At 38.7% G+C, this 60,948-nt stretch overlaps 1 protein-coding gene across 1 annotated transcript; it reads left to right on the top strand.

Moving 5' to 3' along the window:
* Window positions 1–17,344: 17,344 nt before the first annotated feature.
* Window positions 17,345–54,002, top strand: LOC115209682 (exosome complex component MTR3). Its single transcript, XM_029778158.2, has 9 exons — window positions 17,345–17,504; window positions 19,921–19,978; window positions 21,240–21,318; window positions 25,206–25,380; window positions 31,183–31,243; window positions 43,081–43,166; window positions 46,085–46,144; window positions 52,613–52,723; window positions 53,896–54,002. Exons 1-9 carry the CDS (start codon window positions 17,418–17,420, stop codon window positions 53,980–53,982), a joined length of 804 nt encoding a protein of 267 aa, XP_029634018.1. The 5' UTR covers window positions 17,345–17,417; the 3' UTR covers window positions 53,983–54,002.
* Window positions 54,003–60,948: the final 6,946 nt, after the last annotated feature.

Genomic DNA, 60,948 nt, shown 5'->3' on the forward strand with positions numbered 1-60,948 from the left:
TAAGTAAAAAATTTCAAATATAATATGCAATTAAATCAAAACTGACAGCTGTTTCGGCAGTGAGGGCAGTCATACCTCATTTAACCTCTAAGCCATAAAGGCAGGTATAAATGAGGCATTAACAAGGATGCCCCACGGCCTCTTCAGAGAATTAAATTAAATTTGTTATAATTGTGAAAAATATTATATAACCATATACATATAAATATTTACGGTAATATTATTACCTTATATATATATATATATATATATAGAGGGAGAGAGAGAGAGAGAGAGATATTGATAGATAGATAGAGAGATAGATCGATAGATAGATAAATAAAACTTACTTGGAAGAGTATGTGTGGTATTCAATCATATAATAAAATAAATAAAATATATATATTATATATATATATATATATATATATATATATATATATATATAATATATATATATATATATGTGCATATATACATATGTATATGAACATACTTACATCTATACATATATACATATGCATATGGGGGCACTGGACATCACAAAACATGTACAACAAAAAAGTATGAAGCAGAGTACATGAAACATGAACTATTCTTTCAAACAACAAAAGGCACAAATGGAAAACAAAGCAAACAACATAAAGAACGACCCTTCATCAGTTGTTGGCAGTTTTTCTAGTTTCGTATTTCGAGCATTTAACAACAATATACACTTTCGATAAAACAGTTGTGGGAGCAACTGTTTTATTGAACCACATGAGCAAGGGAAGAGGAGCGAGGGAGACAGAGTGACAGAGAAATAAGATAGAATAGTAGGAGAACATTCCTCTTGTGGAGGCACATGGCCTAGTGGTTAGAGCAGCAGACTCATGGTCGAGGGATCGCGGGTTCGAATCTCAGACCGGGCAATGTGTGTGTTTATGAGTGAAACACATAAGCTCTATGCGGCTCCAGCAGAAGGTAATGGTAAACTTCTGCTGACTCTTTCGCCACAACTTTCTCTCCCTCTTTCCTCCGGCATCTTGCAGCTCACCTGTGATGGACTGGCGTCTCGTCCAGGTGGGGAACCTCTACGCCAAGAAACCGGGAAACCAGCCCTTATGAGCCAGACATGGCTCGAAAAGGAACAAATAAACAAAGAACATTCCTCTTGAAGTGTCACTCAAAACATTGCATAAAACCCATTGCCTCGTTGCTGTAATTTTGCTAAAGTATCCGCAATGTCTCTGTAGCAGACTTCCCAAGCTAAATAGAAAAAGTTGTTCCAACTTCCTGTCCATGACAAAAATCACAGACTACAGCATACACGTGATCACAAAAACACAAATTTCACAACTTGCAAAGTAAACACAGAGATGCCACTTGACACACTGCCTCATGAAGGGCACTGCTAGCTCTCACTGCACACGCAACTGTGTGCTGCCATCTGTTGGCATGCTACAGAACTAATCTGGGAACTTCTTGCATGCATATGTAAGTGTGTGTGTGTAAGTATGTATGTATGTGTATGCAGACATGTATGTGTCTATGCATGTACACACACACACACACACACACATATACATGTGTATTTAAATTTGTTTGTGATTATGAGTATTCAGCCAAGAAAGGCTCTGAAACAGTGCTTCATCAAGAAAAACAAATTTGATTTTCAAAATCTGCATCCCAAACAGTAGGTTGTCCATAAATAGTGTTATAAAAATTATAATTTTTAAGAGACATAACTTAACTTTTAGATCGACAACTCCCTCACTCTATCTTTCACCACCAATGTATCCCTTTATATATAGTGTGGGTGAAAAGTAAGTAAGCATTAAGAATTGGTAATAAAATCCATATTCCTTTTACAAATTCATTGAAACAAATGACACATGTTCTTTATTACATGGGAAAATGGAAGTAAATATTTATATTTCAATGTAAGCACCAGTGGCATCAATCAGTTTCCTCCAACGGCCAGGGATGGAATGAACAACCTTCTGAAGGATGTTGTCTGGGATATCATTGCAAATCTCCTAAATCTGTATCTCCAAGTCCTCCAGTGTGTGAGGTTTTGTCTTGTACACCTGCTCTTTTGTGTAACCCCACAGGCCAATTTTTATGTCAACCTAACATTAACTCTCTATATTCCATTCTGCAGTCACAATCTTCAGGTTTTAGTGCCTGCATGTAATGGGATTTCCATGGACGAAAATTCAGTTCTTTATGCAACACTATACATATAGGCGTAGGAGTGGCTGTGTGGTAAGTAGCTTGCTTACAAACCACATGGTTCTGGGTTCAGTCCCACTGCATGGCACCTTGGGCAAGTGTCTTCTACTATAGCCTCGGGCCAACCAAAGCCTTGTGAGTGGATTTGGTAGATAGAAACTGAAAGAAGCCCGTCGTATATATGTATATATATATATATCATCATCATCATTTAACGTCCGCTTTCCATGCTAGCATGGGTTGGACGGTTCAACTGGGGTCTGGGAAGCCAGAAGGCTGCACCAGGCCCAGTCTGATCTGGAGTGTTTCTACAGCTGGATATATATAAATATATATATATATATATATATATATATATATATATATATATATATATATATATATATATATATGTGTGTACGTGTGTGTGTGCATATGTTTGTGTGTCTGTGTTTGTCCTCCCAACATCGCTTGACAACCGATGCTGGTGTGTTTACATCCCCGTAACTTAGCAGTTCAGCAAAAGATACCGATAGAATAAGTACTAGGCTTATAAAGAATAAGTCCTGGGGTCGATTTGCTTGACTAAAGGCAGTGCTCCAGCATGGCCACAGTCAAATGACTGAGTAAAAAGAGAGTAAAGAGTATTGTGCCTTGTTAGTCCACTTTCACAAGCTACTTGACATGGTGATTTTTTTTGGTCTGTGATCAAACAGTTCTTACATTGTTGCCATGTTTTCCGATGATCAGGATGTGGTTGGACAGCCACTTCTTCCATCATTCACAGAGCCCGTGGTCATCAGCTTTGCATGACAACTTTTTATTGTCTCCTGACGTAGTGTTGTATGTTTACATTTCCATGCTCACCGTCTCTGAACCAAAACAATGGTATTCCACACTTCATAGCATGCTGCTATCTTAGCTCGAACCTGAACAGTTAAGCAACCAGCCGTCTGGAAAATAAGAAATAAAAATTTTTTTTTAAATGCTTCCGCCATGACGTCAGTGATGCAAAAAATTTTATAAGCAATTTCTAATGCCTAGTTACTTTCCACCCACCTTGTATATCATACTTTTTGACACTCTCTTTAAATATGTATTAACTCTTACACATTGCTTTCATTTTGCATAAAACCTCATTTTGTGATGTTTACTTTCATTTTATGACAATGACGCACAAATCCTGTTTACTGATATGATAAAACGATCAAACTTTAAAACCTCTGTAACATTTTTCTAAAATTTTTCTGGAATAAATGAATCAAATTCAGATTCAGCATGGAAAAGTACACTGATATACCAAATTTGAAAATTTTCATTTAATTTTAAAATTTCTAAATCTATGACATCAAGAGAAAAAATTTTTCTCTTTCTGTCACTTTCATATTTCGCTTTTCTCATGGTAAACTTTCCTGCTCTTAACACATTTTTACCATACTCTCTCTTACTCTCTATAAAAGTATGTCACTCATGCTGAGTGTGTGTATGATTGTCAGTGTATGTGTATGCATGTGTGTAAGGAATTTCATTTGTGCAACAGTGTGATTTAAATAAGTATATAAATGATAATTTATTTTAATAGCATACTTTTCTGCAAGTAAATGTGTATTTTCTTGCATATGCACACACATGGACCCACTTGATGCAGGATGGAGGTTTAAAAGTTGTAATTACAAATTGTTTGTTGTTGCTTACATATGAGCTGTGGACCACCACCTCATCATTCCAGAAAATGTGTTTATGGGGAGAAAAATATTGAAAAACATCAATACATGTTAGAGCAACAAAGAAACCAGAAAGGTAATAGGAGGTCGTGGGATGTCCTAGAAACAACAGATAAATCTCCTTTAAATCATACACCTTTTTTTCCTGAAAGTTATTTGGAAATTATAAACAGAAACAAATTGCGGATTCGAACTGTGTAACAATTAAAACTCCCAATAGGGGGAGGCACTTCGAAAGGTTACTCGTGGAAAAACCCATAAAAGCCACGGGAGCCTGATCAAAAAGGGGGGGAGGGGTAGAGAGCCCCTTTCTCTTTTATATTTCCTTTTAATTTTCACAGGTGTATCCTCAGAATTGGTCCATTCATACTGGACTTGCTACCAGACATCACTTCTCTCTCTACTCTCATCTTCCTTTTCAAGTGAAACTTGAAAAAGTTGATAATCAAGCTTCAGTGTAAGATTTATACATGGTAATTAATTAGAAAAGCTTGAGAAACAGAATAAAGTTCGTCTGAAATTATAAAGAAGAATTCCTTTCATTTCTAGCATTTCATCAAAGGAAAACTTGATGTTGCTTGGCAAGAGGTGAAGATGCATGTTCTCTGGTGGCTCTCAAACCTCTGCAGTTATTATTGGCATGAATTTGATTTCATACTGGGAATAGGGCAGAAAATTCAAGGACATTGCATATAATGTCCATGATATAGCATGATGTTCCTGCAAGTTAATTGGTTACTAATCAGGACATGCTACATGATAAAAATGTGATCCATGCTTGACATGGACCAGGCAACTGAGAATTTTAGGTTTGATTCAAGATCTCACTACACCTTCAACAGCGCAAAAAGAGAAAAAGAAAGCACTGCACATATCATTCTTTCATTCTTTTCTTCTATTTGTTTCAGTCATTTGACTGTGGTCATGCTGGAGCACCGCCTTTAGTCGAGCAATTCGACCCCAGGACATATTCTTTGTAAGCCTAGTACTTATTCTATCGGTCTCTCTTGCCGAACCGCTAAGTGACGAGGGACGTAAACACACCAGCATCGGTTGTCAAGCAATGTTTGGGGCACAAATACAGACACACACACATATACATACACATGCACACACACACACACACACACACACACACATATATATATATATATGTATACGACGGGCTTCTTTCAGTTTCCATCTACAAAATCCACTCACAAGGCTTTGGTCAGCCTGAGGCTATAGTAGAAGACACTTGCAGAAGGTGCCACGCAGTGGGACTGAACCCGGAACCATGTGGCTGGTAAGCAAGCTACTTACCATCACAGCCACTCCTACGCCTATTAAGCAAACATCATCACACCTCACACCTCACACCTTAAAATAATCACAATACAACCAAACTTATGGTCAAAGACAAATTAAAAACTGCAGATCAGGAAAAACAATAACGAAACTGAAAATTGACAAATTACTGGTAGAAAGAAAACTATTTTAGTGAAAGTAAAAAGAAAGAAAAAAGTTTAAAAAAAGTACCTATTCCTAATCTAGGCATGATATTTCAAATTATCAAAGAAAAGACATATGTTGTAACGGTTATATTATTGTAAAAGCATAAATTCACTCAAGTAATTTCAATATAGATATCAAGGAAAACAAATAAAAGAATTAACAGATAAATTTTTTGTTTTCGGAGATGTGTAGGTGGAAGATTAAATCTGCATAATAGCTTAAGTAAATCCTATAACATCAACAATTTAAAACCTAAATTTAAGAAAAGCATAAATGGTGTTATATAACCACCCCCACAAGATCCAAGCCAGTGCAACTGACAAACCTTTCTGCTCTACTTGTGATTATCACTTAAAATTTATAATTGAAACTACATGTGTGTGAATGAGGTCAGCCACATATGAGACAAACAAAACTAAAAAAAAATGTACTTTTCATTTACTAAAAAACAAATTGGAATGATCCCAGCAAGTAAAGTGACACTTGTCATACATGTTATTTTATATGATAAGACAAAGTTACCCTGAGTAGTAAAAGAGTAATCCCAGCACTACACTTGTCTGATATTGAACTGGAGAAAATGTTCTTAGTTGATTTGTAAACTGTGTACAACAAACCAGAATCACATTAGTCATTGACCATTAAATAATTATTGGAAAAAGAAAGCATATACAAATCAGGATCAATGATGGGAATATGCAAAGAAATGGCATATACCTGCTTCAAGTTCCCAGGTATTTTGTATTATCAAAGTCTGATGGAGACATTTACTATAGCAAACCTTAATCAGTTTTCTATGAATAGCAACAGTTAATTTGCAAAAGACTTCCCTGGAGAAGAATGTGCTCCACAGCATAGGCTACACATTGGAAATTTCAAGCTACTAACTCATAAGATCCAAAGATGCAAGCCAATTTGGAAAAGATGGGTATAGAAGTTTAAGGATCCTTTGAGTAGTCAGAGATTTGGAGACGTCCTAAATTGTTTCTTTATTACCCACAAGGGGCTAAACATAGAGGGGACAAACAAGGACAGACAAACAGATTAAGTCAATTACATCAGCCCCAGTGCGTACCTGGTACTTAATTTATCGACCCCGAAAGTCAACCTCGGCGGAATTTGAACTCAGAACGTAGTGGCAGATGAAATACCTCAAAGCATTTCGCCCGGCGTGCTAAGGTTTCTGCCAGCTCACCGCCTGGAGACGTCCTAAATGAAGCATATGATGAGAAGGAGGAGAAGTTAAAGACTTGTAGCATAGAGGATAAGCAGAAGTACCTATGGGATAACTTGCTGAGTGTTGCAGACCAAATTTGTGTCTGGTGTAAAGTCCCAGCCAGACCGAGGGTGAAGTGGTGGTGGAACAAGGCAGTTGACAGGGCCATTAGAGCAAAGAAACTGGCTTGGAAGGACTGGGATGGTGGTGATAGCACAGAGTTATATTAGGCAGCTCAAAGGGAAGCTAGGGAGCAGGTATACATAGCCAGGAGTGAAGCAGAAAGGAAGAAATTTGCCAGTGTCTTAAAGCAGGAGGACCAGAGGCTTGAAGTATTTTGGCTTGGAAGACAGAGTGCCAGGGGAAATTGTGATGTTGTGGGAGAGAAGCATGTTCACATAGATGATAACTCACTTGCAGATAGTGACTCTGCAAAGAAAGAGGCTTGTGTCACTATGAAAGGCTCCTAAATGTAGAGAATGCATGGGTGAAGGAAAGTCTACCTCAAGTGGATCCAACAGATGGACCAGCAATCCAAATAGACAGAAGCAGGATAGATAAATCCATGGATATGAAGACGAGGAAAGCTTCTGGTTCACCAGGAATCACTGCTGAGATGCTTTAAAATATTTGGCAGTATGGGGTATGGTCTAGTTACCTGTATAGTAAATCAGGTTGTACATGAGGGAGTCATACCCAATGACTGGTGTAGCAGCATCATATGTCCTCATAACCAAATCACTTCCAGAACTAGAGAAGAAGTTTCAGGTGTGGCAGCAGCAAGGTCTAGAATAAAAGAGCCTCAGAGTTAATCTAGCAAAAAACAAAGCCTTAGTAAGTTGGAAAGCTGACAAATCACAAATTCCCCTCAAGTAGGTGGCCCTGCTTGATCTGGAGATGTATCTGATGTAAGTTATGGAAACATAAGAGGTGCAGCTATATCAGAGGAAGGTTAACAGGGAAAACAGTTTTTGTGTGTGGAAGGCGCACAGGTAGAATAAATGCCACAAAAGTACAGAAAATAGACTCTATCAAATGCCAAGTGGGTAAGCTAGAGGTAATTAATAGTTTCCATTATCTACGTTATCAAGTCAGTTGTGGAGGTGGATGCTCTGAGAATGCAAGAATAAGAATAGGCTGGGCAAAGTTCAGAAAGCTCCTACCTCTGTTGATAATGAAGGGCCTCTCTTTCAGGGTAAAAGGCAGATCGTATGATGCCTGTGTGTGAACAGTTATATTACAGAGCAGTGAAACATGAGCTGTGACCACCGAGGATATGCGTAGGCTTGAAAGAAATGAAGCTAGTATGCTTTGCTGAATGTGCAATGTCAGTGTGCATGTTCGACAAAGTGCAGGTGTCTTGAAATAAAAGCCAGGCATAAGGAGCATCAGGTGGGGTTTGCAAGGGAGACGACCGTGTTGGTATGGTCGTGTGATGCATATGGACGAGGACAGCTGTGTAAAGAAGTGCTGAACTCTAACTGTGGAGGGAACCTGTGGAAGACATGGGACAAGGTAGTGAAATGTGATCTTCGAATGTTGGGCCTCACAGAGGTGATGAAAATGACTGTGAGCTCTGGTGATATGCTGGGAATGAGAAGACCCATCAGGCCAGGTGAAATCCTAATAGTGTCCATGCTAGTGTTATGTCAGTGGCACCTGTGCATCAGAGTCGAGGTCATTGCCGGTGCCATGTAAATGACACCAGTGAATCATAGTCATGGTTGTTGATGGTCCCATGTAAATGGCACCTGTGAATCTTCGTGATTAAATTAAATTAATTACATATCACTGTTCTCCTCAGTGCAAGTAATATACAACAGGAATTATTATTATTTCAGAAGACTTGATGAAGGAGATAGTAGATAACAAATTCGGATATAAGTATTCTATCCTTATGAAAAACTGCGAGCATACTAAAGAATGTTGTTGAGTCTAATTGTGTATAAACTAAAACTGAGGCAGTTAATGATTATTTGAAGATATGAATATAAGTTCTCATACTAACAAAATTTCCATTATATATAGCTATTGAAATATTTACAACTCTTTTTCTCATTGCATTCTAGCAGCCTACTAAATATTACTACATCCACTAACTTTAATTTCATTCACACACAAAATAAATTTTTTTTAGATATACACCATACATAAAATTACTTATAACTGTCAATTCATATCCTAATTCAAACATAACTATGCCTTTCCTTTAGACACCTCTATTAAACTTTCTATGATAAATGACTTATTTAGAGTTTAAATTAATTATCTATTTATTATTATAAAGAGGGAATGTATCTTAAACATTTTTCACTCATATTTTCATATAACCGTTAGCTGCCTCAGTTTTAGTTTATGGAAGCACTCCGTCGGTTACGACGACGAGGGTTCCGGTTGATCCGAATCAATGGAACAGCCTGCTCGTGAAATTAACGTGTAAGTGGCTGAGCACTCCACAGACACGTGCACCCTTAACATAGTTCTCGGGGATATTCAGCGTGACACAGAGAGTGACAAGGCCGGCCCTTTGAAATACAGGTACAACAGAAACAGGAAGTAAGAGTGAGAGAAAGTTGTGGTGAAAGAGTACAGCAGGGATCACCACCATCCCCTGCCGGAGCCTCGTGGAGCTTTTAGGTGTTTTCGCTCAATAAACACTCAGTTCTAGTTTATACACAATTAGACTCAACAACATTCTTTAGTATACTCGCAATTTTTCATAAGGTTAAAATATTTATATCCGAATTTGTTATTTACTATCTCTTTCATCAAGGCTTCTGAAATAATAATAATTCCTGTTGTATATTACTTGCACTGAGGAGAACAGTGATATGTAATTAATTTAGTTTAATCAAATTAATTTTAATTATTCTACCATGTTATTTACATGTTAATATCACTGTTCGAAACAATCGTATGCATGTATTAAAATTCTTTTAAATTTTAACATCTTCTTTTAACAAATTCGTTCGGTCTCTATGTGATACCTTTCCATAAATTCTCATAACACACAATATACATGTAATAATAATTTCATATTCCCAAAAATCTTATGCCAGTAAGCTACCAGCAAAATATGAAGAATCTTTGTTGGAAATCACCCTTTGGAACCCTCCAAAGTAAAGGACGAAATATAATCCAATCTCTCCATATATATATTACTATTAACATTATTAATAAACCTTATATTAATAAGAAACCGATTTGTAATAAAAATAAAAATGGAGAAGATTAATATTGAAACATCTCATAAGGACGTCCCTTTATCTACCCTAAGGAGTACATTAAGGACTACATTAAGGATATAATAGCGAAATTCCATGATCTCACCAGAAGAATGAGATGGAATGCTCTTTTCTTTGACAAACAAAATAGTACAGAAGATGATTTAAACAACAAAAGAAACGAAAAACTCATGAATATTAGAAGAAATTTTAAATCCTGGAAAAACCCACCAGCAAATAGGATATTAAAAAATTTTGATGATGACCTTTGGAACCGACTAAGAAATATTAAGTTTAAAAAAAGCATCACCAATTGTTGATAGAGCGGCTATTCAAGTATGATCGTTACCAGCGTCGCCTTACTGGCACTCATGCCTGTGCTAGTAGGGTGCCAAGAACACCATCCGAGTGTGATCGTTGCCAGAGCAGCCAACTGGCTTCCATACCCATGGCACGTAGAAGGGCACCATTCATGCGTGATCGTTACCAACGTCGCTTCACTGGCACGTGTAAAAGGATTCGAGCGAGGTCATTGCCAGTACCGCCTGACTGGCCCCCTTACCGGTGGCACGTAAAAAGCTCCCATTACACTCTTGGAGTGGTTGGCATTAGGAAGGGCATCCAGCGGTAGAAACTCTGCCAGATCAAGACTGGAGCCTGGTGCAGCCATCTGGTTGCCAGCCCTCAGTCAAAATCGTCCAACCCATGCTAGCATGGAAAACGGACGTTAAACGATGATCGATGATGATGATGATGTTATTTGAAGCATGAAGTTAATGGACTCCAAAAATTAAAAGGTATAATACAGTCTGATAAAACAGGAAATCTATACAATATAGATGTAGATCTATACTATAATCTCCTACACAAAGAAATTATGAAGAAATATAAGATTATAAATAAAGATGTTCTAAAATCTATTAATCTTAAAGTCAAAGAAATAATGAGTGAAGACCAAATTGACGACGTAAGTGAAGTTTATGAACCATCTCGACCTAGAATTAGCCTGAAAGATCAGAAACCTAATTTGCATACTGATCCAAAGGTAAGGCTTATCTGCCCTGCAAATCTGACATTGGAAAACTAAGCAAATTTATCATAGATAAATAGCTACATTTATTGAAATCCAAAATAAAACACAACCAGTTGTCAAAAACACTGGATACAATCAAATGGTTCAACAACATACAAGACAAGGAAAAATGTAAATTCATCCAACTATTACCAATTATTACCAATCTATCAACCTTAATAAAGCACTTCTCTTGGGGGTTAGTAGCCCGCACTCTTAACCACTATGCCAAATACCCGTGGGCATAATCTATAAAACCATCAAAAGCTTGTTTATTTTTATGTTTTTTGATTTATTATTAGTGTTGCTTAATATGTTTTGCTAAAATTGCTGTTTCTTTTCAGATATTGTCAGAAAAAGGTAATTAAAATTCGTTAAAATGACAGATCTATCGGACTTTCAAACAGGTGAAATTGTTGGTGCTCGTATGGCAGGTGCTAGCATAATGAAAACAGCCGAAATATTTGGTGTATCAAGGAGTACTGTCTCGAAAGTAATCACAGCCTTTGAGAAAGATGGAAAAACCTCCTCGTCGAAACAAAACTCTAAAAGAAAACCAAAACTTTCAGATAGGAACCGTTGGACTCTTACAGGAATTATTAGAAAGGATCACAAAAAGTACAGGTACCAAAATTACTGTAGAGCTTAATGACCACCTCGAGAATCCAGTTTCCACAAAAACTATTTGCCAGGAGCTGTACAAAGCCGGATTTCACAGGATTTCAGGGTCAAAATTGGGAACAAAAATAGGACAGTGGAGACATAAAAGAAACTGAATGAAAACAAACATGGAGGGTCATTAGACCAGAACAAGGATTAAATAGCAAATGCTGGAGTAATATTTACTTTGACAAGAGAAAGGAAAGAAGAGAGAGGTAGAATACGTCCAGTCCTTAGGACAGCCCTGAAAGAAATAAAGATTATCACGTGAAGAAAAGAAAGATGGACGATGGTCACGTGTGAGCAACGATAAAGAGTAAAGGAGAGAAAGAGAGATAGATAGAAAACAGTGAATGGGAGAAAAAAGGGAATTAGAGAAAGGATGAAAGAGAAAATGATGAGGGAGAAAAACAGTATAGAGTAGAGTAACATCAAAAAGATGAAGATAAACTTACTTGAAAATGGATGCATGGCATTCAATCAAATAATAATATAAGTAATATATATATACATACCCAGGAGTAGTTAAGTCAATTACATTGATCCCAGTGCTGAACTGGTACTTATTTTGTCAACCCCGAAAGAATGAAAGGCAAAGTCAACCTTGGCAGAATTTGAACTCAGAACATAAGGTCAGACAAAATACCTCTAAGCATTTTGACCAGGCGTGGGAGTGGCTGTGAGGTAAGTAGCTTGCTTACAAACCACATGGTTCCAGGTTCAGTCCCACTGCGTGGCACCTTGGGCAAGTGTCTTCTACTATAGCCTCGGGCAGACCAAAGCCTTGTGAGTGGATTTGGTAGACGGAAACTGAAAGAAGCCCGTCGTATATATGTATGTTTGTGTGTCTGTGTTTGTCCCCCCAACTTCGCTTGACAACCGAAGAGAGAGATAGGATACGTCCAGTCCTTAGGATAGTCCTGAAAAGAAAGATGATCATTTGAGGAAAAGAAAGATGGACGAGGGTCCCATGTGAGCAACGATAAAGAGTAAAAGAGAGAGAGGAGGAGAGAGAGACAGATAGAAAACAGTGAAGGGGAGAAAAAAGGGAAATAGAGAAAGGATGAAAGAGAAAATGATGGGCGAGAAAAACAGTATAGAGTAGAGTCACCCCAAAAAGATGAAGATAAACTTACTTGGAAATGGATGCATTGTGTTCAATCAAATAATAATATAAATAATATATATATATATATTGATTAATAAGACTTTTTCCCCCAGTTAATAAGTACCATGCCTACTCATAATAAGTGATAGTCTCTTTCTCCAAATTTGAATAAATTTTAGATTTATATTTTTTCCTTTATTCTAACGTGTCAGAGTACTTGGAACTTACAAACCAACTGTTGTGATGATGTGCATAGGGTTTGTAAAGTCTCTGCATTCTCTGTGAATGTTATTGTGACCATTTGACATTGACCTAGTTCTCCTAACACTGAATCTGTTCATCAAATAGTAGTAATTGGCATTTAGTTGTGACAATGCTGTCTTCCACATAAATTCCTTATATGGAGCTATGACCTCCCCTTTACCCCATTTCTATAATTAGAAAATCTTTATTGTCTCCTTTCATTTATTCTTCTCTCTCAGAACCTTACAGTAGTCTGGAACAACTGAATCTTAATCAGTCAGTTGATGGGCTCCACTACCTCAAATGTTCCTAAAATTTAAATCCACATCTTTGTCTATGTATCTACCTTTTCTATAATGTTCCCACTTGATATGAAAATTTTTGTATTAATGGAAAACCTCTATAATTGGCTGATGAGTGCTCAGCATTTTAAAACTGTTGTAATACTTACAACATTTAATAAAATGATGTAGTACGAAACGATCGTACCAAATTACCGGAGTCATTCTTGTTGCTTATTTTGATATATATATATATATATATATATATACATATGTGTGTGTGTGTGTGTGTGTGTATTTTTGGGAGCAAAACTGCTGGAGAATCAGTATACACCACGTGGCATATAAAAAACATATAAAAAAAAGGGAGGAAGAGGAATGCCTTCATTTCACAAAGTTTTAATATCTTTTTATAAAGAAATAAATATACATATTTTATGGATGGTAAAAGTCTCATAAAATGTAGTAACATCCAACTGGTTTTCGCTATTTAAATTAGCTTTTCAAGCGACATTGTGAAGTGATAATTCCTTGAGACAAGGAACCATGCCATTTGGGATTTCTTGAAAAGTAAAAATAAATAGAGTGGATAAAGGGAAGCAGCAGGTGGCAAGGGGTCAACAACCTCCTCAGCATTATTGAATGGTGGTAAATAAATTTGATTTATTTCTGAGAATCAGAATCAAAAGTGAGAATCAGAATCAAAATCAAAATCCATCAACATCAATGGAAATTGTAGCTGTGATACCAATGCCGGTGGCACGTAAAAAGCACCATCCAACCATGGCCGTTTGCCAGCCTCGTCTGGCCCCTGTGCCGGTGGCACGTAAAATGCACCCACTACACTCACGGAGTGGTTGATGTTAGGAAGGGCATCCAGCCGTAGAAACATTGCCAGATCAGACTGGGCCTGGTGCAGCCTTCTGGCTTCCCAGACCCCAGTTGAACCGTCCAACCCATGCTAGCATGGAAAGCGGATGCTAAATGATGATGATGATGGTGATGAAATAGGAATGTATATGGGTCAGGTGGTCAAGTTAAGGTGTGGTCTGTACTTTTGTATAAACAGGTTTTCCTTGTTTAGGCATTCTTGTAAAGAGATTGAATATATGCACTGGGATAATGGAACAATATGGAAATTTGGTGTTTTATTTCTTGTGCATCTGTCAATAAGTTCGCTCAGAGCTGTCTGCCTGCTTTGAGGAAAACGAATCTGTTCTTTATGTAGTGTAACTCTGCATCTCAAAATAAGGCTCATTTGGCCCACATAATTGTGACCACAACCTGAGCAGGTTAGGACATAAATTAGGTTCTGAGAGGCACATGTGAAGTTGATTTTAGGTAAAACTTTTTCTCCTTGCTGGAATATGAATTCTGAGCCTTCAGTTTGGTTTGGGCAAGTACCACAATTAGGTCGTCCGCATTTTTTAACTGTTGGTATCCTATGTGTTGAGTACAGTTTTGCATTTGTAAGGAGTCTTTTGAGTGATTTGTGTTGTCTTTTGCATTTGTGGAGTTTATGTGTATTTAAGATGTTGTTCATTTTCAAGTCTTGAGTGAGCAAAGGGAAGTCTTGTGCAATTGTGTTGTATGCTTCATTGTTTCTGGGGTTGTGGGTTCATATGTATGGGAGTGATTTAAAGTGAGGTGGGGTGTTGTGTTTTGTTGTCCTTAGAGTGTTTGTGCCCAATTTTTTGACACGTTTAACTCCATGGTCTATAAGTGCACATGGGAATTAACATTCAATTAATGTTATTTTGAGGTCTTGTATGTGAAGTTCCCGAGTAGTTGTTTCAGATACAGTTGTACAGATCCTTTTTGCTAGATTGAATGGGTTTTTTATTTTGGTATCCTTAGGGTGGCATGAGCTGAAAAGGAGATACTGTTTCGAGTCTGTTGGTCTGTGGTAGATGTCAGTTGCAATTTGGTTGTTGGATCAAAATGTCCAGAAATGGGAGCTGTTCATTGCTATATTCTATTGTAAATTGAATAGTGGAGTTTATATTGTTCAGTGTAGATGTGAAGTCCAGAAGATTATCATGGGTTTCATTCCAGATAATAAAACAATCATCTAGGTACCTTTTCTAGTTTTCTCTTATATACTGGTGGCATGGGAGTCCAAATTTTTGAGGCAAAAATTCATATACGCTAAGTTACGGGGACGTAAACACACCAGCATTGGTTGTCGAGCGATATTGGGGGGACAAACACAGACACACAAACATATACACACACGTACATAAATATATGTATATATATATATATATATATATATATATATATATATACATACATACGATGGGCTTCTTTCAGTTTCCATCTACCAAATCCACTCACAAGGCTTTGGTCAGCCAGAGGCTATAGTAGAAGACACCAGCCCAAGGTGCCATGCAGTCAGACTGAACCCAGCACCATGTGGTTCGTAAGGAAGCTACTTACCACACAGCCACTCCTACATATATATATATATATACACTCCTGCAGACTTTTAGGCTAGCTCCTGTAGAGGGCATAATGGTTCTGCAGCTGAAAACTAAAGAGAGCTAAATAGCAAGATTATAATACGTCTACAATGACAATATGCCCTGGAGGTGTTTGAATTAGAGGTTAAGGACAGATGGTAATTAATTCTGGAATGCAATCATTCTATTGTTCCAATCCCAAGTTGAATTCCAAGTGTTGGCCAATTTGTCCTGAAGTTCTTATCTTGACAGAAAATTAATGAAGCGAATTTCATTTATCTCCGACTTGAACTCAGAAATGATTTGATAAACACCAAATAAGATGGCATGAATCAGCCAAGCTTTACCTGCTAGAAATAGCAGCCCAAGCGCTTTTAAATCAAATCCCACTGCTGGATGTTCAAAAACTGCAAGGCAGATTTTCAATCATGGAATCATCCTGATTGCAAAACGGTATAACAAGTCTGTGCCGGTGGCACGTAAAAAGCACCATCCGATCGTGGCCGTTTGCCAGACTCGTCTGGCACCTGTAGCACCGCCCCGACTGGCCTCATGCCGGTGGCACATAAAAAGCACCATCCGATTGTGGCCGTTTGCCAGACTCGTCTGGCACCTGTGCCGGTGGTACGTAAAAAGCGCCCACTACACTCATGGAGTGGTTGGTGTTAGCAAGGGCATCCAGTTGTAGAAACGTTGCCAGATCAGACTGGGCCTGGTGCAGCCTTCTGGCTTCCCAGACCCTAGTTGAACCGTCCAACCCATGCTAGCATGGAGAACAGACGTTAAGCGATGATGATGTAGAGCAAATGTAGACAGAGATACAGGGGTCCCAGTCAAACAGAATTTTGCTTTTATTATAATATAAAAAAAAAAGTATTCACTAAATGTGTCCATTTTAAGTGCTACCTACTGAATAGTTGAATCTTCCCGTTTGCTGTTTAGGCTATTTCGGGTCCGTAAGGGTTTTTTTATCCTCTGGTCCAAGGGAGATAACCCATCCTCATTAACATTTTTGTAAAATATCAAATGTTAAATGTAGGCTATCTTTCGTAAATGTAGTTTCAATAAAAAAAATAACAGATACATTAAGAGCAGCAGCAGATTTGCCGTTCAAATCTTTTCGGTTTGAACGGCAGTTTTTTCTAGCGGTGTCATATGAAATTGTCACCCATAATTATAACCCTAGTATCGATCTATTGCATTTCAATCTGTTTTAGAGTTAGGAGTGGGGGAAGGGTATCTTTTTTTTTCTTCACAAATGTAAATAAACCCAATCTGTTTCTTAAACGTGAGACATATTCATACGGCACAGAATGCTTTTTTACCTCAATGGACGTCATTGATTGGTTGAAATTGCAGAAATTGAAGAAAAAAAACAACTAATATCTTACAAACTATAGAATTTTCTCAATAAAGCTAAGAGAAAAAGATGTTTTATAAACACATTCTACCAGTATATGAAGTTTAAAATTTTTTAGTTTCCTAGAAATTATGTTAAAAACTGCCGTTCAAACCGAAAAGGGGCAATCTTTCGTAAATGTAGTTTCAATAATGAAATAACAGATTCTTTAAGAGCAGCAGCAATGTTTCCGATAATAATTTTAAATTAGAGAAATTATTAAAAAAAAAAATTACAAAATATATATATATATATAAATTATTTTCTTTTGAATTCCGTTTCGTATTTTGAGAGTAACTTTAAATTTTATTTACGGAACTCTCTAATATAGAAAACAAATTAGTGACTAGAACACGTGCAAAATGCCGACCGACAACAAACGAATTTGTGGTCCTGAAACCTCAAACACTCCTTATTCTTACTGTAAAGACACTGAAACACGGGCATTAGTAAGTCTCATCTTTGTTTTGGGCGATGCTTCGGTATATGTACATACGTGACTTTGTTTACATTTCTGAAGATAACAGAAACCCTTTTCTCCTACCTCTAACCCTAACACCCATATATATATATATATAAAAACAACCCTTTTTTGAAATGTATCCGGTACCTATACCGAAGGTTCGCCTTGTTTTGTTGCATCCATTTAAAAAGCCCCTCCGTCATTATTTCAATGTATTTTTCTTTAAATTTTAAAATTACCTTTACTGTATCCTACATGTAATTAACAAACCGTTTCTTAAGATTATTTTGTTTTCATATCTTGTGAGAAACTATACCACGTCTTTAGTATAAGAAATATAATAGCTTTTATCAGACAATATAATCATAAACTCCGATGTCTGGCAGCTGACTTGCAGACACCCATAAAATTATTAACCATCTTGCAAACGATAACTCTGAGCACCTTTTCAAACTCCACCCGTCTAACACCCGTGGACATATTTACAAAGTCAGAAAACAGCACAGCTCCCATGACTTTAGGAAACATTTTTTCACGCTGAGAGTTGCTGAAGCGTGGAACAAACTGCCAGCATCAGTTGTTGTTTTCTGAGATTCGCCAACACTACACCTGATTTTCTCCCCTCCATACACACGCAAGCATGTATCTGACTCATACACTGTTCGCTTTCCAGACATTTTTACATTACTACATGTACTTTATATGCACTTTCTGACAAGTTGTGGTGCACCTGAGCACTGTATACAATAATTTCATTATTATTATTATTATATAATTAAGGCGGCGATCTGGTAGAAACGTTAGCACACCAGGCGAAATGCATAGCCGTATTTCGTCTGCCGTTACGTTCTGAGTTCAAATTCCGCCGAGGTCGACTTTGCCTTTCATCCTTTCGGGGTCGATAAATTAAGTACTAGTTACGCACTGGGGTCGATGTAATCGACTTGATCCGTTTGTTTGTCCTCTCTGTGTTTAGCCCCTTGTGAGTAGTAATAAAGAAATACATAATTAAGGACGAATAGTCGCTGCTCCTGACTAAACTCTACAAAATTAATAATATTTTCAACGTTTAAACTGAATTATTGGCCAATATAAAGATCTTCACCCGGGACCCCCCCCCAAAAAAAAAAATTAACCAGCCTGACGTGTGTTAACAAGTCTGTGGAAAACGAATATGAAAGCAAAATGCGCGCTGACGACCCTGGGGGTGGGGAGGCGACTTTCGGAAAATTCACAAGATCCGATTTTTCCTCTTCCTCATTGCATATTTTTGAATGAATTTTGGTAGCCACGTTTTCGAAGAGGCAAACTTACATAAGTGTGCCCCCTCTCCGATTTTGTTTCCTTGTAACTTACAGAAAAATGGATATTTTCTACAAATATGCTTCATATGATGTGGATCTCGATTATATGGGAATTTGTGGTGAATAAATTTGGTAAATTTCGATACTTTCACGCGCGCGATTTTCACTAATAAGGGTTTGCGGCATTTTAGGAGGTCAGAATACTCGATTCCACACAAAAAATCTTAGTAATTTTTTCTTTTCTTAGGGAAAATCGTGCGGGTGTACTTCCCAAGGGGTGAAATTTCCGAGCGTTCTACCCCACCTCGTTTTCCGCGCCCCCCCCCTCCCAAAGGCTTTGTGGCATATTAGGAGGTTACCGTAATTCATTCTACCAACTCAAATTTTTTGCGTGGAATCAAGTACCCTGACCTAATACGCCGCAAACCTTATATTTTAGTTGGGAAAAAAGTGGAGGGAGTGCGCCCTTCCCCCCAATCATTGGAAATTTTTTTTTGTTGAATGAATTACGGTGACCTAATATGGGGGATCCAGAAAATTGGGTTGGGTGGAACCCTCGGAAATTTCACCCTCCATCCCCTTTGGGAAGTACACCCATACAATTTTCACTAAAAAAAGAAAGAACCTCACATTTTTTGCATGGGATTAAGTCCTCTGACCTCCAAATATGCTGCAAACCCTTATTTTTGTTCAGAAAAGTGGGGTCGTTGCATCGCGGAAGTCGTTCAGGGGTGGGTGGGGGGGTCTTGTTTTCTCAGATCTTGAGAATAAAGAGCATCAGATGATTTCTCAGCTCAGGACCTCCGTGTGTGGGAACTCAAATGGGATGTTGTCTGGTCCTAGAGTTTTCCCTGGTTTCATGCACCCAAGTGCCTTGAATCCCTTTTGTTACACCTGTTTTTATTTTTTTCTATTTTTCTCAGTTCTCCATGTTAAAGTTTTCAATCTTGCCTAGTAGAGGAGTATTGTCTCAGCCCAGTTCACTCTCTATTCATCTATAACTTCCCCATTTTATTCTGTTTCTGCATCTATTTCTTTGCCTCATTGATTCATTGTATCAACTATAATTACTTATTTGTTGCCTATTTGCTTTTTAAGCTTGATGAAAACCAAAAAAGATGGGATTCCAGACTTTTCAATCAAATGCGGCCCACATGTAAGTATTATTGGTCTGATTCGTTCCTGCGTGTCTGCAACATACATTTAAATCAGTTCATACAGAATTGGCAATATGCCAGCATGGAAAGCGGACATCAAATGCTGATGATGATGAAGATGTGTGGAAATTTTAATGATTGAGAGTATTGAGGATAGTTTTTGAAGGAAGACTGCTTTGTAAGATCTATCTCCATCATTACTTGTTCTATTGTAAAGATGTAAATATTAACCCTAAAACTTAAGTATTGTTGAAATGTGTGTTTTATTCCTGGTAATAATTGCAACTAAATGGAACAGGAAATTCTTTGAGTTTGTCATATCTATCTCACTGTACACCATGTCTTTGGAAAGATACATTTTAAATTTTCTGAAATATTTCACAGAAATCATCATCATTTAACATCCGCATTCCATGCTAGCATGGGTTGGACGATTTGACTGAGGTCTGGCGAACCAGGCTCCAATCTGATCTGGTTGTTTCTACAGCTGGATGCCCTTCCTAACGCCAACCACTCCAAGAGTGTAGTGGGTGCTTTTATGTGCCACCGGCACGAGGGCCGGTTTTGTGGTACTGGCCACGGCCACGTCCAAATGGTGCTTTTTATGTGCCACCTGCACAGGAGCCAGTCCAGCGGCACTAGAAACGTCCTCGCTCGAATGTTTCAAGTGCTAGTAAGGCGACGCGGTAACGATCACACTTGAATGGTGTGCTTAACGTGCCACCATTCGAGCGTGAAGAAAATCAATATAAATGAAAAAGGAAACACATGAACTGTATGGCAATCTAAATCTCCAAATGTAATACAATACTTGTAAAATATGATTTACCATTTAATATATCGTTGTCTCGTAAATAAATTCTCCTTCCAGTTAAACTAGTTTATATAATACCTGTTAATAAATAAAATGGTGTAGATATACGTTTAAATATTTGTTGTGCAAGATTTTTTATGTGAAGTCGTGTGTTGAAACAGATATTGTTATATTTCGGAATAGCTGACGGTTAGTAAGGAGAGACACAAATAAGAAAGAAGAAAACAAAGGACCACTGATGTGGTCACAGGAGTGTGATGAAAGAACTCTGTCCGAAATAAGATTAATGTAAAAATAAATAACACTGAAGCAAAATAACACCAAATATATAGTGCGTGTGTTTTTATTGGCTAAACTGGCAATATGACCATTCCGAAATATAACAATAGGTGTAGATATAATTTTTGCTTACTATTATACTGAATATATTTATTTTCATTTTTCAGTTTTACGTGCTGGAGTAGTCAGTCAGGCCAAAGGATCTGCTTACATTGAACTGAACAAAACCAAAGTCATCTGTGCTGTGTAAGTTACTGTTCTGCAGGAAATTTGTTAATTTTTATTAAGACCTTTTTTTGCTACCAATTTTTCACAACGGTGTTAATAATAGTGTAAGGAACTACTCATGCAAGAATTTAAAGCAATGTACATACAAAATAAAAATATATTTACTCTTAGTTTGAGATGCTGGCATGTAAAAAGCACCATCTGATTGTGGTCTTTGCCAGCCTCATCTGGCCCCCGTGCCGGTGGCACGTAAAAAGCACCCACTACACTCACGGAGTGGTTGGCGTTAGGAAGGGCATCCAGCTGTAGAAACACTGCCAGATCAAACTGGGCCTGGCGCAGCCTACTTGCTTCCCAGACCTCAGTTGAACTGTCCAACCCATGCTAGCATGGAAAACGGACATTAAACGATGATGATTCAGTTTCAGAACTGTAAAACGCTAAAAACTATTACAACAATTTTTGTTCAGGTCATCCCACAACCATTAAAACTTTTCCTGTTTACTTTCTTTATTGTTAAGTAAGTACAAAGTACAAATTATTGTGTCAATCATCATCATTTAACGTCCGTTTTCCATGCTAGCATGGGTTGGATGGTTCGACCGGTGTCTGGGAAGCCATGGAGGCTGCACCAGGCTCTAGTCTGATTTAGCAGTGTTTCTACAGCTGGATGCCCTTCCTAATGCCAACCACTCCGTGAGTGTAGTGGGTGTTTTTTACATGCCACTGGCACAGGAGCCAGAGCAGGCTGGCAAACGGCCACGATCGGTTGGTGCTTTTACGTTCACCGCCATGGATGCCAGTCAGGCGTGTCAATAATTATGAAATATAAATTCATCTGTTGAAAAGACTTACATTTCAAAATTTCAGTTACTAATTTTCCAGAAGACAACGTGTCTATGGATGTGATACGAAGTTTTAACAGAAGTGGCAGAAGCATACTCTTTTGTTTCTATATATCTTTGACAACTTACATTATTTATATTCAAAGAAGAATTTGATTTGGAGTCCCTCTGACCATTCTTTTCTGTTTCTGATGAATACTCTCTTTGCACTAAGATTTTCAAAATATAGTTTATGAGAGAAATTAATATGAAAATTTAAATTAGGAAAATTTGTTTTTGGATTTCAATTTCCAATGAAGTTTTATAAAATCATTTTTAATATGAATTAAGGTTGAATGGTTCTACAAATTTCCAAGAATTGTTTGAGTTTTCTAGCTGAATATTGTATCATCATATAAGATAAGCTATTAGCCAATATTCAGCTGGAATAAATATAGTATTATTGAACGCTCAGGAAAGAAGGAGGGTTTAATGTTTCGAGCAGAGCTCTTCGTCGGAAACATAGGAGAAGGGAAGACAGAGGAAAAAAAAATCGCCAACGGTACACATGAGGTCACATTTATATAGATATATATATATATATATATATATATATCTGTATGAGTTGGAGGTTGAGAAACCAACAAAGGGATAGTACTTATCCAATATACTGCTGGTAGTAGTGTACCCAGTTATTCATATCCAAATGCTAGTTATTGCATGGCAATCTCGCAATTGAGTATTATATACGGGCAGGGGTAACAAGTAGTTTACCTTTGATTTATACGGCAAATAAGAAAATGGAGAGGATATAAAATCGACAGACATCAGTCGGTAAACATTCCATTATGTCTATTTATTCAAATGTATTGGATGAACTCACACTCAGGTATGAGAGGTAGAGATTAGTGAGTGGAAAAAAAACTGGTAACTGCATAAACAAGGATGAGAATACATATAAGCATATAGAAACAAGTAAGCAAACTGGCAAAAAAGTAAATGGGTGTGTAGGTGCTATTTCCTTATGACCGTTTCTGCCAAGAGGCAATGAAATCTTCCATGGTAATTTAGCTGAGTTGTGAGAATGGGTTGTGATATTTGTTCCAGCTCTCAGCATTCTGAGTTCAAGCCCATTCAATGTTGACTATGCCTTTCATTCTTTTGTGTCGATAAATGAATTCCAGTCAAGTACAGGGGCTGTTTCGTCCTCCCATTCTCTTCCCCTGTTTCTCCACATGAAAGGAACATTCAAATCATGCCCTGTCCCCACCAGTACTTTTTTATTTCCTGTAGATTTTACTAAATCTGAAGCTTATATAGGTGCAGGAGTGGCTGTGTGGTAAGTAGCTTGCTAACCAACCACATGGTTCCGGGTTCAGTCCCACTGCGTGGCATCTTGGGCAAGTGTCTTCTGCTATAGCCCCGGACCGACCAATGCCTTGTGAGTGGATTTGGTAGACGGAAATTGAAAGAAGCCTGTCGTATATATGTATATGTGTGTGTGTTTGTGTGTCTGTGTTTGTACCCCTAGCATTGCTTGACAACCGATGCTGGTGTGTTTACGTCCCCGTCACTTAGCGGTTCAGCAAAAGAGACCGATAGAATAAGTACTAGGCTTACAAAGAATAAGTCCCGGGGTTGATTTGCTCGACTAGAGGTGGTGCTCCAGCATGGCCGCAGTCAAATGGCTGAAACCAGTAAAAGAGTAAAAAAGAGTTATATAATCTAAAAGGTCAGAATATTTTAGCAATGAGACATGGGAAAAAGTATCTAAAAAGTTCTGGGAACTCAAAACTCCATGACAGAATGTTGGATGCTGTACAAGTGTTGAGTAAACCCGGGTGATTGTGCATGATTTTGTGGTTATGGACATACGAGTAATAAATGACTTAAGTAGGGAATGTTTATTTAACACTTTAGCATTTAAACCAATCATATAGGCGCAGGAGTGGCTGTGTGGTAAGTAGCTTGCTAACCAGCCACATGGTTCCGGGTTCATTCCCACTGCGTGGCACCTTGGGCAAGTGTCTTCTACTATAGCCTCGGACCGACCAAAGCCTTGTGAGTGGATTTGGTAGATGGAAACTGGAAGAAGCCCGTCGTATATATGTATATGTATGTGTTTGTATGTATATTTTTGTGTGTCTGTGTTTGTCCCCCCCACCATTGCTTGACAACCGATGGTGGTGTGTTTATGTCCTGTAACTTAGCGGTTCCGCAAAAGAGACTGATAGAATAAGTCCTGGGGTCGATTTACTCGACTAGAAGGCGGTGCTCCAGCATGGCCGCAGTCAAATGACTGTCTCATGTTCAAACTGGCCAGATCTAACCTCTCACATCTACCCTACAATGACATTCTAAAAATAAGCGATTACATCATTGTAAACTCAGGGCTATGATATAAATGCAGGATTAATTCAAAGCAATGTGGATAAATAAGCATTACATCTGACAATAATCGGAATGCTCAAGGGTTAAAGCTAAGAAATATTTTTATTTTTTAAGGGTGTAGTGGGTTTACATCTATCAGCGCCACCTGACTGGCGTCCGTGTCAGAATTGCATAAAAATAAATTATTAAATATTTGGTGTATTGTAGAAGTAAAACCAATTTGTTGTCCATGCTGCCAGGGTTGGATGGTTTGACCAGGGCTGGCAAGCTGGAAGGCTGCACCAGACTCCAGTCAGATTTGGGTTTCTACAGATAGATGTCCTTCCTAATTCCAACCACTCCAAAAGTGTAATGGGTGCTTTTATGTGCCACCGTCATTGGTGCCATTTGCATGACACCAGTATTTGCCGGCGAGCTGGCACCAACCGATCGTGGCCGCTTGCCAGTACCCTCTGGCCCCTGTGCCGGTGGCACGTAAAAAGCACCCGCTACACTCACAGAGTGGTTGGCGTTAGGAAGGGCATCCAGCTGTAAAAACACTGCCAGATCAGACTGGTGCCTGGTGCAGCCTCCTGGCTTCCCGACCCCGGTCGAACCGTCCAACCCATGCCAGCATGGAAAAACGGATGTTAAATGATGATTCTGATATAAATGTAACTATTTACCTGATGTTCTCTTAATCCCTTTCAGTTATGGACCACGGGAAGTTACACGCCGAGAGGAATTTAGTATGAAAGGTCAACTGACATGTGAGTTAAAGTTTGCTACATTCTCATGCAAACTTCGCCGACAGCATCAACCTGATAGTCAAGAGAAAGACTACTCTATACAGTTACTTGAGGCACTTGAACCAGCAGTTTGTTTGGTAATTAATATACTATATATTAAAATTTTTGATTATTTTATATGGTTTCAAATAAAATATTTTAAGGGTAGAAGTATGGTGAATTGAATATTCCACATACTTTTAATATACTGGCAGTATTTGTTTTTATTAACCCCCAAAGTGTTGAATTCAAAATGTGCTAAAGGACCTTTCTAAATTTAACCCTTTAGTGTTTAAACCGGCCAAAATATTCTACCTGTTTTATGTTCAAACTAGTCAGATATGGTCATTCATAGCTACCTTATTGTGTCATTTAAAAAATAAACAATCACAACATTGAAATCTCAAAGCCATGAAATGATGCAAGATTAATTTTTACATGCTGTGAATACATAAGCTTTACATTTTACAGAATAATCTGAATGCTAAAGGGTTAAGGCATTTTATTTGGCACTCCACCAATTCTGCCATCTACTTCTCTTGAAATTGTCAAAAGATTAAAACATGGCAAACTCCTAATTTTGATCAGTATGTTGTTAGTGCAACTAATTCATTAGAAAGGGATTCAGAAGATTTATGTTAAACACTGTAATTCACAGCCTTTGATTTTGGTATTAACTCCTTATTGTAGTCTGTAGGTGTGTTGGATGCCAACTTGTAACATAATTATTGAAAAACAGAAAAATCATATTTTAAGGGGAAGTGGATTCTTAGAGGAAAAGTAATTACTGAGTATTTAATTATGTGCCGGTGGCACGTAAAAAGCACCATCTGAATTGTGGCCGATGCCAGTGCTGCCTCGACTGACTTCCGTGCCGGTGGCACGTAAAATGCACCAATCCGACCGTGGCCATTGCCAGCCTCGCCTGGCACCTGTGCAGGTGGCACGTAAAAAGCACCTACTACACTCACGGAGTGGTTGGCATTAGGAAGGGCATCCAGCTGTAGAAACATTGCCAGATCAGACTGGGGCCTGGTGCAGCCTTCTGGCTTCCCAGATCCCCGGTCGAACCGTCCAACCCATGCTAGCATAGAGAACGGACGTTAAATGATGATGATGATGATGATTAATTTAACCCTTTAGTGTTCACATTATTCTGCCAAAATCAATCCTTTTTTATCCACATTGTTTTGAACTAATCAGTCATTAATCTTGTAGCTATGAGATTTTGATGAGGTAGCTGTTAATTTTTTAAACAATATTGTAGGGTTGGTTTAAGAGACCAGATATGGCCAGTTTGAACATAAAACAAGCAGAATACTTTTGGCTGGATGTGGCCGGTTTAAATGCTAAAGGGTTAACAATCCTTCTCTGGATTCAAATTTTGTAACACAGTGTTGCTCAACCATTTTTTTACCTGCGAACCGTTTTGATTTTTATTTTACTTGGATAAACACTCATAACCATTCAATGTTTAAAAGATCCTATTCTATTTTTTGCAATTAAATATTTAGGAATTGCATAAAAATAAATTATTAAATACTTGGTGTATTGTAGAACTAAAATCAATTTGTTGTCCATGCTGCCAGGGTTGGATGGTTTGACCAGGGCTGGCAAGCTGGAAGGCTGCACCAGACTCCAGTCAGATTTGGGTTTCTACAGATAGATGTCCTTCCTAATTCCAACCACTCCAAAAGTGTAATAGGTGCTTTTATGTGTGCCACCGTCATTGGTGCCATTTGCATGACATCAGTATTTGCCGGCGAACTGGCAGAAACGTTAGCACGCCAGGCGAAATGCTGAGTGGTATTTTGTCTGCCACTACGTTTTGAGTTCAAATTCCGCCGAGGTCAACTTTGCCTTTCATCCTTTCGGGGTCGATAAATTAAGTACCAGTTACGCACTGGGGTTGATGTAATCGACTTAATCTGTTTGTCTGTTTTTGTTTGTCCCCTTGTGGGTAGTAAAGAAATAGGTATTTCGTCTGCCGTTACGTTCTGAATTCAAATTCCTTTTCGGGGTCGATTAAATAAGTGCCAGTTGTGAACTGGGGTCGATGTAATCGATTTAATCCGTTTGTCTGTCCTTGTTTGTCCCCTCTGTGTTTAGCCCCTTGTGGGTAGTAAAGAAATAAGTATTTGCCATGACTGTGATTTTACTTGGCTTGATGGGTCTTCTTCTCAAGTATGCATAATGGCAAAGGTCTCAATCATTTGTCATTGCCTCCATGAAGCCCAACACTCAAAAGGTGCTTTTCACATGTCACCAGCATCAGCCACCTTGCCTCTGTGAAGCCCAATGCTTGAAAGGTGCTTTTTATGTGCCACCAGCACGAGTGCCAGTTACGTGGCACCAGCCTCAGCCATGACTATTACTTCACTTGGCTTGACAGGTCTTCTCAAGCATGGCATATCACCAAAGGTCTCAGTCATTAGTCATTGCCTCCATGAGGCCCAAAGTTGGAAGATTATGCTTCACCATGTCTTCCTGGGTCTACCTCTACCACATGTTTCCTCCACAGTTTAGAGATTGGCACTTCACACAGCTGTCCTTGTCCATATGCATCACATGACCATACCAGCACTGTCATCTCTCTTGCACACCACATCTGATGCTTCTTATGCCCAACTTTTCTCTCAAGACGTTTACACTCTGTCGTTCATGCACTGACATTGCACATCCAGTGAAGCATATTGGCGTCATTTCTTTCAAGCTTATGCATGTCCTTGGCTGTTACAGCCCATGTTTCACTACTATGTAGCATAGCTATTCACTCACAGACATCGTACAATCTGCCTTTCACTCTGAGGGAGAGGTCCTTTGTTACCAGCATAGGTAGGAGCTCTCTGAACTTGACCCAGCCTATCTTTATTCTCACAGCTACACTCTTGGAGCATCCACCTCCTCTATTAACTTGGTAACCCAGATAACGGAAGCTCTCTACTATCTATAGCTTACCCCCACTGGCAGTTGATGGAGTCTATTTTCTGTATTTTTGCCACTGATTCTTATGCAGAATTAGCACATAATATGAAATTATAGTTCCTAAATTTAACAATAAAAGGACCTGTCAGTGTAGTCAGTCAGCACACTTATCACAAAAATAAAAGGTGTGGGTTTGATTCTCACACATTAATGCTCATTTTTCCCCAATATGGGGTCTTATATGCATTTATATTAAACTTTTTTACTACAGTCAATATACGGTGGAGGCTCATAATTCTGTATACAAAATTCTTCTTGTATTTTTATATTGTATTTTATATCATCATCATCCGATTAGCCATTTTTCTGTGCTGGTATAGATCATTGGATTGTCTCGCTGCAAGGGTAAAATGAGTTGTTGCCCTTTTTGTGGGAAAATGAGTCGTGTGTTTGGGAGAGGGCCGCTATAAACATGGTTATATATATATGTAGCAACAAGTTATGAAGATTTCACAGTGATAGCAATTGTCAGTGATCTATCATCATCATCATCGTTTAACGTCCGCTTTCCATGCTAGCATGGGTTGGATGGTTCAACTGGGGTCTGGCAAGCCCGAAGGCTGCACCAGGCCAGTCAGATCTGGCAGTGTTTCTACAGCTGGATGCCCTTCCTAACGCCAACCACTCTGAGAGTGTAGTGGGTGATTTTATGTGCCACCGACACAGGTGCCAGACGATCTATATTAGGTGATAAATATTACATCTAGTACAGTATGTTGTGGTATATTTCGATTCAGTGGCAAATTTTGGGAAGCAACTGACAATTTTATCTAATAAAGAGTCATATGCAGAATGAAAGATCTGGAAGTCTAGTCAATTTACACTATAGATCTTCTTACCATTGCCTCATTACATCTCTAAATCATCATCATCATCGTTTAACGTCCATTTTCCGTGCTAGCACGGGTTGGACGGTTCGACCGGGGTCTGGGAAGCCAGGAGGCTGCACCAGGCTCCAGTCTGATCTGGCAGTGTTTTCTACAGCTGGATGCCCTTCCTAACGCCAACCACTCCGTGAGTGTAGTGGGTGCTTTTTACGTGCCACCAGCACAGGTTCCAGGGGAGTCTGGCAGTGGCCACAATCAGTCGGTGCTTTTTACGTGCCACCGGCACAGGTGCCAGGGAAGTTCACAACTTATATGTAGGTTGTTCACTCAATCTCCTCCTCACTACAACTCTTCCTCCCTTCTGATACCACTTTTCTTTCTTGCTATGCAGAGCCATTTCATATGTTAGCCATTCTTCATCCATCAATATTGTTCTCTGCATCCACATATTACAGTGGTCACACCCGTCTCCTCAGACCCCTAAATTATCTCTTCTCATACATTATATGTCATCTCTCTCTCTTTACCCTGCTTCTGCAGCCTACCAAAACATATCTCTCCTCCCTCTGTCAACTGTATCATTGTTCCTATCCTGCTGCCAGATTCCCTCTACATTCCCTAACTCGTACAGCTCCCACCCCCATATTGATCCACCCTTCAGCCCTACCCACTCTTTACAGAGGTTACCTACCTCTCCTATTTCCTCGGTCCCCCCCCCATACACTCTAGCAAATCCCCAAGACACACTTCCTAGCTTCTTTGTCTCCATTCATTTCTACTCACTCGGACCCTTCATCACCACTCTCTTACTCTTTTACTTGTTTCAGTCATTTGACTGTGGCCATGCTGGAGCACCGCCTTTAATCGAGCAACTCGACCCTGGGACTTATTCTTTGTAAGCCCAGTACTTATTCTATCGGTCTATTTTGCCAAACCGCTAAGTGACGGGGACATAAACACACCAGCATCGGTTGTCAAGCGATGTTGGATGGGACAAACACAGACACACAAATACACGCACACATACATATATATACATATATACGACGGGCTTCTTTCAGTTTCCGTCTACCAAATCCACTCACAAGGCTTTGGTCAGCCCGAGGCTATAGTAGAAGACACTTGCCCAAGGTGCCACGCAGTGGGACTGAACCCGGAACCATGTGGTTCGTAAGCAAGCTACTTACCACACAGCCACTGGAGATTCTACTGGTTCATCCTTACTCTCTCCCCTAAATGTAAGTAACCATGTAACTCCACTACAACCCGAAACTTTTCTACCCCTACCTCTTCTCTCATACTTTAACCTCCATCTAACATAAGGACATCTCCTACCCCTTTCTTTGTGTTTCGTAGACTTGTGAGTTTCATGATGACCTCAAAAGTGCCAGTGGCACAAAAACAGCATCCAGTACACACTGTAAAGGGGTTAATGTTATGCAGGGCACCCAGCAGTAGGGACCATGTCGAAGCAGACAACTAGGGCACAATGCAGTGTTTGGACCGATTGGATTTGACCTATATCAGCATGGAACATGGATGTTAAATGGTGATGATATTTAGATAACAAGGTGGCAAACTGGCAGAAACGTTAGCTCGCCGGGCAAAATGCATAGCCGTATTTCGTCTGCCGTTACGTTCTGGGTTCAAATTCCGCCGAGGTCGACTTTGCCTTTCATCCTTTCGGGGGTCGATAAATTAAGTACCAGTTACGTACTGGGGTTGATGTAATCGACTTAATCCGTTTGTCTGTCCTTGTTTGTCCCCTTTGTGTTTAGCCCCTTGTGGGTAATAAAAAAACAGATATTTAGATAACAAAAGACTATAAACAAGCGGAAAGATGTTATGAGACCTATTGAATTCCTGCCAGCATGGAAAAAATGGATGTAAAATGATAATGTAGTCCAACTGATTGGCAAACTTTTAATCATTAAAATACCTATATCTATCCTTTGTTTCATATTTTACTACCAGTTCCTGCCTCTTTCGACTAGCAAGCGATGTGCCCCCCACCCCATCCCCTGAACCCATCTCCTTCCACATCTCATCTCTACTGTTTTATTAGTATGTGAATTATTTATTTTTCAGCATAAATTTCCAAAGGCACAAGTGAATGTATATGCAACAGTTCTAGAAAATGATGGCAGCAGTAAGTTATTAACTTTTTGGCTTCTTTATTGTCCAAGTTTAAACTTTTCTGCAAGTTTAGTTCTTTAGTTTGTTTTCACCATTACAGCTGAGGCTATTACTGGAACAGTGTTATTCTAAATGTAAGTAATGCTTGCTCAGGTGTAATGTTATATAGAATGTGTTGGTTAACCATTTCTACCTTTTAGCACTTTTTGACAATTACATTGGAATTTAGGTTTGCATAAAATCAGATATTAAAATAAGAGAAGACCCGGCAGGACAAGTGAGACCATAACCCGTGGCCTCTACCTGGGATGTAGCCAGTCCACTTATGCATACCTTTCCTTCTTGGGACACAAAACTCTACTTGTGAAGACCTGTTGAGGCAAGTGGAAATCGAAATCGATCAAAATCAATGGAAATTGTAGCTGTGGCACGTAAGAGAACCATCCGAACGTGGCCGTTGCCAGCGCCGCCCCGACTGGCTCCGTGCACGTGGCATGTAAAAAGCACCATCCGATCGTGGCCGTTTGCCAGCCTCGTCTGGCACCTGTGCCAGTGGCACGTAAGAAGCACCCACTACACTCACGGTGTGGTTGGCGTTAGGAAGGGCATCCAGCCGTAGAAACACTGCCAGATCAGACTGGGCCTGGTGCAACCTTCTGGCTTCCCAGACCCCAGTTGAACCGTCCAACCCATGCTAGCATGGAAAGCGGACGTTAAACGATGATGATGATACAAGCTATAAACCGTCAGTTTTAATGGCAGGGTATGTAATACCTGGGACTCAGTTCTGCAAAAAGAGTTTTAAAGAAACTGGATGAAATTATACAAATAATACTCGAAAAATCTTTTTTCTTATAAAGGACTATTTATTTAGATGACAAGAATGTGCAAGTTATATTCAATTGAATCAGATTTATATACAAATATTCCTTCATTAAAAATGGATTGATTAAGAATATATAGTAATCAGAAAATCCAATGCATTCAGGAAACGATGCAATGAATGAATACAGAATAGCTAAATCTTCCATTGGGTCAACCCAACAGGACTCCTTCGGAAGATTTTCTTTTATCAAGAATTTCTTTTAGTCTTTCCTTCCTTGGACACGCGAAGACCTGTTGAGACAAGTGAAGTCGAAATTGAATTCGAAATCGAACCTCATCCGACGACTGGCACCCATGCCAACCTCCCTTCATTGGACACTAAACTCTGCTTGTGAAGACCTGTTGGAGCAAGTGAAATCAGAATCGAAATTGAACCAATCCTATGACTGGCACCTGGCAGTTGCCAGTTCCGCTGGACTGACTCCTGTACAGGTGGCAAGTAAAGACCCTGTGAAGATGAAGATTTTAAAATAGCGTTGTTAGGGGGACAAACACAGACACACAAACACACACATATATATATACATATATACGATGGGCTTCTTTTAGTTTCCGTCTACCAAATCCACTCACAAAGCTTTGGTCGGCCCAAGGCTATAGTAGAAGACACTTGCCCAAGTTTCCACGCAGTGGGACTGAACCCGGAGCCATGTGGTTGGTAAGCAAGCTACTTACCACACAGCCACTCCTGGCTTTTATATAGTTTATATAAAAATGTCTCTAGAACACTCTAAAGCAGTGGCTCCTAACCTTCTTCAGCCCAGGGACCATTTTTTACTTGAAAAAATTTCTAGGAACCACTTCAACTTTTACTTTATGCTGTTCTATTTTCACACTAATATACATATTGAAAAGGCAAAATAGTTTATTTACACTTTAAAATTTATTTTTGCAAACCAAAGATAAAATTTAAAATTTATTTTAGTAAACAATGATAAACATAAGATATCAAAATCATTTTTCATAAAGTCATTCATTTTTAGTCCATTCAGCTAGTGACTAGCTTGATATTGGTGTTTCTCACACAAGATATAATCAATTTTAATGAACTTATTTAGTCTTAGTCTGAGAGTTCCTCTGCTGTTGAGATTTAATTTATTTCTTTTTTCTACTTAAAATATCTACAACACCTGAAAATGCAGATTCCACCATCCATGTGCTAGGGAAAGAAATGATGCTTGCTTCTACATGTTGAAAAATATTTGGGTGTGATTTATCGACATGTAGGCAAAGACACTTTTTTCAACTCTTCTTCTCAGTTTCATATTCTCTTTCAAATCCAACAACATTTCAGCCAACTCAAAATTATCATCTCCTGACTCATAATTTTATAGGTCTACAAACCAGAGTGGATAACCCATCTTTAATAAATCATTGTATCTTCTCTCAAACTCTACATGAAGACCTTCAAGATGGATAATGCATGTAGCAATGCATTCTAGTGTAGGAACAGTGGTGTTAAAATTTTGAAATGATGCCAAATTTTTTTTTCAAACAGTTTTTTCTAAAATTTTAATTTCCCCATCTACCCTTTTATCTTCTGAGAAGTTAAGCAGATTCACTGTTTTAAAAATATCACTCAAGTTGAATATTTTTGATTTAAACTCAGAAAGTCTTTCCAAAATTTTCTTAGGTGTATCAGCTTGCTTCTTGAAGTTGTAATGAGTCATCTGACTCTTGAACATGAGAAAGTTAATTAATGGTTCCCACAAATTTTCAAGTCTTTCAAGGCTCAAGCCTTTTGACAACCATCTTACTTCTGTGTGAAGCAATAAGATTTTAAAATCTTCGTCTTCACAGAATTGCATAAAAAAAATCTATTATTCACTGAGTTTTATTTGACAAAGTTAATTGCATGTATGGCCCTCCAATATTCTTAGCAACCAAATGCTGTCTGTGGATAATGCAATGTATATAAATAATGTGAGAAGCAACTAATTTCATTCTAGAAACAAAGCCTTTCACTTTTCCAGTCATGGCTGCAGCTCCATCTGATGCAATGTTGATAAAATTAGTCAATGGAATATTTTTATCATTAAAATACTGCATTACTTCATTGAATATATCTTCTCCATTAGTAGTTTCATACAAACTTTTAATGAATAACATTTCTTCCCTTATATCATCTTCATGGATGAATCTGACATAGACCAGAAGGATAGCTTGGTTATGAATTGTGCTATCATCAACCTGGATAGAGAAATTTGTCTTTTGGAGAATTTCCATAATCTTCTCAACAAAATTAGACATTTCATCCTGTCTTCTTGTAATTGTGTTATTTGAAAGTGGAATTGTACTCAGAGTAGATGCAGCATCTTTTTCCAGAACCTCATTTGCACAAGCCATCATAGCAGGCTTGAAAAGTTTCTCACCATAAATCTGAGGTGCTGCAACCTTGGCAATAATTTCAGAGACCAAATAACTTGATTTCAGTGTCTTTGCTTTTTCGGTATTTATCTTCTTTACAAAGTCGGGTAGTTTGATTGGCTGTATTTTCTTTTTATTCTCAAAATATTCCCTACCTTTCAAAACACATAGGTTTTGAGTCTACAGATACAAAACCAAACATGATAAAATCCTCTTTGTAGTTCCTCAGTTTTGCCTTTTTAGCAGTTGGTTCAGATATTATTACAACTGATCTTTAAAAAAAAAAAAGTAATAAATACTTTATTTCTATACATTAAAAATATCAAATTTATTATGAAACTGTTGTGATTGTAAAATTTAAATTATGTAATTCTTGATTGTAATATATTATTAATTATATATTATACATTATTGATTCTTATGGAATAATTATTGAATTTTGTTTTCTTATTATTATTCTGTCTTCATATAAATTATTATTAGCTAACAGTGTCTTTATTATCGAATAATATTGTGTAGCTCTGAAATGGCTTCAATTTTTTTATGGCTACGAATTCTCTGGAGACCACCTGTGGGCCCCAGGGACCACATTGGGAATCACTGCTTTAAAGCATTAATCAATTATGCCGGTGTAACCAGTTCATTTATTGTTAGATGTATTTCCTTGATTCTATTTTCATGTATTTTAAATCTAATGTGGTTGTCTGCCCTTAGTACTTTATTGCATTATCACAGAACAAATAGTTTCTGTGAACTAGCTGATGATTCCTAAAGAAATTCTCATCAGATCATACTATTATGACATGTGTTGTTGGTGTTCTTTCTAATCCATACTCTGGTGCGTCTTAGGTTCAATTTTATCCCAACACTTCTTCCATCAGTGACTGACTTGATATCACCTTCTGCAATACTTTTTCCTCTACAAATGATATCACTTTTATTAATCATAAATATATTTCTCAGCCAATTCATATATGTCAACAAAATGACATTGAGAGTATTTGCCCTGCTTATCATTTATGTATATGTAAACAAAGATAAAAAATATTTTGATTCAACCATCTGCCAGTTTTTAAGATAAGCAAACCAAAATAATGAGTTTGAGCCACTCACCTAATGAGTATTTCTACGAAATTTGGTGAAAATCTGTTGAGCCATTTTCCAGTAATTTTGCAAATACACAGACAAACAGACAATGACAAGCAACTACAATACCCTGCTTTTGCTTATTTGCCTAAGGTAATGATTCTGCAAAGGAATTAACTATCAGAAATATATAAACAGATTTCATGTTATAGTCATTAAGTGAATGAGAGAAAAAAACAAAGGGAATGTTATCTTTAGTGTTAAAAAATACTATCTTGCATTAAATTAATTTTGAATAATAAAAGATGCTTGAAAACTACATTATAGGCGCGGGCATGGCTGTGTGGTTAGGGAGCTTGCTTCCTAACTACATGGTTTCGGGTTCAGTCCCACTGCGTGGCACTTTGGGTAGGTGCCTTCCACTATAGCCCTGAGCGGACCGGAGCTTTGTAATTGAATTCGGTAGGCGGGAGCTACTGCCGTGTGTGTATGTGTGCGTATAGCTGCTCAGTGCCTCTCCGAAAGAGAGAGAGAGGGGATAGAAAAAATATAAAAATTAGAATTTTTAAGAATCTTTTAGACACTGTAGACTTTAATAATTACTTTCTTTTAGTAAAAATTAGATAATTCCTACTAATTAACAGCTTTCTCCATTATGGTATACACGAAGTAAGTTACTAAAGCACACTTCAATGGACAAGGGGTTGAAGGGCACAACACAGGTCAGTGTTGTAAGCTACTTCTGTAGGTTTTCATTTGCAAACAGAGATGAAAGGCCTAACTCACAATTAGAAGAAATTCACGTATAGTTCTTCCTGTCTCTTTTGGATAGATATTGCACATCAAAGGTAAAATTTTGTGGCTGATTTCTTCCTGAACATGTTATTTGTGCCCAAACCATTTTCCAGCTCCAGGAATTCTGGATGGGTATCAAAGACAGATTAGGTGCACTGAGTATATATTTTTAGCTGGGAAATGAGTAAATTAGGGATGTGAGGTGGTTAGAGCGTCATCATCATCATATTTATTTAATGTCTGTTTTCCATGCTTTCATGGGTTGGATGGTTTGACAAGAGCTGGCAAGCCGGAGGGCTGCACCAGGGTCTAACTGTCTGTTACAGCATGATTTCTATGGCTGGATGCCATTCCTAATGTCAACCACTTTGCAGAATGTACTGAGTGTTTTTTTTATATGGCACCAGCACCAGTGCTTTTTACATGGTGCCAGCTCCAGTGTTGAATTAAATCTTGGCTAGCCTTGGACAGTGTAATAGTTAGTTATTTCCACTTTAAGCTGAATCATCATAATCATTTAACGTCCGTTCTCCATGCTAGCATGGGTTGGACGGCTTTGACTGAGGACTGGCAAACCAGATGGCTGCACCAGGCTCCAGTCTTGATCTGGCAGAGTTTCTACAGCTGGATGCCCTTCCTAACGCCAACCACTCCGAGAGTGTAGTAGGTGCTTTCTATGTGCCACCTGCACGGGGGCCAGTCAGGCAGTACTGGCAATGACCTCGCTCAAATCTTTTTACATGTGCCAGTGAAGTGACATTGGTAACGATCACGCTCGAATGGTGCCCTTTTACGTGCCACGGGTACGGAAGCCAGTTGGCTGCTCTGGCAACGATCACGCTCGGATGGTGTTCTTGGCACCCTACTAGCACGGGCACACGTGCCAGTAAGGCGATGCTGGTAACGATCATACTCGCAAAGCCACTCTGTCAACGATCACACTCGTATGGTGCTCTTTGCACCCCCTAGTTGATATTATCTTGTCTTTTACTTGTTTCAGTCATTAGACTGCAGCCTTGCTGAGGCACCACCACCTTGAAGGATTTTTTAGTTGGATGAGTCAACTCCAGTACTTATCTTTTTTTTAAGCCTTGTTCTTATTCTATTGGTCTCTTTTTTGCCAAACTGCTAAGTTACAGGAATTTAAACAAACCCACCAGTGGTTGTCAAGCAGTGGTGAGAGACAAACACAGACACACACCTACACATATATATTAAACAATGGGCTTCTTTCAGTTTTCATTTATCAAATCTATTCACAAGGTTTTGGTTGGCCTGATAGTATAAGAGACACTTGTCCAAGGTGCTGTATTATTTGATTGTTTTGAAATACTTGTACTTTTGGATGAGATATTGTGTTCTCTTTCCTTCTATGTAATCTATTGAGTTTAGCCTGAATACCCCGTAGTAAAATGAGTGAAGGAGGGAAAGGCTTTAGGAAGATGAGATGTGAGGATTACTTGGTGCAGGGGCAAGGCCCAGTATGTAGAGGCATAAACATAATGCTTTTTGGACCTCACTTTAGTCTTAACAAAAGTGTCTCCTTGAGTACAGCAAATTCCCTACACACACACACACACACATATATATATATATACACATACACATAGGTGCTGGCATGGTTGTGTGGTAAGAAGCTCACTTCCAACACATGGTTCTGGTTTCAGTCCCACTGTGGTACCTCAGCAAGTGTCTTTTACTATTCTGAGACCTCCTTCGGTCATGACACTGACCATGGGATTGCACCTAGAAAGCAACCCTCCCAGGCACAAGTCCGGGCAAGGTTGTTTATGGAAGACCAGCAGTCGCCTAAGCCTTGTGAGTGGATTTGGTAAACAGAAACTGAAAGAAGCCCATTGTATTTATATAATGCTTGTGTGTGCTTGTCCCCCTCCACCACTTGACAACCATTGTTTGGTGTGTTTACACCCCCGTAACTTAGTAATTCAACAAACGCTATTGATTGAATAAGTACTGGGCAAAAATAGAATGAGTATTTGAGTCAATTCATTCAACTAAAAATTCTCCGAAGCAGTGCCCCAGCATGGCCACAGTCTGTTGACTGAAACAAGTAAAAGATAAATGAATACATATATATATTCATTACCATTCAGTCTTGTTACTTGATATCCAAATCCGCTTTACCATGCTTGTATGGATCAGAGTGAATTTGTTAGGCCATATACCCCTCTCGTTGGCAACTCACCGGTGGCACGTTAAGAGCACCAACCGATCATGACCGCTGCCAGACTCCCCTGGCACCTGTGCCGGTGGCACGTAAAAAGCACCCACTACACTTGCGGAGTGGTTGGCGTTAGGAAGGGCATCCAGCTGTAGAAACACTGCCAGATCAGACTGGGCCTGGTGCAGCCTCCTGGCTTCCCAGACCCCGGTCGAACCGTCCAACCCGTGCTAGCGCGGAAAACGGATGTTAAACGATAATGATGATGATGATGATAATATTTACTTTTGGCCAGACTGGAAATGTGCAACACTGCTTGGATGATGGTGATGCTCGTTTACAGCCATATGATAAAACAAAGGCTCATACACACACATTTATATATAATGGACTTCTTTTAGCTTCTGTTTATCAAATACACTCACCTGGCTTTGGTTGGCCTGAGGTTAGGACTGATCCTGATATGATGTAGGTGGGAAGCAAGCTTAACCATTCGGCTCTGCCTATGTATATAATGATTGGTGGCGGGCTGGCAGAAACGTTAGCACACCGGGCGAAATGCGTAGCCGTATTTCATCTGCCGTTACGTTCCGAGTTCAAATTCTGCCGAGGTCGACTTTGCCTTTCATCCTTTCGGGGTCGATTAAATAAGTACCAGTTATGCACTGGGGTCGATATAATCGGCTTAATCCATTTGTCTGTCCTTGTTTGTCCTCTCTGTGTTTAGCCCCTTGCGGGTAGTAAAAAAATAGGTATATAATGATTGCAAAGCAAGAGGTATGGCATGCATGCATGTCTATGTTAGCATGTGTGTGTGTGTGCATTTGCACATGCATGCACGCACTTTCAAAATGCAAAACTAGTTGTCACAGACAAATGTATGAGATCTGCAATGTTGTGAATATTTACATATAGTTATATAAGTAAAAGCACCATCCGTTCGTGGTCGTTGCCAGCCTCACCTGGCCCCCGTGCCGGTGGCACGTAAAAGCACCATCCGATCGTGGCCGTTGCCAGCCTCACCTGGCCTCCGTGCCGGTGGCACGTAAAAAGCACCATCCGTCCATGGCCGTTTGCCAGCCTTGTCTGGCACCTGTGCTGGTGGCATGTAATAAGCACCCACTACACTCACGGAGTGGTTGGCGTTAGGAAGGGCATCCAACCGTAGAAACATTGCCAGATCAGACTGGGCCTGATGCAGCCTTCTGGCTTCACAGACCCCAGTTGAACCGTCCAACCCATGCTAGCATGGAAAGCGGACGCTAAATGATGATGATGATATATCTTTTTGTTGTTGTTGTTGTTAACTTGTCTGTTGTCATATCAGAAAAAGTGATAAAGATGGAAACAGTTATTGAAATAACTGAACAATTGTTTTAATGTGATGCCCATCCCTGGCCTAGCCTCATTACAATGAAATCAGAATGCTGCTTGCTATTCAGCCAGATCAGATTCCATCAGAAAAGCTTGGGTTGGAATAGCATTGTAATCCGTTACTAACCTTCCTTACGTACATCCTGAAATAGTAGTTCTGTGTGTTTCTATTTCCTGAAGGGACTTGAGTGTATCCCAGTTACCATTATATTTTCAAGTGACCAACCAAATTTTTTACTGTTTAGTTCCTGTCATACTAAGCATATTGACATGTATTTTATTCATTACCATGCTTCACATGATACTTATGTATAAAATATATTCAAAGATCATGTTAGAATTTGTGAGAATAAAGTGAAATGAAATTACTTTTACTGGATATCAATGCCTTGATGATGATGATTATATATTCAGCTTGCCATATGCTTAACTCTAGTGTATTACTATTCATGAAGTGTACCATAAAAGTAGTTTAGTTACCAGTTTGGAATTATCAGGTCATTCCATAAGTTCTGTCCGATTTTTACCTTTTTTTAAATTGAATGAAATTTGATAGCATTTTAGAATGTCTGATGGAATTAGAAATTGTTTTTATGCAATTGTGTACATTTAAACTAATTAAATATTATTTTACAGAATAATAGAATTAAAATTTCTTTGATTAAAACCCTTTCTAACATGGAAGTGTCCGAAGAGCATTTGAGGCACATAATGCTTCATGAGTACAAAAAAAGGAAACTCTGCAGCCAAAGTGACTTGAAACATACACTCAGTTTATGGGAAAGAATGCTTGAATGAAAGAACTTGCAGAAGATGGTTTGCAAAATTCAGAAGTGGAGATTTCAGCCTTGAAGTTGATATCGAACAGGACGTCCAGTTGAGTTTGAGGATAACCTCCTTGAGGCATTAATTGAAGAAAATCCTGCATTGCCAGTTGAAGAATTGGCAAAAAGCTTAGTTCAAACCATACTACTATTCATCGTCATCTTCAACAACATGGAAAGGTTCCTAAACTTGGAAAATGGATGCGTCATGAATTGTCCAAAAGCAAATCCCGAGTTGACATCTGCTTTTCTCTCCATTCTCGTGAACTCATTTCACCCTTTTTGGATAAACTTGTGACTGGTGATGAAAAATGGATCTTCTAGCAAAATGTTAAACGTCATAAACAGTGGCTTGGTAAAAGGGAAAAAGCTCAACCACAACTGAGAAGAGAACTTCATGGAAAAAGGTTCTTCTCTCTCTCTGGTGGGATTGCAAATGAGTAATTCACTTTGAATTGTTACCACCTAATGCAACAATCAATGCTCAAGTCTACTGTCAGTAAGTAGAGCATTTGAACCAATCTTTGAAGGAAAAAAGACCTGCTTTAGTGAATCGAAAAGGAGTGATGTTTCATCAGGACAATGTGTGACCCCACACTGCAAAGATCACATCACAGAAGATCGAAGAGCTTGGTTGGACAAAAGTTCCTCATCTACCTTATTCTCCCAACCTTGCCCCTTCAGACTACGATTCGTTTCGTAGTTTACAGAATCACTTGGGGGACATAACTTTCGCAAGCCAAGAGGAGATCGAAACTGACATTTCAGAGTTCTTCACTTTGAAACCAGAAGAGTTTTACATTAATGGGATTAAAAAGCTTGTAAATAGATGGAAGGAAGTCATAGATAATCAGGGAAAGTATATTGATGATTAAATTTCAATTAAATATAAAATTTGATCACTTGTTTTCTTTATTCAAAATTTGGACAGAACTTATTGGGAGAGCAGGCAAAAGTTATGAGCATTGTCCCTCTCTTCTAGATTAATTTATTAATAACTTATTTTGAGGTTGCTGGTGTATGATAATATCAGTAATACTCCTCATATTAGATACAAGATATACATGTAAACACACACATAGATGTATATATATATATACATGCCAAAATGTATACACTTCAGATTGAGTTATTCATCATATATGTCAAAAAATTACAGAAGAGATTCTTATCCACAAACAATGGATTTTTGTAATTTTATTATGGGTACGAATCAAAACAATTGTATGTAATTTGTATTCAATATTTAGCATGGAAAGCGGATGTTAAACAATGATGATGATTATATAAAATAGACTTGTATGTGTATTCGCTTTTCACACAAAAAAAGCTGATCAAATTGCTTCCATACTTGGGACGCATGAATAATTTGACCTCGGATACATAACAGAGTCTTCAGTTTTTTTTTTTTTATCGAAAATAAATAATATTGCTTTCTACACCATTCTCAAATACAATCTTTGTCATTTAATCGAATACAACACAACAGAAACACAGAGGTAGCTGCAGTATTAATAACTTGATTATTATAAAACTCTCTATGAAGATGCGCATCATTAATGTTAAGTACAGGGGAACAACTAGTGTCGCACTCCCTTCTGTCCCTTCTTCTGTTCCTGACATCAACATTGGAAAAAAAAGCAACCTGACCAAACTACCACCTGCACCCTTTACAGTGAATCCCATGTCTGATTTCTGCTGTTGTCTTTCTAGACTATCTACATAGTTGCTTTGATGTGAACACCACTACAGATTAGCAATTTATTTGGGAAAACTCCTTGTGTTTGAACTTGCATCCTTCCTTATCCATTAAACTATAAGACAGAAATCACTTTTCAAAGCTGGGGGTCTTTCAATTCTCTTTGTAACTTAAACTGCCCATCTTAATTGTTGTTTAGGATTCTAGGGCAGCAAGCTGGCAGAATCGTTAGCACGTCAGGCGAAATGTTTAGCGGTATTTCGTCAGCCACTACGTTCTGAGTTCAAATTCTGCCAAGGTCGACTTTGCCTTTCATCCTTTCAGGGTCAATAAATTAAGTACCAGTTACGCACTGGAGTCAATGTAATCGACTGAATCCTTTTGTCTGTCCTTGTTTGTCCCCTCTGTGTTTAGCCCCTTGTGGGTAATAAGGAAATATAATTGCTGTTTATAGTTATGTGCAAAATCTATGGTTGGTCTTCCTAACTGTTAAAACTGTCTTGTGATTTATTAGGAAACTGAAATGTTCTTTTGACATTTTGTCATATATATATATATATATATATATTTGTTTTTAAAAAATCATTTCTACAAAAATCTGATGCTCACATTTGAAATTTAATCTTTTTTTTTTCTAGTTCTTGCAGCTGCTATCACTGCTGCATCTGTAGCTTTGGCATATGCTGGCATTGAGATGTATGATTTGGTTGTTAGTACTAGTGTGGTAAGTATATTTCAAATGATTTTAACACTAACAGTCCACATTATAGGAAGGGCACAGGCAATAAATTGACCCCAAATGAAGGAAGTCAACTCTAGTGGGATTTCAGCTAAGACAGTTAAGGGCCAGTTACCTTTTGTCTAGTTGCAGAATTGGTCTTCTAGGGAAGGAAATTGAATTAAATCAGTTGAATATGAATGACATCTGAGACTGTTGTAAGGAACAATCTGCCTGTGCTAGTAGGGTGTCAAGAACACCATCCGAGCGTGATCGTTGCCAGAGCAGCCATCTGGCTTCTGTACCCATGGCATGTACAAGGGCACCATTCGAGCGTGATTGTTACCAATGTCGCTTCACTGGCACATGTAAAAAGATTCGAGCAAAGTCATTGCCAGTACCGCCTGACTGGCCCCCGTGCAGGTGACACGTAAAAAGCACCTACTACACTCTCGGAGTGGTTGGCGTTAGGAAGGACATCCAGCTGTGGAAACTCTGCCAGATCAAGACTGGAGCCTGGTGCAGCCATCTGGCTCGCCAGCCCTCAGTCAAAATCGTCCAACCCATGCTAGCATGGAAAGCGGACGTTAAACGATGATGATGATGATGATAACATTTCTGCCAGCCCCATTCATTGCTCAACACCCTAATAATAAAAAGTAATTGTGTCTAACATAGGTTCAAGGACAGAAATATGGAAGGGAATTAGTTCTTTAACTCTTTAGCATTTAAACCGGCCATATCCGGCCAAAAGTATTCTGCCCGTTTTATGTTCAAACTGGCCAGATCTGGTCTCTCACACCAACCCTACAATATCGTTTTAAAAATTAACAGCTACCTCATCAAAATCTCATAGCTACAAGATAATGAATGATTAATTCAAAACAATGTAGATAAAGAAGCATTAATTTTGGCAGAATAATGCGAACCCTAAAGGGTTAAACCAACCCAGTACTTAATCATATCACCACCTAGAAAGATGAAAGACTAAGTTGAACTCAGTGGAATTTGAACTCATAATGTAAAGAGCAACAAAAAATACCGATGTGCTACCAGTTTTGCGAAAGCATCACTCTATATAGTAAATGGTAGCCACAAATCGCCTCTGATTGGAGAGATGTATTATCAGAATATTCCATAAATTAATGCGTGATTTGAGAAAGATAAACTCTTATGGTTAGTAATTTAAGAACATGACTAACCTCAATTTTGTTAATGTTTTCTTAATATGGTGTTGTTGAGAAATTTTATTAAATTCCAGTATTTCGTGTAGATTTAAGTATTGTCCTCAAAATGTCTCCTTTTGACATTTTTTTCTTTATTCTTTTGCATTCATATTTCATGATTTGGACAAGTGTTTCTACAGCTCTTGTATCATAGCTAAGTGAATGTGTTGCTGAATTTGATTCTACTACGTTCTTAACAAGTTATTATTATTATACTATTTATATTTTATTTTATGTATTTACATTTATCATCATCATCATTGTTCGACCGTGATCGAGACAATGGAATTTACCATGCTACGCCAGACTTCACGGTCCATCATAGCATTTCGGAGGTCCTGTTGCTGGATGCCTGTATCCCTGGAGATTACATCAGGGTAGGAGAGTGTGTGCCCTCTGTTATCGTGAGTAGATGGCTTCCAGAGGAGAAGAGTAGAAATTGCCTCGTTTACAGCTCTACAACAATGTCCAGCAAACTGGACTCTCCTACCTTTCACAAGAGATGACACAGGTGGTAGTTTCCCATATACTTGCATTTTGGTTGGATGACGCTTCCTCGAGAGATTTTGAGCTCTCATAAGGAGGCGAGTGTAGGTTCCATCCAACCACCTCTCAAGCTTCTTTGATAACGTCCAGGTTTCTGAGCCATATAGTAGAATTGGTTCGACTGTGGCTTTGAAGATTTCAAGTTTGAAGTCTCTACTTACATTTCTACCAACATAAGCACAGACATTGCTGTGTAGTAACAAGTTCACTTCTCAACCACATGGTTTCGGGTTCAGTCCCGCTGCGTGGCACTTTGGGCAAGTGTCTTCCTGCTATAGTCTCAGGTCAGCCAAAACCTTATGAGCAGATTTGGTTGATGGAAACTAAAAGAAGCCTCGTGTGTGTGTGTGCATATGATATGTCACTGTCATGCAAGTGGTGTCCTTTGTTTCCAGTCTTCTGAAACATCTGGTCGTGGGAAAACAGATGAAGATTGGTGACATGAAGGGCATAAGACAATAGAAAATCTGCCTCAACAAATTCCATCCAACCGATGGGAGCATGATAAAATAGATATTAGACAAGGAAGATAGAAATATAAGCATCGGGTAGACAGGAATTCGGATGCCTCCCTACTGTAATTACCCCCATATTACATGACTTCAACAAAGTCCCTTTATCACATACCTTACATTCACAGACACTTCTGTGTTATAGATCATATTAATCATACAGAATATTTCAATTTAATTTTCTGGTAAAAATAATATAGGGGATAAAATTTTAGGAGTCTTTTATGTATACTTTATACCTACAGTAACCTTTTAGCATTCAGATTATCTGTCAAATGCAATGCTTATTCATTCACATTATTTCGAATTAACCATGAATTATCTTGCAACTTCAAGATTATGATGATGTGATTGTTTATTTTTAGAATAACATTGTAGGGTTGGTGTGAGAGGCCAGTTTGAACGTAAGACATTTAGAATATTTGGGCCAGATATGGCTGGTTCAAATGCTAATGGATTAAGAGATAATCTCTATATATGCAGTTTTTGAAACACAGCTTAAGAAAAGATTCTTTTGTTTGAATGACATGATACTGAATGAGTTTGTTTGACTTTTAATTGGGTACAATATGAAATTGTAGTGTAGAAGATTTTCCTTCAGTATATTTGTATCATTCATTTACATAACTTTTCTTTTCAGCGTATTTCCAATAAATGCATCTTATTGGATCCAAGCAGAGAAGAAGAGTTCAAACCACAGGTATGTTGTTTTTCCAAATTGTTCCTCAATTTTATAGATGATTCTTTTTTTTCTTTCTTTTATCTTAATCTTTCTATAAAATTACGGAGATGTACTTGCATAGCAAGTGATTTGATCTGAGATTGTGTGCTGGAACGAAAACAATTGCAGCGTAGAAGGTGTTTGTAAGCCATTTAAGAAACACACAAAAGCCGTTCGATTCACTTCAACGTTTAAGTTTAATTTGTCAAAATATTTTCGTCGCTATAAGACCACGACCTGTTCACTGACAGATGCAGCATGGATTTTTGTCAGTGAACAGGTTGCGGTCTTATAGCGACGAAAATATTTAGACAAATTAAACTTAAATGTTGAAGTGAATCGAACGGCTTTTGTGTGTTTCTTAAATGGCTTACAAACACCTTCCACGCTGCAATTGGTTTCTTTGAAATCCATTATGTAAATTCTGGATATACTAAATATGTACCTCAAACATCCACAAAGTCAAAAAGCTGCAAAACGATAATTAAACATGGCTCCTCAAATGTTTGGGGACATCCTTAGAAGTAGTTCATAGCTTCCATTACCTTGATAAGTAAGTTAGCAGTGAGGGAGGATTCTCTGAAAGCATAGTTGCCAGAATAAGAACAGGCTGGGCAAAGTTCGGAGAGCTACTATCTTTGTTGGTAACAAAGAGCCTTTCCCTCAGAGCGAAAGGCTGACTGTATAATGCTCGTGTACAGACAGCTATGCTACATGGCAGTGAAACATGGGCTGTGACTACTGAGGACATGTAAAAGCTTGAAAGAAATGAATTCAGCATGCTCTGTTGGATGTTCAATATCAGTGTAAATGTTTTAGGGTGAGATTGGGAATAAGAGGAATCAGATGTAGTGTGTGAGAGAGAGGACTATGCTAGAATGGTCATATGTGTATGGGTGAGGACAGCTGCTTAAAGAAATGCTGACCTCTACCAGTGGAGAGAACCTGTGGGATAAGTCAACCTAGGAAGACATGGGACAAAGTGGTGAGAAATGATCTTAGGATGTTGAGCCTCACATAGATAATAAGGGACTGAGACTTATGATTAACTATGCTCAAAAAGACACTGCAAGCTAAGTAAAATTATGGCCATCCATACATACAAGCATGTCCTTTACAACCATGCCCTCCCCCTCTCATACACATACACGCATATTCTGTCCTCTGTCAAAACTTCCCCACAACCCATCTTCCCACCACCTATGATAACCACATGCTACAGGTCCCTCCCTTCTCCTTCATGCTCCTATCTAGACACTTACCACGTCCTCACATATCTCTCATTCTCTCCTCAGCCAACCCAATATCTCTCACCATCACTTATTATTTTTCCCCATCTCTAAACATTTCCCCTCACCCTCTTATGAAATATTCTCTTCTGTCCTCTCTGTACTACTTGTATCCCCTGCTCACTGTTTCCTGTGGGAGGTAGGTCCTGATGCATCTCCAACACCATTTCTTTCTCTCTCTCTTACTCACTGTCTCTCTATTTTTCTCTCTCACTCTATCTCCTCTGTAGTAAGACACCTGTTTCTATCCTATTATACACAAACCTCTCACCTGGCACAAAACCTCAGTACCAGCCCCTCTTGCAATCAAGAGGCTTTTCTTTTGCAAGTTACTTGATCGTGCTGGTATTGGTGCCACATAAAAAAAACCCAGTAAAGCACTTCGTAAAGTGCTTTATTATAAAGGCATGCAACAATAGAAACCTTGCCAAAGCAGACAATGAAGCCTGATGTAGTTCTCTGGCTTGCCAGCTCTTGTCAAACCGTCCAACCCATGCCAGCATGGAAAGCAGACCATTTGTGTTTACTTATGTGTGTGTTTTTGTGTATAGCCTTGCCTTGAAACCATTTGATGATTGCAAATGAGAATCACTGTCATACGAGTGATGTCATTCATTTCCAGTCTTCCATGGAAAGCGTATCTGATCATAGATAATATTCCTTGCTTGGAATCAGGTGAGGGTTGGCAACAGGAAGGGCATCTGGATGTAGAAAATCTGCCTCAATAAATTCTGTCTGACCCATGCCTGCATGGAAAAGTGAACAGTAAATGATGATGATGATGATGTATATTGTAAGTAAATTTGAGGTTTATTACAATTTAGTGGTCATAGCATTTACATGCCAACAGTTGGGCCAAGCTGTCTCTGGGTCACTTAGAATTGTAATAATTGTAGCAGTGGTATACCACTGCCACGAGATGAAGTGTGGACACTACAAGAAACCAAAATGTTTTGTTAAAGTGTGTATGAGAATGTGGCAGTCATGAATTTCCAGAGGGAGTGCTAAGTTGGGATGGTAGTAGTATATGTTTGTGAGCGTGTGCATGTGTAAGTGTGGATCTAATAGGTCAGTAATAGCAGGATGTAGGATCAGGAGATTGTGTGTGTGTGTGCAGAAGATAAATAAAGTGAGAGTTGATAGATAAACATCAGAAATTGTCTTCATGGTAATTAAGATGTCAATAACATTAAATTCCATTTAAACGCAGTAAATCCAGTAATGGTTTCTTGATTGCTGTATTTTACTTTGATGATTTGGATAAAGATCGTTTTTGAATTCTGTATCTTAATTATGTAACTCTATAAATAATTTCAAATTTTAGCACAATGCCAGTAATTTGGAGAGAAGAGATAAGTTGATTATATCAACCCCCAATGTTCAGCTAATACTTATTTCTTCGACCTCAAAAAAATGTAAAGCAAAGTTGACCATGGTAATATTTGAACTTGGAATATAAAGACAGACAGAATGCTTAGTAGCATTTTGCTCAGCATGCTAATGATTCTGCCAGTTGGCCGTCTTCAGTTCTATAAATAACAACACTTACTCTTTTACTTGTTTCAGTCATTTGACTGCGGCCATGCTGGAGCACCGCCTTTAGTCGAGCAAATCGACCCCGGGACTTATTATTTGTAAGCCCAGTACTTATTCTATCGGTCTCTTTTGCCAGAACCGCTAAGTTACGGGGACATAAACACACCAGCATCGGTTGTCAAGCAATGCTAGGGGGACAAACACACACACACAAACACACACACATGCACATATACATATATACGACGGGCTTCTTTTCAGTTTCTGTCTACCAAATCCACTCACACGGCATTGGTCGGCCCGGGGCTATAGCAGAAGACACTTGCCCAAGATGCCACGCAGTGGGATTGAACCCTGAACCATGTGGTTGGTTAGCAAGCTACTTACCACACAGCCACTCCTGCTTTTTATTCTTATGTATGTTTGTTTGTCTGAGTAAGATTGTAGTACTCCCATCTTAACATGTGTTTACTAGCTGGTTGTGAACAATGGATTTGCATCAAGGTCATTTGTTTACAGTCCACTGTAAAAGCATATCTTGGTGTTTTTGGCATGTCTCAATATGTTACAAGGCCTTTGTAAACAAAAAGCTAAGTCATATCCTGTTCTTTGTTTCCAGTGTTTCACACAAACATGTCTTGGCTGTTTATTGTTTCATAGACTAGTGGATTGTTAGCCTGCTTGAAAACAGTTGGGGGTTGGTGTTGGGAAAGGCATCTGGGATCTTATCTGTTTGAACAGCAGTTTTAAACATAATTTCTAGGTAACTAAACACTTTTAAACTTCGTATACTGGTAGAATGTGTTTATAAAACATCTTTTTCTCTTGGCTTCATTGAGAAAATTCTATAGTTTGTAAGATATTTGTTGTTTTTTTTCTTCAATTTCTGCAATTTCAACTAAACAGTGACGTCTATTGAGTTAAAAGCATTCTGTGCCGTATGAATATGTCCCTCGTTTAAGAAACAGATTGGGTTTATTTACATTTGTGAAGAAAAAAAGATACCCTTCCCCCACTCCTAACCCTAAAAGAGATTGAAATGCAATAAATCGGTTCTAGGGTCATAATTATGGGTGACAATTTCATATGACACCGCTAGAAAAAACTGCCGTTCAAACCGAGAAGATCCAGCATCTGACCATAGAAAACTTTACCCCAACATGCTCTCATCTGACTCATGCAAGTATGGAAAAGTAGACATAAAAAAAATTATGAGGGTGATAATATATGCATACAAATTCGTGTGCATGCATATAGATATAATGTATTAGTATAAGTATCACTGTTGGTTAAGAAATTTGATTCACAACTACGATGTTTCAAATTTGTTTCCACATTGTGGTATTGTGATTAGGTGTGGAGGCGCAATGGCCCAGTGGTTAGGGCAGCGGACTCACGGTCATAGGATTGCGGTTTCCCAGACCGGGCGTTGTGAGTGTTTATTGAGCGAAAAACACCTAAAGCTCCACGAGGCTCCGGCAGGGGATGGTGGTGATTCCTGCTGTACTCTTTCACCACAACTTTCTCTCACTCTTACTTCCTGTTTCTGTTGTACCTGTATTTCAAAGGGCCGGCCTTGTCACTCTCTGTGTCACGCTGAATATCCTCAAGAACTACATTAAGGGTACACGTGTCTGTGGAGTGCTCAGCCACTTACACGTTAATTTCACGAGCAGGCTGTTCCGTTGATTCGGATCAACTGGAACCCTCGTCGTCGTAACCGATGGAGTGCGTCCATCCTTCCATTATGATAAGGTGTGTTCTACTGTCACCTCTGGCTGACCCAATGCCTTGTGAGTGGACTTAATAGACAGAAACTGTAGAAAGCTTGTTGCATGTGTGGCATACCTGTGTCTGCCAGTTGCCTTGATGTCTGCACATTGTGTATAAATCAGAGTCAGTGCCTTTACAACAGCTTTGTTTACAATTTCCACAGAAACACATTCAGCCATTGAGCTGTTCATTGTTCAAAGGCAAATAATAACTTACTCGGAAACAATTGAGGGTTGCTGACAGGAAGAGCATCCAGCTGCAGAAAAAACTGCCTCTGTAACTAATGCTCTGTTGAACCTTGTATCTCAACATCCTGAGAGTTGCTGTTCTAGGAAGAAAGGACTAGTCATGGTACTTGGTACAGGGTCTGGTAGGACTCGATACAGCAGGGGTGATTGAGGAGTGCGGATGAGTTGTGAAAATGTGAGACCAGCTAGCTTTGAGGGACATAGGGGCCATTGTAGTAGTGATATAAAAGACAAAGAAAGGAGACGCCAATCATCCAGGATCTTTCTCTGAATGTGGTTTAGGATGTCTGATGTGGAAGCAGCACTTTATTGTGGGCTTCATTTGAACCTTAAAAAATGTAAGCACTTGTGAGGGGCTAAAATATTTTCTGGCCCTGAAGAGAAAGGTCTGTCTTTGGGATGTAGTCTTAGCTGTCCTAAGAATGTGCTGTCACCACGGTAGATCCTCAGTGATTAGGAGGACTCTGAGTGCCTTTCATGTTTAGTGAGGGAGGATGTGGTGTGGAAAAGTTTTCTGTGTATGATGAGTTGTTTTGCTGTTATAATGTAGATTCAGCATGAGGTTTTCTCAGCTGCCTGTGGGTAATTCATGGTTGAGGAAACTTAGCTGGGAGTAATGGGTTATGTCATCTGCAGATGAGTGGCATTGTTGGATGTGTAGGTCATTGATACAGAGAATGAAGAGAGTAGGTGACAAAACTGAACCCTGGAGAACACCAGAGTTGATAGAGAGTAGGATAGAAAAAGCTCTATCAACATAATGCAGTTAAAGCTATCAGATATGAAGCTATGGAGATGGGCACAGAATGCTTTTTACCTCAATAGACGTCAGTGATTGGTTGAAATTGTAGAAATTGAAGAAAAAAAACAACAAATATCTTACAGACTATAGAATTTTCTCAATAAAGCCAAGAGAAAAAGATGTTTTATAAACACATTCTACCAGTAGACTAAGTATAAAATTTTTTAGTTACCTAGAAATTATGTTAAAAGCTGCCGTTCAAGAATTTGACACTTAAAATTTCACTCCAAATTTTAAATTGTTTGTATTGTCATATTCAGTAATACTATTATGATCTATTTTCATGATATTGCACTACATAGGCGCAGGAATGGCTGTGTGGTAAGTAGCTTGCTTACCAACCACATGGTTCCAAAGTTCAGTCCCACTGCGTGGCACCTTGGGCAAGTGTCTTCTACTATAGCCTCGGGCCAACCAAAGCCTTGCGAGTGGATTTGGTAGGCGGAAACTGAAAGAAGCCCGCTGCATATATGTATATATATATATATACATGTTTGCGTGTATGTTTGTGTGTCTGTGTTTGTCCCCCTAGCATTGCTTGACAACCGATGCTGGTGTGTTTACATCCCCGTAACTTAGCGGTTCAGCAAAAGAGACCGATAGAATAAGTACTGGGCTTACAAAGAATAATTCTCGGGGCCGAGTTGCTCGATTAAAAGCGGTGCTCCAGCATGGCTGCAGTCAAATGACTGAAACAAGTAAAAGAGTAAAGAGTACATACTCTAGAAATTTATTGTTTGTACTAATTAAATATATATATACATTTATGAATACACTTACTTCATGTTCTTGTTTACAGAAAGAAGTGAATGAAAACAATGCAAGTCTCACAGTTGCCTATATGCCATCCTTGAATCAGATATCAGCTCTAACTTCCAGTGGTGAATGTGTGTTGGAAATGATAACGAAGGTAAGACATTCTGCTAGTGTTTGTTATTCAATTATGTTTCCTTTGAAATTAGTTCAAGAAAACCTCTTTTGGTTTAAGTGCATAACTTTTCTGTTAGTAATAGCAGGAACTGGTGTTAGTTCATCTGATTCATGTCAGCTGCACCTTATCTTACCGTTTGAAGGAAAGAAACATGTCAACTGGACCACAGTTATAGCTTACTTTTAATTTCTTATCCCAGTATCACATTTGTTCCTGGAATCATTAATAATTTAAGATCACCTCTATTTCATGTATGTATAGGCATTTCTTAAATATTTAAAATTAAACATTAACCCTTTCGTTACTGAATTTATTTTGAGATGCTCTGTGTTTCTTTCAATTACTTTAAATATAACAAAGAATTTAGTAAAATAACTTAGTTATCATTCAGCTAGTGTTAGGAACATAAATTTTGACTAAGGTTTGGTGGAAGATTTTAATTAAAAACTTATGAATACAAAACATTTGTACTCAGAGCCGGTTTCAGCCGGGTTGGTAACAAAAGGGTTATGCATCTATAGAATGAAAATATGCTTGAAATGTTTAAATTCTGACATGTCAGAAACTGAGCAGCTGCAAATTTTGGAACCTTTCAAGATTGTCCAAAAGTATTATTTTGATATTTTTGGTTCATTCAAACCTTTCCGAATGGTTGTCATCAAATCATTCGTCATGGAGTTGCAAAGCAAGCTTTTTAACGACATAGCGATACCTGTAATATTTTTTTATCTTTTAGATTATCATCTTAAAAGCACCATCCGAATCGTGGCCGATGCCAGTGCCGCCTCGACTGGCTTCCGTACCAGTGGCACGTAAAATGCACCAATCCGACCGTGGCCGTTGCCAGCCTCGCCTGGCACCTGTGCAGGTGGCACGTAAAAAGCACCCACTACACTCACGGAGTGCTTGGCGTTAGGAAGGGCATCCAGCTGTAGAAACATTGCCAGATAAGACTGGAGCCTGGTGCAGCCTCCTGGCTTCCCAGATCCCTGGTCGAACCATCCAACCCATGCTAGCATGGAGAACGGACGTTAAACGATGATGATGATGATGATGATGATCTTACTATTTAGTTGTATTTTCGATATCACCAAAAATCATATTCTCGTTATTCAGTTTCTGAAAACTTATTTTCTTCCTCTTTCTTGCAGGCCATTAAGCTATGTATTGACAGTTGCCAACAAATTTACCCTGTCATTCAACACTGCCTAATCAAGTCAAAAGGATTTGATCAATAAATGTTATTGAATTTTTTAAATTCTTTTTCGTTTTAATTATTTTTAGTATGAAAAATTTGGTATTTCCTAAAATATATTCAGATTTCTGAGGATATTATAAAAACAACCAAATTGTATGTAAACACATTTGCAGTTATCAACAATTCATACAGCATGTACAAATGTATGTCTCATATATAAACATATTAGCTACATATGTGAAACACTATGACAGGGTAGGACCACTGTCTCTCTCATGATTCAGACAAAGACATTGATTTTTTTCTCTATACTCAGTCTCTACCAGGAGATACAATTTTAGGATCTTTTCGGTTTGAATGGCAGTTTTTAACATAATTTCTAGGTAACTAAAAAATTTTAAACTTCGTATACTGGTAGAATGTGTTTATAAAACATCTTTTTCTCTTGGCTTTATTGAGAAAATTCTAGAGTTTGTAAGATATTTGTTGTTTTTTCTTCAATTTCTGCAATTTCAACCAATCAGTGACGTCTATTGAGTTAAAAAGCATTCTGTGCTGTATGAATATGTCCCTTGTTTAAGAAACAGATTGGGTTTATTTACATTTGTGAAGAAAAAAAGATACCCTTCCCCCCACCCCCCAACCCTAAAACAGATTGAAATGCAATAGATTGATTCTAGGGTCATAATTATGGGTGACAATTTCATATGACACCGCTAGAAAAAACTGCCGTTCAAAATGAAAAGATCCCAATATCAGTTTCAAAGCTAAACTACCAAGAAGCAAGCAACAGTTAAATGCTATTCTTTTGAATGTGAACCTCACATTTATTACATATATAGTTTCCACATTCTTCTTATTCATTGTTCTATGCATAACCTCCTTGTGTTCACTAAAATGCATCTTTACGTGATTAACCCTTTAGTGTTCACATTATTCTGCCAAAATTAATGCTTTTTTATCCACATTGTTTTGAACTAATCAGGCATTATCCTGTAGCTTTGATATTTTGATGGGTTAGCTGTTAATTTTTAAAATATTGTAGGGTTGGTGTGAGAGACCAGATCTGGCCAGTTTGAACATAAAACAGGCAGAATACTTTTGGCCGGATATGGCCGATTTAAATGCTAAAGGGTTAATGAAAGTACCTTTTCAAAATTAGTATTAAAGAAAAAATTTTCGATTTGCTGTTACTTTTACAGTATAGAATAAAATTAACATCAGAATGAGACATAAGATTGAACAGCTTTTCATTGATGTTCTGAAATCTAATTTTTCAGTCCTAAATGCTCTCCATAGCCCTTAGCCTCTTATTCAACTATCTGTTTACATTAAAGCAGTTAATAATAATAATAATAATAATAATCATCATTTAACGTCCATCTTCTTCTGGCCAGTTAGAAAACTACCCAAGTCTACTGTGTCTGTTTTGGCAGGAATTTTACAACTGGATGCCCTTCCTGACACCAACCACTTTGCAGAGTGGGCTCAGTGCTTTTTACGTGGCACTAGCACAGACAAGGTCAGTTTTGGTATGGTGTTTACAGCTGGATGCCCTTCCAAATGCCAACCATTTTACAGTGTGGACTGGTTACTTTTAACATGACACCAGCACTGGCAGGGTAACCAAGTAACTCGCAAGACAAAGAATTATGAGAGGGGCAGGGGCACTTGAGGAAGGGAACTTGTGTCAGAGGATGAAAGGTTAGAGTGTAGCAGAGGCAGAAACGGGTCTTTTGCTATAATGGAGGGGGCATTGGAGGAGGTGACCCAGTATCGGATGATGAAAGATTGTGACAAAAATTAGAGAGGCAGAAATAGGTGCCTTGCATAGAATATATATTCAATAATTATCATCGTTGTTTAATGTCTGCTTTCCATGCTAGCATGGGTGGGACGGTTTCACAAGAGCTGGCCAGGCAGAAGCCTGCACCATACTTCAGTGACTGTTTTGGCAGGATTTTTACTGCTTGATGCCCTTCCAAACACCAACCACTCAGCAGAGTGGACTAAGTGCTTTTTACGTGGCACAAGCACAGGTGAGGTCAGTTTTGGCAAGGTTTTTACAGCTGGATGCCCTTCCTAACACCAACCACTCAGCAGAGTGGACTTATATAGAACAGATTTTAGTTGAGGGTGTTGTCATTGACTTCACCTTTCATCCTTTTGGTGGGCAGTAAATTAGAAATACCACTCGGGTACTGGGGTCAGTGTAATCAACCCACTTTACCAAAATTTTAGGAATTTTGCCAGTAGTAGAACAAGTTCTTATTGGTAACTAAGAGTTTCTCTCTTAATAAGCATGATTAAAGGAATGCAATGACTGTATAAATTCTGCAGTTTCTGAGAGAAATAAGTTGAGTATAATTTGATGTTAAGTTAGATGCAATGTAAAGTTCAGGTGTTCAGAGAAAGTGGTGAGTGTTAAAGTAAACAAACAGCTAATTCTCCTGTATTAACTTGTGATATGAATGGATTTCAGTGTGATCGTTGAAGTTCTGTATACTGGCAGTGTAAGTGCCTGAGAAAGACTAGGGAAGTGGTCAGGTTAAATCTCAAACTATGTAAATCATATAAGCAGAAGTGAAGTTTGTGTTAACATAATTAGTGCTGTATCAGAAACCTGTTAAAAATATTTGAGTTTAGCAAATTCAAATCGATCTGGCACAAGTAAAGATAAATTGCTAAATTAAAGCTTGTTTATGTATTGTGAAGTGTTACTGATTGGATATATAATTTGTTGAAAATTATAAATCTTAAGAATTGTATTTGAAGTGAGACAATGTATGGTGAGAGTTGGGCAAAGAGAATTTCCAAGATTGCAGAGATTGTAAAATTTGCAGAGTAAGAAGTCATCATCATCGTTTGACGTCCGTTTTCCGTGCTAGCACGGGTTGGATGGTTTGACCGGGGTCTGGGAAGCCAGGAGGCTGCACCAGGCTCCAGTCTGATCTGGCAGTGTTTCTACAGCTGGATGCCAGAGCAGCCAACTGGCTTCCGTGCCAGTGGCACGTAAAAGGGCACCGTTCGAACGTGATCATTACCAAAGTCGCCTTACTGGCACCTGTGCTGGTGGCATGTGTAAAAGGATTCAAGCGAGGTCGTTGCCAGTACCACCTGACTGGCCCCCGTGCCGGTGGCACATAAAAAGCACCCACTACACTCTCGGAGTGGTTGGCGTTAGGAAGGGCATCCAGCTGTAGAAACTCTGCCAAATCAAGATTGGAGCCTGGTGCAGCCATCTGGTTCACCAGTCTTCTGTCAAATCGTCCTACCCATGCTAGCATGGAAAGCGGACGTTAAACGATGATGGTGGTGGAAGCACTCCGTCGGTTATGACGATGAGGGTTCCGGTTGATCCAATCAACGGAACAGCCTGCTCGTGAAATTAACGTGTAAGTGGCTGAGCTCTCCACAGACACGTGCACCCTTAACGTAGTTCTCGGGGATATTCAGCGTGACACAGAGAGTGACAAGGCCGGCCCCTTGAAATACAGGTACAACAGAAACAGGAAGTAAGAGAGAGAGAAAGTTGTGGTGAAAGAGTACAGCAGGGATCACCACCATCCCCTGCCGGAGCCTCGTGGAGCTTTTAGGTGTTTTCGTTCAATAAACACTCACAACGCCTGGTCTGGGAATCGAAACCGCGATCCTACGATGATGATGATGAAGATGATGACTAATCATTCTGATCTAGCTGACAAGGAACAATTGTATTTCGATCGGGAAGGCATTTTAATATGAAACATGTGACTTGACCTGAGCGGTAAAGTGTATCCGCGAAATGATATCCTGCAGGATGTCTGTATGGTTGCCTGGTTTGAGAACTGCACATTTTTTTTTTTTTTTTCTGCTGCAAGGATATTGTTTGCTGCATAACGGGAGAAAATGCAGCAATCTTTCGTCTCTAGTAGACCTTTCCGTCGATTTCCGTAAAAGAATTTTTTTTTTTACATATGGGCTTGCGGGAACTTTTGAAGTAATGAGAGCGAAAGAGACTAAGAGAAAGCAGCGATTGTATGACGAGGGAAGTTCTTTTGAAGTTACCTCTGTCTCTTCACACACACTAACAGAAGCACTTCACTTACACAACATACTGTCTGTCTCCCACACTCCATCAAACACACACACACACACATGTACATCAATGCTCCTATGCACGGTAACTTCAAAAGAACTTCCCTCGCATACAATCGCTTTCTTTTAGTCTCTTTCGCTCTCATTACTTCAAAAGTTCCCGCAAGCCCATATGTAAAAAAAAAAAAAAATTTTACGGAAATCGACGGAAAGGTCTACTAGAGACGAAAGATCGCCGAAAATGCTTCAAAGAAATTGAATATTCTCAAACGATACAACTCGCCGAAGGATATCTGGCATGTTTGATGATATGGAAAATATAGCATTTTGATAATTAAAGCGGGTTCGATAGGTATCTTTATTGTTTAGCACGAAGGGCTCCCAAACATATTATCTTTATGCTCAGTTGCTTGTATACGCAAGAGGTCATTTCTTATCTGGGTGTCTTATCTTAAGAAGTGTTTACTTCTTTATCAATTAGTAACTTGTTTAAACTACTCATTCATACGCATTTTATGTTGTAGCAACCTTTGCGTAGTGACGCACACACGCACATATTCTCAACTTATTTCCGTAGCAAAGAAACACTTCATACAATGAATGTGAAAAACACTTATTTATTAGGCGCAGGAGTGGCTGTGTGGTAAGTAGCTTGTTTACCAACCACATGGTTCCGGGTTCAGTCCCACTGCGTGGCACCTTGGGCAAGTGTCTTCTGCTATAGCCCCGGGCCGACCAATTCCTTGTGAGTGGATTTGGTAGACGGAAACTGAAAGAAGCCTGTCGTATATATGTATATATATATATGTATGTGTCTGTGTTTGTCCCCCTAGCATTGCTTGACAACCGATGCTGGTGTGTTTACGTCCCCGTCACTTAGCGGTTCGGCAAGAAGAGACCGATAGAATAAGTACTGGGCTTACAAAGAATAAGTCCCGGGGGTCGATTTGCTCAACTAAAGGCGGTGCTCCAGCATGGCCGCAGTCAAATGACTGAAACAAGTAAAAGAGTATTAAAGTAATACTTTCCGTCACATTTAAAAATAATATACTTTTTCCAACCTCCTCATGCCGGCCAAAAGCTCTATGTTGCCCCATCCCATAAATTTCTCTCAAATGTATTGCTTGTAGTATGTATGTATATATGTGTGTGTGTTGAGGGTAACTACTTGTCTATAAGCGTTATCAGAGTGAAAGAGAAGGCCTAAATTAGAGTAAATAAACATTGTGCTCGCTCCTCTTTCTGCAATAAAAAAATATGTAGACTATATGCTGAACGAAACATTTCCTGTTGTTGTTTTTGACGGATGAAAACGCAGTGGGTGTTTTTACAGGCTAAATTTTGTGATATCCTACAATAAATAAATATGAAATATTTAAAATGCTAGTTGATCTCGTAACATTAAGCGTCAGTCACTCACTTATGGCTAATAAAAAAGACAAGCTTCTAATTCATTCCCCCACTTTAGGATCAGCAATGTAAATTGCTATAATAATGGTCTCAGACCACAGTATTACTGCCATGCTTACAAAACCAAAAACAACAACAGCAAAGAAACGGCGCAAATTTGATTCCATCAACACGATTAAGAAAGCAATAATGGAACTCAGAGACAATCGCACAGACATTATACCAATATAACATAAAAATAAGGATCTTTTCGGTTTGAACGGCAGTTTTTAACATAATTTCTAGGTAACTAAAAAATTTTAAACTTCGTATACTGGTAGAATGTGTTTATAAAACATCTTTTTCTCTTGGCTTTATTGAGATAATTCTATGGTTTGTAAGATATTTGTTGTTTTTTTTCTCTTCAATTTCTGCAATTTCAACCAATCAATGACGTATTGAGGTAAAAAAACATTCTGTGCTGTATGAATATGTCCCTCATTTAAGAAACAGATTGGATTTATTTACATTTGTGAAGAAAAAAAGATACCCTTCCCCCCACCCTAACCCTAAAATAGATTGAAATGCAATAGATCGATACTAGGGTCATAATTATGGGTGACAATTTCATATGACACCGCTAGAAAAAACTGCCGTTCAAACCGAAAAGATCCAAAATAATTCAAACAAAGCGAAAATACATATAACATCATTAAAAATAATACCCTACCCCACCTCCTGATTGAGTAAGGAATTTCAGAAAAAATATTAACAGAACATTGTTAGGTGCAGGCGTGGCTGTGCGGTAAAAAGTTTGCTTCCCAGTCACGCGGTTCTGGGTTCAGTTCTACTGCGCGGCACCTTGGACAAATGTCTTCTACTATAGCATTGGATCAACTAAATCATTGTGAGTAGATTTCGTGGATGGATACTGAAAGAAGCCCATCATATGTTATGTGTACCTATATTTGCCCCACCGCTTGACAATCGGTGCTAGAATAAGAACCAGACATTAGAAAGTAAGTACTGGGATTGGTTCGTTCAACTAAAATTTTTCAAAGCGATGCTCCGGCATGGCCGCAGTCTAATCACTGAAACAAGTGAAATAGAAAAGGAACAACCACATCAAACCAGAAGAAAATCATTGTAAGTAGCTCTTTCCTCTTTTCCTTCTAACATGACCGTGCTCAGAATTGGCAGTATAAATGCACGTGGGGTCGCTTTGGAAGTAAGGTTACGTACTCAATGACCTCAGGTCATCACGTACAAATGCTGTAACCATCAACGTGAGCAGACTTTCCGATTCACAAGTTTTTGTGGTCATTTTCGGGGGATGATGGGAGGAAGGAGGAACTGCAGTACAGTTCTGGAAAGGTTTGGATCCAGAAGTAAGTTGGTGGTCCTGGATGTGAACGGTAGCGAAGGAGTGACTGATAGTTGTGTTATGCTCTGACAGGGAAGGGACAACCGAATTTTTTCAGAGATCTAGAGGTTTTCTTGGGAACGTCCCTACCTTTAGTGCTGGTGGGCAACTAGAACA

Source organism: Octopus sinensis, linkage group LG3 (genome assembly GCF_006345805.1).
Source record: "Octopus sinensis linkage group LG3, ASM634580v1, whole genome shotgun sequence".
NCBI lineage: Eukaryota > Metazoa > Mollusca > Cephalopoda > Octopoda > Octopodidae > Octopus > Octopus sinensis.

What these genes read in the sequence shown, in the direction of transcription:
- LOC115209682 (XM_029778158.2), top strand. Translation starts at nt 17,418, where the DNA reads ATGCCGACCGACAACAAACGAATTTGTGGTCCTGAAACCTCAAACACT. An exon ending in CAATCAAATGCGGCCCACAT is followed by an intron (nt 19,979 to 21,239) that starts GTAAGTATTATT and finishes TTCATTTTTCAG; the next exon opens with TTTTACGTGCTGGAGTAGTC. An exon ending in TTGAACCAGCAGTTTGTTTG is followed by an intron (nt 25,381 to 31,182) that starts GTAATTAATATA and finishes TTTATTTTTCAG; the next exon opens with CATAAATTTCCAAAGGCACA.